Below are 72,089 nucleotides of genomic sequence, written 5' to 3'. Positions count from 1 at the left end.
CCACAACTTAAACCCACCACACTCTCTACTCTCTAGCTTGTGTCCTTTCCACCCATTCTCTTTAAAACATGTAATGTCCATGTTTGTCACACCCCCAAACCGGAACGGCGAAAACGTTCGGGGGTGGAGGATGTCATGTGTAGTATCACAACAATTGTATCATAGCAATCATAGTAAACACAACCAAACATTGAATACATGTGTGAAAAAGGTTTACATCTGTTTAGTACTTGTTTGTTTACATCAAAAATAATAGCAAAGTAAAAAGACATGACTCCGTACTCTCTGTCTTCTCAGAACTCCAGAAAGTACTTGTCTACTGATTTCCTGAGAATACAAGCAGTTTTGAAAGAGTATCAGCATAAAGCTGGTGAGTTCATAAGCTATGTTTTGTAGTGAAAACTTGTTGATGTATCTTGTAAATTTTTCGTACGTTTCCAATAAAATCCAATATTTTCTTTAGTAAAAGCAGGATGTTACCAGTATGTATTGTATGTTCTATTGAAAACCCTGGCTACCACCAGTATGTATAGTATGTTCCGTTTGTAAACCCTGGCTACCACCAGTATGTATAGTATGTTCCGTTTGAAAACCCTGGCTACCACCAGTATGTATAGTATGTTCTGTTTGAAAACGCTGGCTACCACCAGTATGTATAGTAGTTTCATTATTTAAAATAAAACCAGTTGATGTACCCCTGGAATCCTCCAGTGTAATGTATAATAGTTCTATTAATTTAAATAAAACTAATGAAGAATGAAATTTCGTAAACACAAGTTAGTTTATACTTATTGTGAGTCGTATAATCATGCTTGATATGACTGATGACCTCAGCGACGTTCTTCAGGCGTCGTACGGTATGATATTTGTCATCCCAGGCATGCCTGCCTAACTATAGCTAGCAGTTTAGGTGTGGGATTGTCAGTCCTAAATAGATCTATTGTAACACCTGGTTCTTGGTACGTATTCTTTTATCAAATCTTTAAATGTTTAGCATTTTGGGTCTTGGACTCGGCGAGTTGAAGGACCAACTCGCCGAGTAGAAGCGGGATGGGACGCGGGGTTTAAGTGATGTACTCGGCGAGTCGGGTCCCCGGACTCGGCGAGTAGACCCTGTTTGGACAAAAACCCTAATCCAGGGGTGTGCACCCTATTTAAACACCTTAACTCGGCCTCCTTCGTCCCATTTACTCCCAGAAGACCCCCCATAGCAAACCCTAGCCGTTATTGAAGAGTTTTAAGGCATTTAGAGTGATCTTGGTGATTTTGTGGTTCAAGGAAGAAGGAAAAGCTTGAAGGATCAAGAGGAGGCTAGAGGGATTCAGTTGTGAGCATCATTTGCAGTCTTCAGAAGGTATAAAGTCTATACCTTGCTCTTTCATTTGTTAGATCCCTCTTTGGGAAGATTTAGGGCTTTTATGAGCCATTTTGGTAGCCAACCATGTTTGCAAACGTGGTTGGGGGTTTGAGCTTCTGAATGACATCATTCAGAGAGTCACTAGGCAGATTTGGGTTGCTTTTGCACCCATGAAAGGTTCCATGTGCCATATGAGCTTGTTTTATGTCCTTTTGAGCTCAAAGTCCCATGCAAGCACGTAAAGGTTGTAACTTTACGTGTTAGATCGATTGTAGAAGCTTGGATCTATCTTTTGATCAAAGGATGTACATTAGAAAGCAAAGATTTAGGGTATGGACGTGACCAACTCGGCGAGTCCACTATTGAACTCGGCGAGTCTAAGGGTTTTGCCCTTTCTGTTGAGGGTCAAAAGAACCCAGTTGAGTGTGGAAAGGTTTTAAGGGGGTCCCAGGGAGTGACCCAACGTTCTGGACTAAGCCATTGTGCTGGAAGTTCATGGGACTCGGCGAGTGCATGAACGGACTTGGCGAGTCCAAGGCAATCTCCTTAGAACTCGGCGAGTTGTTCATCAACTCGGCGAGTTGAGGACAGATCTGGTTCATCAGATAAAGGACAACTCGACGAGTTGTTCATCAACTCGGCGAGTCGGATGAGTTTTCATGGGGCGTTCGAATGAGAGAAGAACTCGTCGAGTTGACGGCCACTTGTACGAGGTGAGTTACCTTCCAGTAACGGTGGGTCTACGGCCACAATGCCGGCCCACCAGTAGGAGTTGCATGATAGATGATTGTCTCTGTGATATTCATCTAGGGTTGTTACTACCTGTGATATGTTTATGTGCTAAAATGACATGATGCTATGTACTAGTGACAGTAGGGGGAGATAGTCCCCAGATTACCGGCCGATAGGGTCGAAGGGACGGTCGTGCCCAGCCATGCTAGATAGATTATGTGATAAATGTATTATGTGGTTGTAGTAAGGGGGTGAAAAAGTCCCCAGTACCCGGTCGAGAGGACCGAAGGGGAGACCAGCACCCAGATATGCTAGTTAGTACCCGGTCGAGAGGACCGAAGGGGAGGCCAGCTCCCAGATATGCTAGACAGTATCCGGTCGGGAGGACCGAAGGGGTAGGTCGGGCACCTAGATATGCCGGACAATATATGTATCTTATGTAACTGTATGGTAGGTGGTATGATGGGGGAACTCACTAAGCTTTGTGCTTACAGTTTATAGTTTTGTTTTCAGGTACCTCTTCGTCGGAGGGGAAAGAGCTGGCGCGGTAGCGGCACATCATACACACACATTGATTTCCGCATCATGCGTTATTCTGGGATTTGTACTCTGACATTATTATGTTTTTATAAAATGGTTTCCGGACACGCGACATTTTTATGAAATGATATGATCAGTGAATGTTTTATTTCTAATGTTTGCTAAGTATATGTTTCAAAAATGAAATTTTTTTGGCTCGTATTTCGGGATGTTACATCTATTCACAAATCTCACGCTCACCCTCCAGGAGACTCTTGTTAAACTATACGTTGAGGATTTTACCAGTAACCCGAAGGATACAAATGAAGAGGAATCTCACAATCCTGTATTAACTAGTTTACGTGTGGTTCTGTAGTGATCTACTGTATTGAACTCTGTATGTATAATGTATAAGATAATAATTATACTTAAATAATTATTATATGTTGTTCTCTTGAAGTAACGTATAACTCAGTGCTATACCTATTATAGTTTGCATGAATATAGTATATCTGATTCGTATATTGCTCTGAAAACTATGCAATCATGGTTGTATGTTGGAAAGTGCCCTTATGCTCAACATCGTACAAAAGGGGATAAAATATATGAATATTTTATGAAAACATGAAAATCGTTTGTCTAAATCAATTGCATAAGTTTTATACGTGTTAAAAGTCCCTTTGTAATAGTTTCACAAAATCATTTGTGTTTGGCTTGTATTCCCCCTGAAAACGATTAAAAATCATGAAAAGCGTAGGGGTATGAACTCACCGTTGATGTGTAAAAACGTATACTGGAAACGAAGATCCTCGAGTGGTTGTACTTGGCACTTAACGGAAACCTAATATCAAATAAATACACATGCATATGTATCTAAATTAACGATTTCGCTATATAAAGTGTTAGAAAACACTTGTTTTCGGTTAAGGAATGTTACCGAGACTTGATCGAATCGAGGAAAGTGGGTTTTCGGGACAACTGCACCACTTAAAAGGTGTTTACGGTCGACAGGCAGTTTACGGCCGTGAACAGGGTTTACGGTCGTAAACTGAGTTTACGGCCTTTGAAGATCTGGTGAGTTTACGGTCGGAAATGGGTTTACGGTCTATGAAGATCGACCGTAAACTCAAGAATAGTGATGCTATTTTCGATGAAAACACGTTTTAGACGCTCCTCAACAACCTCCAGGAGTGTTTTCTGATGATTTTTAAAGAGGAAAGAGGGTGTTTCGGAGTTTACGGCCAGAGGTTCTAGAGAGAGAATGAGAGAGTTTCCGGTCAGAAATGTTCAAATGAGGGTGGGGGTCTCATATTTATAGGGGATTTTGTGGTCGGTGGGTGGGGTCCACCCGACGCTGGCTGCAAACGAGTTTACGACCGTAAACAGGTTTACGGCCGTGAACTCCAGTCAGGCCGTGAACATGCTGTTTTTCGAGAAAATTGAGCTTCGCGCGGTTTTGGTTTCCGACTCGCATATATAAATTTAATTATATAGAACCCGATGATATTCTAAAACAAAAAGCGTCGGAAAATAAATAAAATCCAAATTTTATTAACGGAAATCGTGTAACGGAAACGGAAAAAGTTTCTGTCACATCCCGAAACCGTGATGGCGGAATCGTTCCGGGGTGGAGGACGTCATGTGTAGTACCACAACATTTGTATAGCAAGCATAGTAAACACAACCAAACATTGAATACAATCATGAAAAGTGTTTACATCGATTTGAAACTTGTTTTAAATACATCTAAAGTATGTAAAATATAGAAAAACATGACTCTTATTGCTCCGGCTCCCCTAATCCAAGAAGTACCTGTCTACTGATTCCCTGAGAATACAAGCAGTTTTGAAAGTATATCAGCATAAAGCTGGTGAGTTCATAAGCATTTAGTTTTGGTGGAAAAATGTTCCTTGAATCCTTTTGAAAAGTGTTCCTCAAGAAAATCCTATATTTTCTTATGAAAAGCGTGTTTGAAAACCCATTCATTCCATGACTTCCAGGTTCGTACAGAACATGTACAATCCAATGAGTCGTGGAATGAATATGAATATCTGTTGGTTGTAAAACAATCCGTTTTGAATAGCCGGTTTATCCCAGGAAAATCCTATATTTTCCCTGAAGGTTGAAGGTCGATTATCCGTTTAAACTGATGTTTGCAAGTATCTACCATACTCGTGTATATAAAAGCAGTTTTCTTTTAAAAACCCTGGTTACACCCAGAGAAGTATATTAGTCTTAAAAACTAAATAAAAGAAAATCGTGATGAACTAAGTCCTGAAGATATTATTAGTAATACCCTCCAGTAATTAAATCGGTTATTACTTTGAGGTTAGTTTACTTGATTCATTATTACAAAAGTAAATATCTGTTATCTAGGTTTTGAGTTTTATAACCATAACTGACTGGATATAGCCCGCAACGGCCTGTATCCTTAATGACTTTGTCACCCGCAGACCTGCCGGTCCGACTGTAGCTAGCAGTGAGGTGCGGGATTGTCAGTCCCGTATAGATCTATACACAACAGTCACGCTCTCCCTACAAGAGACTCTGGTCACAAGTGCTAGTCCTACACTCTGATTATGTGGGAGTGTTACCAAGGACGTGTCTCAAACTTAGCCTAACCAATTTACAAGTAATAATACAAAAAATCATGTTTATGATTTGCATGAATCCTTTATAAAATAATACATTTTACTACATGATTCACAAGTTCATTGTTCTAGTTTTGAAAACTGTTTCTACGTGTTGATTTCTTAATCGGTTGGTAAAACCGTTTTCCGTGTTTAAAAGCATACTGAAAATATAATTATCTTAAACAAAATAATATATTTGAGCGCAAGTTTCCTTGTACTTTTGCTTGTATTCCCCCCCCCCCTGAAAACATGAAAAACTCGGAAAAAGCGTAGGGGTATGAACTCACTGTTTGACGGATGATTCGAGCGGATGATCGGTTACGAGTGTTGAGTGTCAATTGAGGTTTCGCACTCAAGTAGATCCTAGTAACATATAATAGCACATATATGTATTAGATTTAGGTATTCCATGACAAAACATGACGGGAAACCACCCTAAAGACTTGGAAATGCTTGTCGGGACCTCATGTGATCAAACAAAGGAGGTGTATGGTCATTAGGGTGTGTGTGCGGCCAGGGTGTGCGGCCAGGCTGTGTGTGCGGTTGCACACAGGAGTGTGTGGCCGTACAGAGGGTGTGTGCGGCCGTACACAGGAGTGTGCGGCCGTACACTCCTCATTTGTGCCCGAAATGTCGATTTTTAGATGTTCTAGTGCTAATACCAAGTCCTACTAGTGAATAAAGGCCAAACTCTTCACTTTGGAGAGCTTTAAGGTGTGTACGGCCACCTTATGAAGGTGTGCGGCCGTACACCTTCATGTGATGAAGAACATGATGAACTTTGATGGTTAAGGGCTTAGATCAATGGGTCCTTCATGTATGATAAGCTAGGTGATGGAAAACTCACGTTTTTTAGGCCTTAAGAGCGTTCTTGGATGAAGTTTTTAGAGAGAGAAAGTAGAGTGCAGCCAAATGAAAGGAATGAGTGAAAGGGGTCACCCTATATAAATAGGGATGAGTGTGCGGCTGGAGGATGGGTGTGCGGCCACACACTCGTGTGTGCGGCCATACACTCGGGTGTGCGGCCACACACTCATGTGTGCGGCCATACACTCGGGTGTGCGGCCACACACTCATGTGTGTGGCTATACACTCGGGTGTGCGGCCACACACTCATGTGTGTGGCCACACACTCCTTTTGATGGAGTGTTTGGCCTTTTTACAACCCTAAAGGTGGCCGTACACACCTTTTTACAACCCCAAACTCTTCACTTTGCGCATCCAATCGTTATAGTTTGAGCCATCAATCGTTAAGTCTTGGCTTGGAAAGTGTTTTGCCATGAAAGACCTTGGAGAAGCTGCCTATATTCTTGGGATTAGAATATTGAGAGATAGAAAGAAGAAACTAATTGGACTTAGTCAGAGCACATACTTGGATAAGGTACTAAAGAGGTTTAGTATGGAAAATTCCAAGAAGGGAGAGCTACCTATCCAGAGCAATACCAAATTGAGTAAGACTCAATGCCCGAGTACAGATGTTGAAATAGATGACATGAGTCGTGTACCTTATGCTTCCGCTGTCGGATCGATCATGTACGCTATGACATGTACTCGCCCTGATGTGGCATTTGCTTTGAGCATGGTCAGTCGCTATCAGGGAAACCCAGGTAGAGCTCATTGGATAGCAGTTAAGAATATACTCAAGTATTTGCGAAGGACAAAGGACTGGGTCCTTGTGCTTGGTGGCAGTGATACTTTGAGAGTAGATGGTTACAGTGATGCCAGCTTTCAGACGGATAGAGATAACTTCCGTTCTCAGTCGGGCTGGGTGTTTTTACTGAATGGAGGAGCAGTTACTTGGAAGAGTTCCAAGCAAAATACGGTGGCTGATTCTACTTGTGAATCAGAGTACATAGCAGCAAGTGAAGCGTCGAAAGAAGCAGCTTGGTTGAGGAACTTCATCGGGGATCTCGGAGTTGTTCCAACCATCCAGGAGCCTATGGAACTGTTCTGCGATAATGAAGGAGCGGTTGCCTTGACAAAGGAACCGAGAGATCATGGTAAGACCAGACATATCGACAGAAAGTACCATTTCATCAGACATAGAGTAGAAGAAGGCCATCTTATAGTAAAGAGGGTGTCATCTGAAGATAACCCAGCAGATCCTCTCACAAAGGGTCTGAGTAGGGCTAAGCATATTCAGCATGCTCGGAGCATAGGACTGAAAGATGATATTAGTTTTAGTAGTTAGATTAGTTTTTGAAACTTGTAACAAAGTAAATGTAATTGACTTTTGGTGATTAAATAATAAAGTATTATTTATAAGTTTGGCTACTACCTTTTGTTGATTGTTTATTATTGTGTTTCATTTTTGCATGTTTTACTTCCTGAATAATGAGATTATTCAAACTCCACAGTCGCTCGTACTCTTGGAAGTAAGTAGTGAATTAAGACTGTCATGAATTGGATTGCAGATTGTCTAAGGATAGACATGGCAATAGAATTGCTGCAATGTTCATGAGTACTCAGAAATTGAGATTTGAGTATTGGATAAACCCTCGCTCAGAGTATTACTTCATGGAATTCATCACGAGTAATACTGAGACGATAATATCTTATAATCTTGAAACGAAGATATATGAGTTGTAATTTACAAGTCGGTTGTGCATTGGTGATACGAAAACGCATCAGTAACTTGGTGTTATAAAACGTATTGTCATGCATAATTTGATGAGTAAAAGATACAAGCATATGAGTCAACGTTTATTCGTTCCTTTTGCCCTAACAGGAAAAGCGATATATGTGGGCCCCTCGATGATTTGGTGTTGACTTATGTGCTGGGCCCAGCCAGGACTAAATTGATGTGTTCAATTAGAAGTCCTACATCATCACAAATCAGGAATCGGGAAACATAGATTCTGGACAAAGAGATTGATTATATTCCATGTCTTTTGTCTGGGGATATCAAGCAGAACGAAGGGTTATATGATCACTTATCTTAGGACACGTAACTGACTGGGTCAGAGTTCGGCAGCAGCTTTTTGGAAGCTACAATTTGCTGGTCAAATTTAGAAGGCATACTAGCAATTATAGTTACAGACTTATCCAAGTGGGAGACTGTTGGATTAGGTGTCTAAGCCCATAACTATAATTGGTATGTACTTGAATTGATAGCAGCACAGTCCTTTTGGGTTGCCCTCAACCTAGCAACTGGACAAGGAAATTATGAAAGGAGAGATATTAATTTATAAGATTAATAAATTAATATATATATATAAATGATTTATTAATATGTTAATGGATTAATATATTAATTAGAAATCATTATGTTTAATTAATTGTTAGCCAGAAATTAATCAGAATTGATTTTGGGGTTAAAAGAATTAATTATAAGGTGCAGGGACTAGTTTGCAATTATCTAATAGTTGAGTGGAAGGCTCTAGAACCCCCTTGGAAGAGGGTGGACGAAATCTTTAGGGGAAACCCTAATAATTTCGTCCATAGGGGCTTGGATAAGGCCCTTGGGTTTGCTTAGGCCCTAAGCAAAGGATAACTAGGGTTTCCCTTAAACCCTAGATCCCTCAGCTATATAAGGAGCCTCCTGGTTCATGTTTTTGGTCACTCTTTCTTTTGAAGAAACCCTAAGGCCGAGATTTTGCATACTCCCTCTCTCCTCTCTCTTCTACTTTCCTTCTTGCTAGTCATTGGGTGTGATTCCATTAGAGGCATTACATTTGTGGTGCTAAGCTTCCAAGAAGATCAAGATCAAGATCAAGAGGATTATCAATTGTTTGCTATAACAATTGAAAGGTATGTAAACCCTAAACCCTAGTTTGTTAATTTCGAAATTAGCCTCTCTCCTCTAGGGTTCTTGTTTTACAATTCAAAGTTGTATGTTCAATAGTTAAAACATAGATCCAAAGTAGGTTGCATGTGAGCCTCTCTGATTTGCGCGGATAATTGGGAATGGATGGTCATTGCCAGTGCCTTCACTCTACGACCTGAATACTCCTTTCGGCTAAGGGCATCCGCTACCACATTGGCCTTGCCGGGATGGTAGCGTATTTCGCACTCGTAATCACTGAGTAGCTCTACCCATCGACGCTGTCTCATGTTCAACTCTTTCTGATCGAAGATATGCTGTAAGCTCTTATGGTCGGTGAAGACAGTGCACTTGGTTCCGTAGAGATAATGTCTCCAGATCTTTAACGCGAAGACTACTGCACCCAACTCTAGATTGTGAGTTGTGTAATTGACTTCGTGTGTTTTCAGCTGTCTTGAGGCGTAGGCAATAACCTTTCCTCGCTGCATGAGCACACAGCCTAGGCCCTGATTGGATGCATCGCAGTAGACAACGAAGTCTTCCGTCCCTTCCGACAGGGACAAGATAGGTGCGCTGCATAGGGCCTGCTTTAATGTTTGAAACACAATGTCTTGCTTTTCTCCCCAACTGAAGGTTACACCTTTTTGTGTCAGGGTGGTTAAAGGCTTAGCAATCTTAGAGAAGTTCTGGATAAATCTGCGATAATAGCCAGCGAGACCCAAGAATTGACGGATTTCTGTGGGCGTCTTTGGTGCTGTCCAATTCTCAATCGCTTTGACCTTGGAAGGATCCACATGTATGCCTTCCTCGCTAACCACGTGGCCAAGGAAGGTTACTCTCCTGATCCAGAACTCGCACTTTGAAAACTTTGCATAAAGTTTCTCCGCCCTTAGTGTTTCTAGCACTATTCTCAAGTGCTGTTTATGATCTTCCTCACTCCGTGAGTAGACAAGTATATCGTCAATGAACACGATCACGAACTTGTCTAGGAAAAGGCGGCACACCCGATTCATCAGGTCCATGAATATTGTCGGTGCGTTGGTTAGACCGAAGGGAATTACTACGAACTCGTAGTGTCCGTAACGAGTTCATAATGCTGTTTTGGGAACATCATTCTCGTGAACTCGTAACTGATGGTACCCTGATCTTAGGTCTATTTTCGAGAAGTAGCTGGCTCCCTGAAGTTGATCAAAGAGGTCGTCGATTCGGGGTAAGGGATAACGGTTCTTGACGGTCAGCTTGTTCAGTTCGCGATAGTCAATGCACATCCGAAAGGATCCATCTTTCTTCTTTACAAATAAGATCGGGGCTCCCCAGGGTGAAGAACTCGGTCTTATGAATCCTTTACTGATCAGCTCATTGAGCTGGCTGGATAACTCTTGCATTCCAGCCGGCGCTAGGCGATATGGAGATTTAGCTACAGGAGTAGCTCTGGGAATTAAGTCGATACGAAACTCAACTTGGCGCTCAGGAGGAATTCCTGGAAGATCTTCGGGGAAGACATCAGGAAAGTTACAGACTTCGGGGATGCTCTCGAGGTCTTTAACTTTTTGCGTTTCGTCAACAACATGTGCTAGGAATGCATGGTACTCCTTTCGTAGATACTTCTGGGCTTGGATGCACGAAATGATACGAAGGTTTGAACTGAGTTTATCTCCGTAAATGGTGAAAGCTTCGCCAGAGGGAAGATTGAGACGGATAGCCTTCTCATAGCAAAGGATATCAGCACGATTGGGGCTCAACCAATCCATGCCGATTATGACATCGAAACTCTTTATGGAAACTGGCATAAGATCGATGGGAAAGGAATGATCGTCTAGGGTAAGGGTACAGCCTATGAATATGTCATTAGTACTCTCTTTCTTTCCGTTAGCCATCTCGATGGTGAATGTTTCAGTTAAAGGTTGGGATTTACGTTTGAGTAGATGTTTAAATGCATGACTAACAAAGCTTCTCTCCGCACCAGAATCGAAAAGAATGCATGCATAAGAGTTGTCAAGGAGGAACGTACCCGTAACAACGGTAGGATCAACGACTACTTCCTCCTGGCCCATAGCCAGTACCCTCCCTATGTTGCCAGTTGTTGCATCCTTAGGGCAGTTTCTTCTGAAGTGCCCAACCTCTCCACAGTCGTAGCAGGCTTGACCAGCGCCCGCCCCAGGAGCCTGGTTGGTTGGTTGGACTGGTGCTTTGCAGAATCGAGCTGTATGTCCCTTCTTACCATAGCTATTGCACAACATCTCCCGGCATTGCCCATGGTGATGGAAGTTGCACTTGTTGCACTTAGGAAGTGTACCAGCATATCCACTGGTAGGAGCTTGGGTGGTTAGGACAGCAGCAGGAGTAGTAACAGCATGAACTGTCGTTATTTGCTATTTCTTGGAAGGCTCTTGCGTTGTCTGCCCCTTGCGTTTGTTCCAGGACTTTTTCTTCCCACCGCTCGCCTTCGGTGGTTCAGGAGTGACTGTCACTTCATCCAGATCGACCCCGTGATCTATCAGGGTCTGCGCCAGGCACTTGGCGCTATCGAATGTTGTGGGCCTAGCAGCCAAAAATTCCCTTGAGTTGGGGGCGTCAGTCCCCAGATGTACCTCTCAATTTTCTTGCTTTCCGGGGTGACCATTCCCGGACAGAGGAGAGCCAGATCACAGAATCTAGCGGTGTAGGCAGCAATGTCGGAACCCTTCATCTTCAGGGTCCAGAGCTCGTGCTCTAACTTCTACATCTCGCCCCTCGGGCAGTACTCCGCCAGCATGAGTTCTTTCAGACTCTCCCACCCCATGACATTTGCTACTGGCAAGGTTAGGGATTTGACACGACCATTCCACCAGGTCAGTGCTCTGTCGGTGAATGTGCAAGCGGCGAATTTCACCTTGTTGGCTTCGGAACAGGAACAGATTTCGAAGATGGATTCGATCTTCTCGAACCATCGGGTTAAGGCAATGACTCCACCATTGCCGTCGAAGGACTTGGGTTTGGCATTCATGAAGTCTTTATAGGAACACTCCTTTCGGTGTCCCTGACCTCCATCATGGCTTTGAGTATCGGGCCCACCTCCGGATCCACCAGAGCTGCCCTGGTTGATCTGCGACATCGCCGCAGCCACAGCAGTCGTAACTGCCGCCTGAAACATAGTTGGGTCGAACTGAGGAGGTGGCGGTGGCGTTGGACCCGTTGGGGGATCGTTGTTCTTTCTGTTGGGTCTCTTTCTGGGAGGCATCTTGTTCTAAAAAGAATGAAGAAAAGATGATGGTAAATCCTCTCGGATTTTAGAATCAAGAGATATAATACAAACTATATCTCAGCCTGATAGATAAAGTGTTCTACGAAGCGATAAATAGATAAGGGTTACTGTTGAAAGTAATTATCGCTAAGAAGAAATATGTAGCAACACTTGGAATGAATTCTCTATATTGTGCTCGGCTCTAGCTAAAATACTCCTATAGTATTTTAAATTGAATGTTTTGTTCTATGGATACCTGATATGTATAGACTTGGTAAGTTTTAGGCCTGCTGCAACCCTACAGTCACTCCCAAGCACATGTTGGTCATGTCTCGAATAAATATAGTTGATCAGGCTATATTGATCCTAGACATGATTACATAACTGCCCAGGTTTAACCGCAGTGTCCAATATCCAAATACTTTTGTTTTGTTCTACTTATGACTCTAGTTCTGGTATGTATGTATACTTGTATACTTCTTATAAAATACTTATATTTTAAAAGTATACTTTCAGAGCGTTTCAGCCCCTTTGTGTTTATAGTTGTATACCATGTAAGGTTCGGTATACTTAGTTCACTATAAACAAGAGCTCTGATACCAATCTGTCACACCCCCAAACCGGAACGGCGGAAATGTTCGGGGGTGGAGGACGGCATGTATAGTATCACAACAATTGTATCATAGCAATCATAGTAAACACAACCAAACATTGAATACATGTGTGAAAAAGGTTTACATCTGTGTTAGTACTTGTTTGTTTACATCAAAAATAATAGCAAAGTAAAAAGACATGACTCCGCCTCCGTCTTCTCAGAACTCCAGAAAGTACCTGTCTACTGATTTCCTGAGAATACAAGCAGTTTTGAAAGAGTATCAGCATAAAGCTGGTGAGTTCATAAGCTATGTTTTGTAGTGAAAACTTGTTGATGTATCTTGTAAATTTTTCGTACGTTTCCAAGAAAATCCAATATTTTCTTTAGTAAAAGCAGGATGTTACCAGTATGTATTGTATATTCTATTGAAAACCCTGGCTACCACCAGTATGTATAGTATGTTCCGTTTGTAAACCCTGGCTACCACCAGTATGTATAGTATGTTCCGTTTGAAAACCCTAGCTACCACCAGTATGTATAGTATGTTCTGTTTGAAAACGCTGGCTACCACCAGTATGTATAGTAGTTTCATTATTTAAAATAAAACCAGTTGATGTACCCCTGGAATCCTCCAGTGTAATGTATAATAGTTCTATTAATTTAAATAAAACTAATGAAGAATGAAATTTCGTAAACACAAGTTAGTTTATACTTATTGTGAGTTGTATAACCATGCTTGATATGACTGATGACCTCAACGACGTTCTTCAGGCGTCGTACGGTATGATATTTGTCACCCCAGGCATGCCTGCCTAACTGTAGCTAGCAGTTTAGGTGTGGGATTGTCAGTCCCGAATAGATCTATTCACAAATCTCACGCTCTCCCTCCAGGAGACTCTGGTTAAACTATACGTTGAGGATTTTACCAGTACCCCGAAGGATACAAATGAAGAGGAATCTCACAATCCTGTATTAACTAGTTTACGTGTGGTTCTGTAGTGATCTACTGTATTGAACTCTGTATGTATAATGTATAAGATAATAATTATACTTAAATAATTATTATATGTTGTTCTCTTGAAGTAACGTATAACTCAGTGTAATGAAAACCCCAAACTATACCTATTATAGTTTGCATGAATATAGTATATCTGATTCGTATATTGTTCTGAAAACTATGCAATCATGGTTGTATGTTGGAAAGTGCCCTTATGCTCAACATCGTACAAAAGGGGATAAAATATCTGAATATTTTATGAAAACATGAAAATCGTATGTTTGAATCAATTGCATAAGTTTTATACGTGTTAAAAGTCCCTTTGTAATAGTTTCACAAAATCATTTGTGTTTAGCTTGTATTCCCCCCTGAAAACGTTTAAAAATCATGAAAAGCGTAGGGGTATGAACTCACCATTGATGTGTAAAAACGTATACTGGAAACGAAGATCCTCGAGTGGTTGTACTTGGCACTTAACGGAAACCTAATATCAAATAAATACACATGCATATGTATCTAAATTAGCGATTTCGCGATATAAAGTGTTAGAAAACACTTGTTTTCGGTTAAGGAATGTTACCGGGACTTGATCGAATCGAGGAAAGTGGGTTTTCGGGACAACTGCACCACTTAAAAGGTGTTTACGGTCGACAGGCAGTTTACGACCGTGAACAGGGTTTACGGTCGTAAACTGAGTTTACGGCCTTTGCAGGTCTGGTGAGTTTACGGTCGGAAATGGGTTTACGGTCTATGAAGATCGACCGTAAACTCAAGAACAGTGATGTTGTTTTCGATGAAAACACGTTTTAGACGATCCTCAACAACCTCCAGGAGTGTTTTCTGATGATTTTTAGAGAGGAAAGAGGGTGTTTCAGAGTTTACGGCCAGAGGTTCTAGAGAGAGAATGAGAGAGTTTCCGGTCAGAAATGTTCAAATGAGGGTGAGAGTCTCATATTTATAGGGGATTTTGTGGTCGTTGGGTGGGGTCTACCCAACGCTGGCCGCAAACGAGTTTACGGCCGTAAACAGGTTTACGGCTGTGAACTCCAATCAGGCCGTGAACATGCTGTTTTTCGAGAAAATTGAGCTTCGCACGGTTTTGGTTTCCGACTCGCATATATAAATTTAATTATATAGAACCCGATGATATTCTAAAACAAAAAGTTCGTCGGAAAATAAATAAAATCCAAATTTTATTAACGGAAATCGTGTAACAGAAACGGAAAAAATTTCGGGTTGTCACAATGTTTCTTTTACTTAAAATTTAAACGAGTTCTAACCAACTCTCATCTAAAGATACTACGTTCAAAGTTCATAATCTAAGCTTGATGATGACGTCATCTACATTGTTGGCCACCTTCCCCTAAGGAACCTTGATCTATGAAAAACCCTCCATCTACGATGCTCCCATCATCCCGTGAATATCAACACTCGCTATTTGTAACCATGGGTGAACATTTGGACCTTCGTTTTCTGTAAAAAGTCTGGTTCAAGAGCCGGTTCGGTCCAAATACTCACCTCTACGTCCAAAATCGGGAGCCAGACCTGGACCTAGACCTGATAAGCCTCAATAAGTCCGATCCAAGGTCCACAAATTTCTGCAAAACCGATCCGGTCCAAGAGCCGGTTCGATCCGGTCCGGTCCAAATGCTCACCCTACTTGTAACTACTTAGTCAAGACTTGTACCAAATAATAATAGGTAAAAAAAATTGATTATTACATATTATATAATTTGGCATGTAATAAAACTTAAATATACAAAGCATTTTTATTTTTTATGATGGTTTTTTGAGCAAGTATTTCTTCTTCCACCCAACTCATAAAATCCTGCGGCTTCAGCATCGACATGGCGGACGATAAATATTTCGAGAGCCTTACATCACTGTCGGCGTCGCTTATAGTCGATCAATTTTGACCTAACTTATTTTTCCACATTTTGTTGTCTGAGGCGGCGGCAGAGGTGGTGGTGGTGGTGTATCAACAATCAGTTATGGGGCGGATCATGGAATGGGCGGGCAGGCCAAATCACTTGGGAGGATTACCAAGGAAGACTGTGATAATGGCAGTCGGAACTTTCGCTAAAGCGGTTGCAAGTCTCCTAAACTCTACTTCTGTTCATAACGCAGACACTCTCCTTAATCTCGTCAGATCTCGACCTCCTGGTGTTCCTCTCATCACCGTTAGCAATCACATGTCCACGTCAGTCAGTTAGTCTCTTTTTCGTTACTTCTCTTCAATTTAATCATCTCTCGTTCTTCACTTCTCTTCAATTTTATGATCTGAATGCAATTAGGCTTGCACTTTGCCAAGTGCAGTTGCATAAGCTTCTCTGACATACTACTGATTGAATTTTCACTACTATGGGGGTGTTTGATTGTGTGTTGTTTAAGTAAAAGAGTTTTTTTTTTTAGAAATTTTTGATTATTGAGGTGTAAAACCCTACATATCCATAACTATAGTCCTTTGATTATCCATTTTGATTGATTTGAAGTCATGATGATCAGTTTCAAAATGTAGATCCAAAATCCCCTTTGTTTCTTGTATTTTATAAAATTCCTGATGAAGAGAAAAGTTTTTAAGCATTGTTTATAATTGTGTTGTGTACTTCTTACAGATTGGATGATCCTGTAATGTGGGGATTCAAAGGTTTCCCAACATGTAATGCTGAGTTGCAACGATGGGTACTAGCTGCTGAAGACATTTGCTTCAAAAATCCAGTCCTTTCATATTTTTTCAGGCTTGGTATGTGTCTTTTTTTTGTACATATTCTAAGTTTTATGGTTTTTGTATGTTTACAACATGTTAGGGCAATAAGGCTTCTTGATAAGCTAACTTATTGTGTTATATAATTTGCATAATCTGTTTCTATTATAAAAATGTGGAAATATGTCATCTTGGTTTAAACGGATCTCAAGACGTATGTGGAAGAGGAATATGATATAAAATTATAAATTATTGGAAGAAAATACTGGTTTTCCTATTGTTTCTTTAATTTCTAAACCTTTGATGGGTTTAAAAAGGGTAAAACCGTAAAATCTGCAGGGAAATGCATTCCAATTACTAGGGGTGGTGGAATCTATCAAGAACACATGAATGAAGCTCTTGATCGATTAAGTAATGGTGATTGGGTACTTCCTCTATATTTTTCTAATTTTACCTATAACCTGTTTATGCAGTTGAAATTGAAACATTGTTGCATAAATTGGTAAAAAAAAAGTGAGACATTGTTGCATAAATAACCTTTTAACCAGCACCAAATCTTGATGTAACTGTAATTTTGTGTCCCCCCATCAAGATTCAAGGCTTTATTTTAGACTTTTCCTCATTTTTACACCAATATTTTTACATGGTTGCATAAATTGGTAAAAAGTGAAACATAGTTGTATAAACTGTTAAAAAAAGTGAGACACTATTTGCATAAATAAGCATTTTATTTTAATTCGACAGCTACACACTTTTCCTGAAGGAAAAGTCTGCCAAGAAGATGAACCGATAAGACGATTAAAATGGGGAACCGCCAGTCTCATTGCTCGTGCCCCTATAACCCCAATTGTCTTGCCAATTTTTCATCTCGGTCTCCAAAAGGTAAATTATATATATATATATATATATATATATATATATAATTGGTAGTATCATGTCAACAAGATGATATGATACTACCTAGTGGGGACCACTTTGTACCTGATATACATCATGTCAGATGTATATGAGGTACAAAGTGGTTGTGGCCCCCAGTGGGTAGTATCATATCATCTTGTTGACATGATACTTTCTATTACAAAATTACATTGTCTTAGCAACTATTCAATTTCTTTATAGGTGATGCCCGAAAATTATATTTTTGGCAAAAGACCTCTTATACCCTTATGGAAAAAAGATATAAAAATAATTGTTGGGGAGCCGATAGAATTTGATATTCCCAAGTTAAAGCAAACGGCTTTATTGGCTTCTAAAGATTTGCTGCCTTTTCAAAAATACGGTTGGCCGCCTTTTGGGGAGATGGATGAGGTGGCACAAAGATGCCTTTACATCGATATATCAGAACGGATTCAAAGTGTGTTGGAGAGATTACGGGTTTTAGGTAGGAAGCCAAAGTTGTGAAACTTTTTTTTTGTCTAATTATGGCATTGTACTTTCTATTCTTTAATTAGGAAACTGTGATTATAGCAATTAGAATTATTTTGAATTTGAATGACTTTGTTAGATTTTTCACAATAGAATGGTTGTAATAGGAAAAATAAAATAAAAGATAATATAATAAACAGTTTTTTTTCTTTTCTTTTGCATCGATCATCATATCCCGTAAATAATATTGTTTTGACAAAACTACAAAATTGGTCCTTGTGGTTTGCAAAAAACTTTGGATAGGGTCCAAAACGTTTTCAACCTGCATTGAAGGTCCAAAATCAAAAACTTCTTGTGATTATGGTCCAAAAAATCTTGAAAAGACTATTATGCCCTTTTGTTTTCTTTTTTACATTTCTTTCTTATTTTATTAATATTAAAAATAATATAAACCCCCACACAACACACTCTCTCTCTCTCTCTCTCTCTCTCTTTATATATATATATATATATATATATATATATATATATATATATATATATATATATATATATATATATATATATATACACTTCAATTTCCTCAAAACCTATAACCAAAATCTGAAGTTTCAATCAGTTCGCAAACATAGTTTCCATTAGATTCACTTAAAATTTGGTGCAAGTTCAAGGCTACGGCTCTCCGTATTTAATTGGTATCGGATGAGTAAGCCAATAACCCAATGAGTTCTTAGAATTAAAAAAAAAAACAGATCAAAGGGGGGGGGGGGGGGGGGGGATGGCTTCTACCTGTGAGAATGAATGATCCAAAAAAAAAGTAATTGATTTATCCTTATCTTCTTTCCAACCAGATTATACGCACAAAGAGACCCCAAAAACACTTTGTTCTTGAATTTTTTTTGCCCACCTTCAAGAACAAACGACCATGGATGGGAATTGAAGTTTACATTCAGAAATTTGAAATATATATTGAAATCCCCAAACACTTGAACTCGTCCCTCATTCTTTATGCTAGATTTTATGATGATTTGGAGGTTTGGTGTTCCAAAGGTACAAATCTAAGCTCATCCCCTACCAGATAAGAATCACCATCTCTACCCTTATTCCTCACCATCTTCACCTGAAACTCGAGATAAAAAAGAGAGAATACTCGGTTCAATGATTTACACCCATAATCCTTTGTTCTTCACAACTTTGTTACACCCATCAAAACAAGCGATCGATTCAGAGTGAGGAGAAAAGAAAATGACCTAATTCTTTTAGCATAACGATCTTCAAACACACTTGGAGGATCAATTGCGTGAGTAATTGTTTTACTGAAGTGTAGTTGGGCATCGTGGTCGTTTTACTAAAGTGTAGTTAGGTATAGTGAGTAATTGTTTGATTTTCTACAAGAAGTAACAAGATGAGAGAGAGAGAGAGAGAGTCGTGTGGTGGGGGTTCATATTATTTTTAATATTAATAAAATAAGAAAGAAATTAAAAGAAATGTAAAAAAGAAAACAAAAGGACATAATAGACTTTTTAAGATTTTTTGGACCAAAATCACAGTAAGTTTTTGATGTTGGACCTTCATACAGGTTTAAAATGTTTTGGACAAGTTTTTCGCAAACCACAAGGACCAATTTTATAGTTTTGCCTATGGAAAGGGTAGACCTGGAGATGGAAAGGGGTCGGGGAATCAGGCGCAGTTGGGCCCATCCTTTAGAAATTGGGCCTTTCTTGGCCCATACTGGTTCTTACTCCGTTACACAAACAAACTCAACTTGTGTCTATGGGGTAATCTTAAGGAAAGCTATAACATTTAGAACAAATTTAAGAATTGGTTGTTTTTATAATCATTTCAAAATAAAATTGATTTTAGTTATGATATTCGAATTTGATTATTATATTAAAAGTTCATATAAGTCTTGTTTCCATATTCATGTAGACTTTTTGTCAACTGCTTAAGCTATATTTATGAATAATCGGTTATAACTATTTTTTTCATTAAAAATAATACTCTCATCCACATATAATAATTCAATCAACCAAATTCAAGTTTTTGCCAACTATTTATCTAATAACAAAATAATTAAAATATGTTACTTATTATTGTTTTTTTTACTTTTGCATTTAACTCGTTTAAAAAAAGCAGTGTGAAGAACAATAGAATCGTTGCAAAAATGAATGCTGCATACGCCAGACTTCCTTCTACTACCTCTCCTTGCCAGTTCAAAGACAGCAACAACCGCCGCCTCATCGCCTTCACCACGCCGGAAAACTACGCCGTCCGTCTCTCCCACCTCATCCACCTCAAGGGTTGGACTTCTCTCTGGTGCCCCACCATCGCCGTCGAACCCACCACCAACACCAAATCATCTATCCTCCAGTACCTCTCACCTCCAACACCCCTCATTAATCAATTCTCAGCCCTCGCTTTCACCTCAAGGTCAGGAATCTCAGCTTTCTCCGATGCCTTATCGGAGCTCACCTCCACACCATTATCCCCATCCGGCGAAGATTTCACAGTTTGTGCTCTCGGAAAAGACTCGGAGTTAATCGATAACTCATTCGTAGGTAAAATCTGTAACAACAGTGAAAGAATTAAGCTTTTAGTTCCTGAAATATCGACGCCGGCGGGTCTGGTGGAGTCGCTGGGGTACGGGAGTGGCCGGCGAGTGTTGTGTCCGGTGCCATTAGTGGTGGGGTTGGAAGAACCGCCGGTGGTTCCCAATTTCTTACGAGACTTGGATATAAAGGGGTGGGTGGCGGTGAGGGTGAACGCATACGAGACACGGTGGATGGGACCGGAGTGCGCGGCGGAGTTAGTAAAGAGAGATGGTGGTTGTGGGGTGGATGCGATTGTGTTTACGAGTACAGGGGAAGTGGAAGGGATGTTGAAGAGTTTGAGGGCGATGGGTTTGGATTGGGAGGCGGTGATGAGAGTGAATCCAGGGATGGTGGTGGCGGCGCATGGGCCGGTGACGGCGGCCGGAGCGAAAAGTCTTGGAGTGGATGTAAATGTTGTTAGTAGTAGGTTTGGAAGCTTCGATGGTGTTGTAGATGCTCTTGCTTTATTATGGAATAATTAAGTAATATTTTCAAGAAAAAGACTGTTGTTTTGACTTGTACATGTTGCTTTCAAAAGTTGTACATTGAATCATAATTATAACAATTAATTAATAGCATTAATAACATTATTAAATAAATAAAAATATAAAAAAATAGCAATTCTACAAACCCAATTTCCAATCCTCTATATACTCAACAAAACAAAGAAAACAAATTTCTATTCAAACCTATATCTCCCAAGCCAATTTACTATGCTAATGTGTCCATAATCATCTATGAACCCTTTGGTCAAACACCCGAGCCCAAGTCAAACGGCACGGCTCGAACCACAAGTGGTGCGCTCACCCGCACCTTTCCGTTCCTCCATTGTAACCAACCAAACACATAGCCTCGAGGCTCGCCGGAAAATCTAAAAGTGGCGGTGAAGTTCATTTTCTGGCCATATCCGCTAAACACAAGCCTCCGTGGCACAATATCGACCTCCACCCCACGTGGCGGAGCCACCACGAAGGTCCAAACGGTTTTTTTGTCTGAGTTTCCAACGTAAGTCAAAGTTCTAGTCACCGAGAAGTTTGACTTTAAGTAGGGTATGACAATTGAAGGGTAGTTAAGGTTTGAGGGCGTTGAGAACGGTTGGTCTTCACAAGTGGTGTTGTCTCGAGTGATGAGGCGAAGTGACTTTTGGTCGTAGCCGATTGAGCATAGAAAGGCTTTGTGGTCTGTGGGGGTTGAGTCATAGACTAGACCAGGGTTAAGGACCGTGGTGGGGTTGATGAAGCCTGAGCCGTAGTCGAATGGGTTCGCTTTTCGACCTTCGGGGTCGACCCTCATTGGTTTTCCAGTTTTGTCAAAAATCAAAGCTGCATGAGATAGGAATTGGATAAGCTTTAGGTTTTATGACCTTAAGCAGTATTAGACATTGCAGAACATGTTGTACTAAGTTTGACATGTATTTGACCGGGATTGTAACTAATGTCAATGTGACAAAATTTGCAATTTTTTCTCCTGCCTAAAAAGGTGAGAGAAGGACTAGCCATCGATCTGTCGTTCGTGCAAAAGACGTAAATGCCCTCTTCATCGTCGTCATATGAAAAAACCCTAAAAAACTTATCCAGTTCCGTCCGATTCTCTCTCCGAGTAACAAACGCAGCCTAAGACTCCGTTTGTTGCATAGAATAGGACGGGACTTGACAAGTTTTTAGGGCTATTTACAATGACAAGGATGAGGAGGATGTTTACGTCTTTTACACAGACGAGAGATCGAGAGCGAGTCCCTATCCCACTTTTTTAGTAGGGACAAGAAATTGCAATTTTTGTACCATTAACATTAGTCAGTCTCAGTTCAACGCACGTCAAACACAATGCAGTATACTGGTGCCTAAAGGTATCAATAAAAGTTGTTTACCGGTTGTCATAATAGCAGATTTAATTGCAGAAGGAGACCATGTGGGATGGACAGCTTTAATCAATGCTACAATTCCAGTTACATGAGGGCAAGCCATGGAAGTTCCAGACAAAATATTGTACTTCAGTTTTTGCCCGATCGCTGGAGACCATGCTGCAAGGATATTCAATCCGGGAGCCGCAACATCCGGCTACAAAACAATTGTAGTAAATTACTATTATGGGTGAAGAATTGTAAATATATTGCAATTATGTGTAAACACTGCAAGTACTTTGCTATCATAAAGAATAAATTATATTTTACAAGTTTCAAGTTACATACTGTTATTATCCATAAAACATGCAAGTAAGTTGCAATTATGGGTAAAAAAAATACAAGTACATTACTTAGATTGGTAAATAAAAGTACATTGCTATTTCTGCAATTAACGCTTTTTTTAAGTAAGGTACGTAGTCAAACCTTTAAAATTTCTGGGGTTAATCCATTGGGACCTTTAGATGAAAATGATGCTACACGAGGAGCAGCTTGAGATCCTAATACTGCCTCCGATGAGTAAATCCGTGAACTTGGTTTCCTGAAATTAGACAAAAAAAAAGTTATAATAGTTGTCTTGTACGGTGTTTAACATGCATTGGACTGAGACTAAGACAGATATAAATAAGACAAAATTGCAAGTTTTTATCTATACAAAAAAAGTGAGACAAAGAATCACTTTCGATCTCTCATTATGCAAAAAGACGTAAATGTCCTCTTGATTCTCATCTTTGAAAATAGCCCTAGAAAGATTGTCTAGTTCTGGAAAAAAATATACGAACCGTGTCTTGTTAATATATGATAAAATCCGGTTTCCGACTTTTGTCCCTACAATAGCACCTGGAATCACGAACGGAATCGCAACATCCACATTTTCATCAACAAGAATCATTCCGATTCCACCGGCGGCTTTCACGATCTCGCTCTTTCGCACCTTTGATTCCGATGAACGATCGGCATGCCGACATAACAACACCTTTCCTCTTGTTTTTGTATAATTTAACGAGCTTTCTAAGCAATAACTGCATCACAAATGTAAATATTTCAAAATTTTATGTTACTCGATGATTTTTTTTACTTTGTAACGATGAACAAAAGTACCTGTTGCTTCACCTGGATTGATACGGAGTGAAGTAGCCTGCGTTTGCTATCGAAGCCGATATGATTCTTGCTGGAGCTTCCATTTGAAGTACACTTAGACTTTCACCCTATGAAAAAAATAGGTAATATTAAATTATCAGAATCAAATAATGAACTGTAATACTTGTTGCAGCATTTTTTGCACCAAATTTGTGTAATTTTTCTATGTAAGAGTGTGATTTATATAAATCCATTAGACCATTTTTAACATAAGAAAGCATAAGTATTTTTTTCTTCCTAGCCTTGCTAACTTATATAGATTTAAAAAAAAATACCGTTATATTTACTAGTTTTTTACAAATTTGACTCACAATTTGGTTCTACAAGTTTAAATGCAATGTATTTTTAGTTTATTTAATTGTATGATAGATATATTAGTTTGTTACTTGTAATATCATAATATAAATTAAATTGATATTAACTTATTATATATATTTAATATTTATGTTTGAACTTATTTATAACTTTCCTAAATTTTTACATTTTCTTATAATATAAGTGTACTATTTCTTTATATTTATGTATAATACTTATTAATGTAATTTTTTATTCAATAGGCGTTTGTTTTACTGATATGATAATTAATTTCAAATTTATTGAATACAAACAATTTATTTCAAAAAGAGAATACATAGGAGAATATTCTTTATGGTGTTACGACTATTGTAAATTTGTAATAGATTAGATATGAAACACTATTTATATCTAGGAATCTAGGATTACACCATATTGGTGAAAAAAAAAGGGTCAACTATGCTAGAAATGGTATAATCTTGGTTTTCACAATCATTTAACCATTTTGTTTGTAAACTTACACTAATAAATATAAACCAAGCATTTTCTTTATATCCTAAATACAAAAATAAAAATAAATAAATAAAGAAATACCTTCAATTTTACACCATTGCCCATTTCAAAATTCGCCGTAAACTCCCTATCAATCGACGTAGCCGCAACCGTAATAATCCACGGAGCAAGATTCGTGGCGGACCCTTTTGCCCCTTCATTACCAACCGAAGAAACAACCGAAATCCCCCGACTAACCGCATGAAACGACCCAATAGAAATCGCATCACTAAAATAATCACCTTGAGGTGCATCGGGCCCCAATGATAATGACACAATGTGGACTCCATCTCGAACTGCATCATCAAATGCAGCTAGTAAATCCGCATCATAGCAACCCGAGTCCCAGCATGTTTTGTAGACTGCGACTCGAGCCATGGGTGCACCGCCTCTCGCACCGCCGCGGGCCAGACCCTTGTAGTTCATGTCGGTCACGTAGCGGCCCGCGGCAGTTGAGGCGGTGTGGGTCCCGTGACCATTACTGTCGCGCGGGGACCGAAAAGATTTTTTGTTTTTTGGATCGTCGTCGTATTGTGAATTTTGGTTTTCGGCATCATAGCCGCTTAGATAGTATCTTGCTCCTATGAGTTTCCTATTTGCAAGATAAAAGTTAGACGGTGCTTGTTTTTTACTTAATGGACTTAATAGTGAAATAAACCGTTATTTTATAATTAATAGAGAAAATGATAAAATGTTCATTTACGGTTCATTTATCTAAGTGCTTCTTTTTTACTTAATGTAGAAACATGACTTAATAAAGAAAGTCACAGAAAGACTTTCCCTATTAAGTCCAAACCTTTTATAAAGTTTTCCGTTATTTATTTTTTCTTGTCATTTTCAAAGATATTATTAAAATATCATTTACCCAGTCAACACTTTATCAAAAAATGGAAAATGGTTTTCGATGTGAACACAAAACTTAGATATTTTTTTTTTGGCTTAATAGAGACAAAGTTAATGGGAAAAAGATAGGGACTAAGATTAGATCTGAAACCAATCACCAGGTAACAAGTAACATTATTGTTTCATAAAAGAACAAATATAAAAACCAATTATGGACGTAATAATAATGCAATGATAATTGAAGAACACCTGTTACAATGTGTAATATTGAATTCTTCCCCTGATTGGCACTTTCCTTTCCAACCAGCTGGCACCGGAGGCATGTCGGCATCGCTAAAACTTTCCGATTCCGGCCAAATTCCTGTATTTACACCACCACTTTTTCAAATTGTACGGAACAAGTTGTACTGTATTTGTTACACAGTACAACTGAGTACCGGTATCTGTGTATCAGATACCGATACGGGTATCAGGCTGGTAGCCTAATACCTATCAACCTGGTAACGTTAACAGCCTGGTACATACACTATTTTTAAAGTACCAAAATTTGTACCGCCTTTTATTCGATATGATAAACATATAAAAAGTACAAAGAATTATAATTTTGATGATAATATTTACAAAGTAAGATTGTAATGATTGAAAGATGGAAAAATTATTTAACTTTTTCCTTAAAAAAGAAGATGAATGTAACATGACATGAAGATCTGTCTTTATGGTCCTAGAGAGAGGAGAGAGAGAGAGAAAGAGAGAGCATTTTCAATTGAGGTAATAAATGAGAGGTCATGTGTTCTGTTTTCCATCAATGTAATACGCAACAAAGCCCCATTTCTTTGTTCCCCCATACATACAGAAACTGACAGAAACAAGACCAGACAAATATCACGTGTGACCTATTTTATTTAAAAAGTTAAATGCAAAAAAATAACAAGGTACTTTCGTTTATTTGTTTATTATAAAATCCTTCTTTCATTTTTTTCTATTTACCCGATTATAAAACAATCTCATCAAAAAATAAAGCAATATTCAATTGTGTAATTGGGTGGATTTTTTAAACTGCAATGTACTAATAAGAAAAAGAAATTGTTAAAAAGTAAAATAATATATTTTTTGAAGAGACGAGGCTTTAATAAGAAAATTACTGAAAAGACAGAGTTGTTAGAGAATGAAAAGGAAAGCAAGGATGTACAATGAATTTAATGCTTAAAAAACAAAATTTTTGTTATATATGAAATGACTAAAATGCCCTGAAGTTTACAAATTGTGGGAATCAGACCTGTATCAATAAAACCAATGATGACATTAACTTGATCTTTGGTTGAAAAACCTGGGATTTCCATGGTTTCTTCCCCAACAAGACCAATGAAATCCCATGAATGTGTCGTATGCAAACTTCTTCTTTTGTTCTCAAAAACCGAAACCACCTCCGGCATCTCTGTAAATTTCACCATCGAATCATTAATTTGTCGATTTAAAATTGGGAAATGAGTGAAGCTTACTTGCAATTTGAAGAGCCTGATCCTCTGTTAATTTCGCTGCAAATCCTCTAAACCCATGTTTATAGCTATACAAATGAGACGCGTGTGCTTCTTCAACACTGATTCAACCAAATTCACAGATGAAAAATGGGAAATCTAAAAGAAAAAGGAAAACCCAGATTTGCAATCGAAATGGGATATGATTATTAACCTTCCACTATGAACAGAAACAAGCATTTGATGATTTTTCGTCAAAATTTCATCTGGGTCATCGCTATCATTGCCACCCATGTACACCACATACACCTGAACCAAGAACACCACCATTACTAATAAAAAAGGAACGAAATTTCTTGAAAAAACCGATAGAGAAACAAGAATAAGATCGAAAGTATACCTTCGCGGAAGTGAAGATTGTAGTATGTGCAACAGAAACATATATCAAAAGACCCAGAATGATATTGATGGAAGAACCCATTTCTGCAAGTCAGGAGTGGGTTTTAAGTTGTAACTGCAAGATTCGTTCAGGGAGAATGGAATTTATTGAGGAGAGGGAGAATTTGGGGCAGTTTTGAAGTGAATAAAAGAGGACACATGAAGAATGAGAGGGAATGGGAGATTGGTCACAGAGATAATGTGGAGTGTGGCGTATGTAGTGGGGTGGTGATGGTGTTGTGTACATTGCTATTTGCTTAAATGGCCCGATTTTGAATCCAATTGCCAGGTTTGCTATCACAATATTGGGGGAAAATGACTTATCGGGAAAAATAACTTATCAGTTAATCATTTTTGTCGTTTTGTTTTATTTATATTTAGACAAATTCTTTTTTATACATTTGATCACTTGTTATATGTTAACTTGTTATATGTAGACAAATTCTTTTTTATACATTTGATCACTTGTTATATGTTAACTTGTTATATGTGTTAACATATTATCATTGTCACCGGCTATAGCAGCTGACAATAGGAATATGTGAACATATTTAACAAATTAAATGATCAAATATATACAAAAAAAAATAAAGCTGTCTAAATATAAACAAAACGAAAATTAATTACCTTGATAAGTCATCTCCTTTTAAAAGCGATTTTATTTTTCATATTTATTTGTATTATCTTTTTCAAAAAGTTATTTTTAAAGTATTCATAATGTCTTAAATATTAATTAAATATTGATCAATTCTAAACTTTACTTTATAATTAATAAATATATTTTTGTTTTGTGAAATATTTTATACAGCCTCTTATATATTTTTTCATTTTATTTTTAAGCATATACAATATTTTTAAAGTAAATAATATCTAACAATAAAATTAAATATATAAGAATAAGTATGGATGATCTTTTAAATAAATAAAAAGAAAATATTACGTAGCAAATAAAAACCAAAAAATCTATATAATGCAAATGTTTTAAAATTATTACAATTTTTTAATACTTTTTAATTAGAAGTTTATAAGCTTTTAATTTTTTTTTAATACAACGTTCTAAATTAGTATTTAACAAAAATATTTTAAAATGTTATAAAAAAAGTATTAAATTATCATACAAAATATATGAAACACTTTAAGAATGGTGTAAAAGAAAGTTTAGAAATAATTGTGTGAAAGTTATATAAAAAATTATATGAAAAAAAAAAAAAAAAAAAAAAAAAAAAAAGTTAAAAACTTGTAAGAAAAATTTAGAACATTTATAAATTATTTGGTTTAAAAGCATTTGTATTAAAATTATATGAAAGTATAAAAAATGGTTAAAAAATTATAAGCAAAGTTCAAAACATTGTATTAGAAAAACATATAGAAAAAAAAATATTATAAAAATATTCTAAGAAATTGTAAAAAAGTCTTAAGAAATTTGTAAAAAAAATCCATATTTAGGCAACTTTCTTTTTTATACACATTTGACCATTTAACAAGTTAGATGGTCAAATGTGTACAAATAAAAAAAAGTTGTCTAAACGTGAACAAGACAAAAAGGTAATTATCCTGACAAGTTGTTAAATTAGGTGTCATGTTATTACAAATTCTTTAATTTGTTATTTTTGTTTTTAATTTTTTTACTGAGAAAATTACAAAAATGGTCCCTGTGGTATGGTATAATAGGCCTGTATAATCCAACTTCAATAAAATGAACAAACTTGGTTCTTGTGTTATTTCGATATTACATAAATGGTCCTTCCGACACACGACGTCAAAATGATGTCGTTAAATTTCTATAAAATGACATTGTTACCCTTTTGCACTTCATTTTATGTGGACAAAACTGTAAAATTGGTCCTTGCAGTATTTACAAAACTTTGGATATGGTCCAAAAAGTTTTTAACTTGCATGGAAGGTCCAAAATCAAGAATTTTCTGTGATTTTCGTCCAAAAAATGTTGAAAGGACTATTTTGCCCTTCTTGTTTCTTTTTTGTATTTTTATATTTGTTTTAATACCTTATTAATTAAAAAAACAAACAAAAGAAAAATAAAAAATATGTCGGGTCCACCCCACCCACAGGTTCTCTCTCTGTCTCTCTGTCTTTGTCTCTGTCTCTCTCTTTCTATCTCTCTCTATCTCTTTCTCTCTCTCATTCTCTCTCTCTTTCTCCTTTTTTCTCTCTATCTCTCTCTCCCCCTCTCTTTTCTCTCTCAGTGTTCTAGATCTGAAACACAGATTGTAAATATTGATTTCAATAATCTTCAAAAGTTGAAGGTAGGTTTGTTCTTTCCAGATCTGAAACGAAGATGGAGAAGGCCAGATCTGAAACGAAAACCACATACAAAACTCTACCCAAAGAACACCGCCTGAAATGACGATGATCTTCGATTAACACCACCTGGAACACACCCGATGAACATCACCTGGAACGATGATGAACTTAGGAGATCCATCATCAATGACGATTTAAAGTCAGGGGTTGAGCAAGAGCGTCTTCCTCCTCTCCCCCGGAGATCCATCCACAAACACCACCATTAACGCCATTTAGTTGTAGCATCACCAACAGGGCCGTCCCAAGTCAATTTGAGGCCCGGGACAAAAACTAAAAATGAGGCCCCTCAAAATTTAATAATCACAAACAATAATACAATGATACGGAGACAAGTACATGAGCATTTGCTATTAAATTAAATATATATGGTATATATATATATATATATATATATATATATATATATATATATATATATATATATATATATGGGTTTAAAAGATATTAGTTAAATATTAAACCAATAATATACCACTAGGTTAGCACAAAAAAACTAATGACAAAGAAAAAAACACATAATCGAACCATTTTGAAAAACTGCCACTTTGGTGTCTGAAAAAAAAACAAAAAAGATAAATGTTTGGAAAAAAAAAATCATAGTTTGGTGAAAAATAGGCAGGTTAGCATGATTTTTGGTAACAAAACTATAAATAATAGTTATTATATAATAAAAGATGATGCAAGGTAGAAAATCCCATATATAATGGCTAGAAAAAGACCAAAATTTTAAATGAAATAAATGTTTGGGTGGCTTGTAAAAAAAACAAAGAGTCCAGGAATCATTTCTATAACTTGGATGATTTTTGAATAACAAAGAAGAATGGAGGGACTATTTCTGTAATTTGGATTCAAAACTTAATAAAATACTGTAAAATCGAACCTGGGCGCCTCTGATTACTTGGCACGTTACTAACCATCTAGTCTAAGGAAATGTTGCATACATTTTAAACACAATTCATATATATAAAGTAAAAGACGGATATAATTTTGGGGCCCCAAACCGTAACGAGGCCCGGGGCCGTCGCCCAGCTTGCCCGCCCTATTGGGTCGGCCCTGATCACCAAAAATCCAGATCTGTTTGTGGTTTGTAGTTTTCGTTTCCTGCAAACATAACCCAATTTTATTGCTTCTTCTTCCTTGGGGAAAGGTAGAATACCAGATCGGAATCCACACAACCCAAATATATTACATCTGATTTCATCCCCAAATACATTGCCTCTTCTTCTGCCAGTTCCATCAGCCATCAATTTGTGTATGTTTATCCTAGTCGTTATTCCTAAAAAACCTAGAAATCGATTTGTGTATGTTTATGTTAATCGTATGTGTGTTTTGCGAGAGTTTGATATGTAGCTGTTGAAGAAGGAGAGAGAGAGGGGGGGAGAGAGAGAGAGAGTATCGGTAGTGGTGGGGTCGACCCAATTCTTTCATTTTTTATTTTTAATTAATAAATTATTAAAGAAAATATAAAAAATACAAAAAAAGAAATAAAAAGGGCAAAACAGTCTTTTCAAGTCCTCCTGGGACCAAAACCAAAGGATAATCTTGATTTTAGACCTTCCATGCAAGTTGAAAACTTTTTGGACCCTATCTAAAGTTTTTTGAATACTACATGGACCCATTTTACAGTTTTGCCTTTTATGTGGCACTATAGCCAAAGGAACTTATAGATCTTGGTTTAAAAGGTATTTTTCATTTATTTTCGACTTTATAAGGGAGCGAATTCTTGTTTTACCGGTTTTTTAAGTCCCTTTACCTAAATTAAAAGGTCACCAGTGCCAAATAAGTTGCCACGTTGGAAAGAAAAGGTTCCTATTACACTATATCCCACGGACCAAATTTGTAATTTTCCCGATATTTAATACCCACCTACTTATGTCATGTCACTGACCCTTGGAGCCCAAGACAAACATTGTCGGTGGGGTTATAAAACACCCCATGTGGGGATCAAAAGAAAAAACCACTAAAAGTTTTTTTCTCTTATTTGGCTAGACAAAATCCATTGAAACCCTAAAATACACCATCCAAAAGAGACATGTCGGCTCCACCACCCTCTTCGGATCCTTAAATTCACGTGATGGAATGTCGCTTACCGATTTGCACTCTATTTTTTGTGGGATGAGAAGATAACTGAGAGTTAACTGGAAATGAAGCATCTTAGGGAAGAGTTGGGTCAAGACTACATGATCTCTATGGCCGACTACATGAAGCTCAATGACAAGGTAGAAGCAAATCAAAAGATAATCAAGACCATGGTGGTATTGGTGACCGGTCTCATAGTCATTGTGATGGTGATGTTGGGGGTGCAGTTTCACTCGTTTCTATAGAAGTAATGGTGATGACGATGATGATCAAGTTTATATATATATATATATATATATATATATATATATATATATATATATATATATATATATATATATATATATGGGATAAATGTTTGTATCTGTTTGGGATTTTGGTTTTTATTTTGTTGATTACTGTGGTAGAACCAATGGTGACAAAGACTTGTCCCAATGACAAGCAATTTTGGCAATAAAACTGTAAGCCATGATATAATCAAATCAATTTTGGTTGTAATTATTAAATGGATGAATCATTTGTATTTTGTTAAGTTAACTGCATATGTTTGGTATTGTAAATATAATGCACCCTTTTTAATCACTCATTACTTACGTATATATGGTCATTAACAATTATGTTTTGTTAAAGTGCATTGACATATGGTAACTAAAGTACATTGCTATATATATGGTAACTATTGTACATTGATATAGTATGTTAGTATATTGTAAATATGGTATGTTGCTAAATATTGTCATTATAGTATGTTGATATATGGTAAATAAAGTACATTGCTATATTGTAAATATAGTATGTTATTAAATATTATCCTTATAGTATGTTGATATATGGTAAACAAAGAACATTGTTATATTGTAAATATAGTATGTTGCTAAATATTGTCATTATAGTATGTTGATATATGACAAACAAAGTACATTGATATATTGTAAATATAGTATGTTGCTAAATATTGTCATTATAGTAATGAGACCACTCACATGTTCCCTTTTAAGGTTACCAAATCCACTTAAAGTAATGGGTAACATGCACCACTAAATTAACATGCAAGTCAAATCCAACATAAAATCATAACAACATTCTTCTCATTAAAAGATAAAAAGTTTGTCAACCAACTAAATGTAGTACACAACATGAAACAACCAAACATAAATCCAAAAATAACAACTACACCAAAACATAAAATGAAAGCTATGTCCTAGTCAATTTCCAATGGTTTATCACCACTGTTTCCTTCCCCGTTCTTACCCTCAAGCCTCTTACCTAGTTTCATCTTTATAATTATTTCAGATTTCTTCCTTTTACTTGTACCCTCTTTTCGTTTGTTAGATGTCATTGTAATTTTTTAGGTTTTGCTCCACTACTTCCATGCCCATCTATACCAATTTCCATATCTACCCTTTTCCTTTTTTTGCCTTGAGTTTTGTGGGATTTTATGTTGGATTAGGTGTCTAAGCCCATAGCTATAATTGGTATGTACTTGACCCGAGAGTAGCATGGTCCATTTCGGGTTGCCTTCATCAGGACAATTTGATAGGATGGATTTTGAGAAAGAGGTTATTTGTGATTTATTAATATATTACAAGAATAATATATTAATTGATAAATCATATTATTTAATTAGTATTGATCAAGAAGTAATTTGGAATTAATTTAGTGACCAAAAGAGACTAATTAAATTTGCAGGGACTAATTATGTAAATCAGTGATATTTATAGTTTGGGCTAATGATCCATGTTGATTAGGATTGGACTAAATCTTTGTGGGAGTCCATAAAGAGTTAGTCCATAAGGCTAATAAGTTATTGGATTGAAAGCCCAAGTGAATTAGGGTTTACAAGTTGAAACCCTAGGAATTCCAAACTATAAATTAAACCCCTAAGCTTGCAAAATCGGCCACTAGACTCCTATGGTTAAACCCTAGCCGATTTTGAGCTCCTAGCCTCTCTCTCATTATTATCCACTTGTTCATGGTGTTTGTGACTTGTTTGAGGCATCACATTTGGGGTGCTAAGCTCTTAAAGGTCAAGTTCTACAAGGTACAACAAAGAGGTAATCTTCCAACTAGTTTTATGTTGTATATCTTCATTTGTATGCTAATTATAGGTTTCATGCTTTGGATGATTTTGTTGCATGTATAATTAGAGAAAACTTAGATCTAAGGCATTAGGGTTGTATGTGCACCATAGGATGTTATAGTACATAAAACCCAACAGTGGTATCAAATCCATAGGTGTTTTCTATTATATTGATGCAATTGTTTGATTTTCAAAGCTGAAAATTGACATTTCTGGCCACTGCCTGATGGACTCGACGAGTTTGATGAATTTGGCCTTGAACTCGACGAGTCCATTGCCTGGATCGACGAGTTGGGTCATCTCTTGGCAGAATTTTCGAGTTTTTGGCCAATTTTTGGATTAGGATCATTACCACAAACTGTTTTGACTTATAAAAATCATTTTTATGATAAGGTAATGATTATCCTCATTCAATTAAAAGATAATTGTCAAAATTTCAAGATTATTGTTAGTTTATATGATAAGCTAAATTATTTGTAATTTTTGATTTGAATTGTCTTGCTATATGAACTTGATTAGGTCAAATTGGTAAAAGATAAAATTATGATTATTTTATTAGTTTAAAATTTGATCTAAATGTTTTGAAGAGTTACAAACTTGTCATCAAGTTTTGGAACTCAAAAGTTTTTTAAGGAGTTACAAAAAATATTGGTTAAATTGATCTAAATGTTTTTGAAGAAGTTTCATAACTTGTCCTCAAGTTATGGAACTTGAAAAATCTCATTCATAAAACAAAATAACTCCTTAAGTTATGGAATTCAAGAGTCTTGAAAGAGATTCAAAAACTTGCCCTCAAGTTTTGGAATTTAAAATTTGATTAAAAGTTTTAATTGTGAAATATTAAATTCTAAGCCTTTTAGCTTCATAACTTAAATTTAGACTTAAAAGTTTAATTATGATTTGTTGATAATTAATTAAAAGATTAATTAAAAGAGTATTAATAAATCCATAATTATATGGTTTGAGTTTAATTAAATTAAAAGTCTAGTTTAATTAATAGATTAAACCACAAAGTATTTTAAAAGTTTAAAATACACCCTTATACTATATAAAATTAAAAGTTTAATATATTATATATGTATAAGTTAAAAAGTCAGTCTTACCGTTAGTAGGCATCATTCACGAAACTGGTCTATAAGGGGTGTTTAAGGAAGCGGCTTGTAAAATGACCGTCATTGGGTATCCACTCTTACCCACCGCACCCTTGACCAGTGAAGGATCGTTAACCGAACGGGTTTGATAGGACACTTAAATCCTCATTAAAAGTATAATGAAATACAAAGTAACTAAAACTTTATAAATTCCCAATCTTAGTTACTTTAGGAAAAATGTGAATTTGATGCTAACCCATGAAATTGTACATTATTGGTCAGTTAGTGGAGCGTGTGTGGTTAACCGACACACTAATGTAGACTAATGAAGGATGGCAATGGGTTTCTCATAAATTATCATTGATCAATGGAGCGTGTGTGGCTAACCGGAACATTGATTAGGTGATTAATGACATCGAGAGTACCATGCTAATTTGCATGGTTATTCATACCTTGTTTGTGATCCTCGATATCCCAGTCACAAACTTGAAGGGCATAATCGAGATTAAACATAACATTGAAAAGTTCAATGAATCTCAAAAGAATCTAGGAATTTCAATTCATTTAAAACCTAATGTTCATTTTCATTTTTCATGGTGGAAATTGGTAAATTGTCATTTACCTAACAACAAATATTTTTCAATTGGGTTACGACATCCCTCTTCCGAATTGGTGAAAATTGTGTTGGGTCCTAGCCTTAATATTCCATTTTGGGTGTTATATTAAGGACTTAAATCAACTAACTTATCCTTTGTATATGTCTAGTTCTGACAACTATGGTCTACCTTATCCTTTTGGAAAAGGCTTTCCTTATAAATATGATATTCCACAAGACGATCGAGGTGAAAGATCAATCCCTTCTTCGTGCTGTAGTGGAACTTATCTTCCTCCACCTCCTCCCATAATTCTCCCTGACCCACGTGTTCGTCGACTTGAAAAGTTCAAGGTCACTCAAACCCTATTGGCAAGCAAACACCAAGATGGGAGGTCTGTGTGTGTACATGTCTTGGAGACGAAGTCACACATTGACAGGCTGGGAATGTTAGGTGTCATTGTCTCGAGAAAGTTGCCTGTTGACTTGGTTCTTCAATCACTTCCTAAGTCATATAGTGAGTTCGTTAAAGATTACTATATGACAGACCACGACGTGACCCTTATCGATCTTACTTATTTGCTTATTGCTGCTGAATCATCAATGATTTGGCGCACTGGTAAAGCAAACTTGATTGGAAGATCTACTTCCCAAACTTCCATGGACATTGACAATGGCGACATTGGAAGTCCAGAAAAGCTTTCTCTTCCCAATGGAAAGGGATTGGCCAAGGTCAAACCGTTTGACCAAATGGTAAAGAGAAAGGCTAAGTTTGTGATTGTCCCGTGTACCATTCCGAGAGAGTCTGTTTGTTTCTATTGCCAAGAGAAGGGGTATTGGTTGCGAAGCTGCCTTATTTACCCGAAGGATCACAAGGATGGTAAAGTCAAAGTGGTTGACTCTGCTTCAGGTAAGTCCACTATCTAACTCTATTAAGTTCCTATTTGAAGATGCTTAATACATGATGTGATGAGATCACATTTTGATGTTTTATAGGATCGAAGAAAAGAAATGAAGCTTAAAGGAAAAGCATGTTGAGTCTGATCGCGAAGAGATGGATTTCGATCGCATGATTCGATGATCAGAATTGTGAGCTGCGACTTAGGAGTTATGATAGATTGCTTAGAAATATGTAGTAACATAGTTTTCATTTGTAATTGCATTGTAAGGACAAGATTTTCCGCAATTTTATAAATAAAGAAAATTTTGATTTTATCTTGTTTTATATTTCCTTGTAATGGCATTTATGAAAATTGATGTTTATATACTGTTAGCAATATTGGAAAAATGGATTTGATTCTTTTCGTTTGCGATAGTGTCAAAAATTTAGCAAATAAGGAAATATTCTCATCACCAAGTTTCAATTGGACAGAAACTTGGAATCATGCAACTTGTATTGCATGATGAATGAGAACCTTCGTCTTTGGGAAATTAAGACTAATTCCTTGTTCACATGTATATATGAGTCAAGTGAAGGACTAGGGGATCGGGTACACTTGGTTGTGCACTGGTCAGGTCCACCATAAAGAACGATAAGACTATTCGTCATGATTTACTAAAGTTTAGTAAATATGGTTATGCTTACAAGATTAAGTGTAATTCTGAATCATTGAAAAGGATTTCAATGTATAGCAGAACAGATAAGAAGAATCAATTAGGCAGAAAGATAGAAGTTTCTCCAATCTGAAAGGAAAGGAGAGTACTGTAGTATCGTGTTTTATGATCATCTTAATAATGATTATGAAAACCATATCACAATTAATCCTCTAAGGACACCTTAGTACATAAGTATGGCTAAGAAGAGGAATCAGAAATTGGTGAAATGGTTAAATAAATTAAGGTGAGTCCTACTTCGTTTCAAAATCAAGTCTTAGATTCATACTCCAAGATTATGACTTGAGTGACATATCTTAAGTAGGTTTATAACACATTTTTAATTGGTTGTTGTGATGTCTTTAAGACAAAGACCAACTAAGACCAAATGATGAAGTGTTTTTTCTTGATAAGAATCCACACTAACTCTTGAATATTTGTTTGTCAATGAGTGTTTCTTGACAAGAGAATCTTATATATCAAGAAGTCAGTGGGAGTCCTAAAGATCTTGAAAAGTTTCAGGAACTAATCAAGAATAAACCTATTGTGAATCACTAGCTCACGACTTGAGGTTTGTAACCTATCGTGTTGACATATTCTTGTTTCTGTGCCCATTCCAGTTAAAAGTTGACTATGCATGTGAGTTCTATGAGTTCTCAATTGTTTGCATAAGGCGAAGGACCTTGATCAGTGAAATTTCATTGATCTGTATATGTGAGCTTCTTAACAACTTGGAAGACATGGTAGGCCCTTGTGCTGCCAAGTGGCAAGAAATTAAGATTGAACAAGTTCAGTCCATATGAGTTTGAATTTGTCATAGACCTTGTCTTATGATAATGGTTGGAAATGACATATTCACATGGATAGGAACACATACACCATTAAATCTAAGTGGTAAGGTTTCTCTCTAATTCATGAAAATGATTGTGAGGAAACGCTTTCACTAAGTAGATTTTAAAGAGTTAGCAATTGTGATATTTGCATTCTTAAATTCGATTATGATTACGACATCCCTCTTCATAGTTCGAATTGTGAGAAATGGAAAATAGTTTGAACGTTCGGGACTTACTGCCGTAAGTTCTGAAATAGTTTAGACACACATATGAGCTTTCTAATAAAAGGTGTATGAGCTTAGATAAAGGCTTATCGAAGCATCTCGTATCAGAAATCGGAACTTTGGTAAGAAAGTCAATAAAGTATTGATTTCTAGTAGTCCAGCTGATTTTGGATACATGTCAAAGCTAGTGGGAGCATAAATGTTATGCTAGTAACAAAATAATTGTTATGCTATTGGGAGCATAATTATTATGGTAGGTGTTGCGAGTTAGCAATACTATTTATAGGAAATAAAGTTCTAATTTGGAAAGTTGCAAAAGGTTGAAAAGTTGTTTCGCTATAGTAAGGGAGAGGATACTTATACTTTATTTCGAATCTAAAAGTTTAGATTGAAGTATTAATCAAACTTAGTCATGGATATATATGAATACCATGTTGAAATATTTCAACATTGGAAATTCTATATATGGAAATATTATAGCAAAATACTGGTCAAGTATCATGTCTTTATGTAAGACATTATGAATCGTGTCTCATATGATTCGGATATAGGATCGATTGCATATGCTATAATATTCATGTGTTCTAATTTTCCAAATGCCTAGGGCAGTACGAGGGAAAAAGGACTAGAACCGGATATGACTGAAGTGGTTAAACAACTGTCAAGGACAATCTAAGGTTCGCTGAGGATTGGTTGCTTAAGGACAGTTGGAAGTATAGTAATGGATGGACCATATTGAAATTATTATGAATAGACAAAATTCTATTAATAATGCATTGTCATATGGCAAATATGTAAATGTTTTCATAATGGGAGTTGGATATTAAGAATCTATGTGTAGATTAGAAACTTTTATGCAAGAAGGATGTTCAAAGGAATGTACTTTGAATTTGAGACTTCTCTTCCTTGGAATTGTTTTGTTATCAATCTCCAGTGGAAATTTTTGTAATATCGTTGGCAAAGTCTCTGTGACTTTGGTACCTCGACATTACAAAATGTACATTGCATGATAGTTTAGAATCTAACACATTCTTATAGTGGAAAGAATTTGGTATTATTACATTTACGATAAGGATTTGGAATTGAGAAATGAGCATCATTGGAAATGTTTTCAACTGATCTATTTCACAAAGTAAGGACCATATATAAAAATAGTGTGCATGCTTGAAGCATGGGATAACTATTGTTTTAATTCAAGTATTAAGTTGATTAGCCGAAACATTATACAATGAATAATGTGTAATCAATATAGTGATTAAATAAAAGGTGTTTTATTTATATTCAAAAGTTTTGAGACCATATTGGATTCAATTATTCTTGTGTTTCATTTTGCATGTTTTGGCTTCCCGAATAATAAGATTATTCAAACTATCCACAGTCGATCATACTTTGGAAGTAGGTATTGAGGTAAGACTGTCATGAATACGACTGTAGATTGTCTAAGGTGTTTAGATATGGCACAAGTTTGTTGCAGTGTTCATGAGTACTCCTGTAATAAGATTTGAGTATTGGATCAAACCCACGCTCATTTGAATCACTTCATGGATTTTATCACGGGTGATTATGAGACGATAATATCTTATATTCTTGAAACCAAGACATGTGAGTTGTAGTTTACAAGTCGGTTGCATATTTATGATATGAAAACGCACCAGTAACTTGGTGTTATAAAACGTATTGTTGTGTGTGATTTGATGAGTAAATAGAGCAAGCATATGAGTCGAACTTTATCCGTTCCTTTTACCCTAAGAGGGATAAAAGCGATATCTGTGGGCCCCTCGATGATTTAGTGATGACACCCTAAGCGCTTGGCCAAGCCTGAACTGATTTGATTTGTTCAATTAGTCAGTCGTCATACATCGGAAATCGGGAAACAACATATGAACAGAGAGAATGATTATAATCCATGTCTCAGTTCATACGATATCTTGTAGAACGGAGGAATATATGATCCCTTATCTAACGGACGCGTCATTGATTTGTTTAGAGTTCGACAACGGCTTTTGAAAGCTACGATTGCTATTCGGCTCTTCAAGTCGTACTTGAAGTTATAGTTATTAGACTTATCCAAGTGGGAGACTGTTGGATTAGGTGTCTAAGCCCATAACTATAATTGGTATGTACTTGACCCGAGAGTAGCATGGTCCATTTCGAATTACCTTCATCAGGACAATTTGATAGGATGGATTTTGAGAAAGAGGTTATTTGTGATTTATTAATATATTATAAGAATAATATATTAATTGAAAAATCATATTATTTAATTAGTATTGATCAATAATTAATTTGAAATTTATTTAGTGATCAAAAGAGACTAATAAAATTTGTAGGGACTGATTTATGTAAATCAGTGATATTTATAGTTTGGGCTAATGATCCATGTTGATTAGGATTGGACTAAATCTTTGTGAGAGTCCATAAAGAGTTAGTCCATAAGGCTAATAAGTTATTGGATTGAAAGCCCAAGTGAATTAGGGTTTACAAGTTGAAACCCTAGGAATTCCAAACTATAAATTAAACCCCTAAGCTTGCAAAATTGGCCTCTAGATTCCTATGGTTAAACCCTAGCCGATTTTGAGCTCCTAGCCTCCCTCTCATTATTCTCCACTTGTTCATGGTGTTTGTGACTTGTTTGAGGCATCACACTTGGGGTGCTAAGCTCTTAAAGGCCAAGTTCTACAAGGTACAACAAAGAGGCAATCTTCCAACTAGTTTTATGTTGTATATCTTCATTTGTATGCTAGTTATAGGTTTCATGCTTTGGATGATTTTGTTGCATGTATAATTAGAGAAAACTTAGATCCAAGGCATTAGGGTTGTATGTGCACCATAGGATGTTATAGTACATAAAACCTAACATTTTCCACTTCTAGACATGTTACCTTGTTATGTCCCACTTGTTTATACACACTACACAATATTGTTTTCCCTACCTCTAATGCAGCGTGTATTGCAATCCTTTCACTTGCATTCTTTCTTCTGTTGATTGTAGGTATATTTGGCATTCTTCTCTTCCTTGGTGGCAATGGTGGTATGAACTCAATATTTGGCCGCACGTTGCTACCATTCATCCCATGCAGTGGAAACTGGTAAGTATTCTTGTAAAAGGCTCCATAGTACATTGGATCCATATATGTACCGACATCTCTATTCAGGTAAGAGATTGGTGTAACTAAATGCACACATCTATGGCCATTAAGTTACCATAATCTACAAGTACACTCATTTTTTTCTCGATCGACAACATAGGCATCTGCCAGGTTTCTTGTTTCAATCTGGTTAAGCCCACTTAGTGAAAGCCTGCCAATACCTAATCATATTGTATTTAAGTTAGTTTGTACTTACAATAAAGATTGCGAAAGTATAGTAAATACCTTTCAACTTTTTGCAACTCATTTAGTAGTAGTGTAATTGTTGGACAAGGTTTATAATCAGGCAGTGAACTACCCTTGATGTTTAAATTGAATAGTCTACCTATTAAATACAATCTAATTTCCTCTAACATTGTGATGATTGGATTTTCCTTGCATCCCTAATAACATTAGTAAATCTCTTGGTTAATCCGTTTTCAACAACATCGCACATCTGTCCTCTTGAAAGAATGCTCTACTCTATGATTTGGGGTTCTTATCCATAAGGTATGTAAATGTTGTAAGATTAAGTAGTTGGATTTCCTTTATGGCTGTGTTGAATAAAGGCTCAATGGAAACCTTTCTCGCCTTCCAAAAGATCTTCTCATAGTGTACCCTAGTGGATCTTTTCCTAAAGTTTGTAAGAATATGCCTTGCACAATGTCTATGTTCAGCAGTAGGCGATATTTCTTTGATAGCCTCTAGTAGCCACCACACAAAAATTATAATATGTTAATAAAAAATGTAGCTACTACACATTTAATTGGAAAGTAAGTCACATACCTTATGGTGATCTAACATCAAAGTAACACCAAAACCATTTGCCACTACTAGGTCTTCTTTAAGATTCTCCAAAAACCATTTTCAGATTTTCTTTGTTTTCTACACAGACAATTGCCCATGAAATTGGGAAAATTTTATTATTATCATCCCTTCTTACAACACATATCAACTCTCCATTGCATAAACCATTTAACATACAAACTTCGATGTTTAGTACTCTTCTACGACACCCTCTTTAACCTTGCTTTAGCCCTTCAAAACATATGTAAACCTTGCTAAAATAAGTCTTACCATCTGATATAGAGTTGACATCCATTTTGACAGTTGACCCTGCATTGATCTTCTTATCTCCTCACCGTATGACCAAAGCCTTGCGTAATTTTCCATAAGCGTTCCTTCAGTTAGTTGAATTACATGTTTCTTTGATCTCCTATACTGTCCCATACTCACATCAATACCAAAATTCTATTTAACCTCTTCCATAAGTACCCTAACACTTATTTTTTGTTTATATAAGAATTGTTTAGTGTAATGGGATAATGTCACTGTAGCGCATGAAACTTTTTACATTTGGCTAATTTGATCCTTCAAGTTTTTTTGGGTACATTAGACCACTAAACCCGTATATGACCTATTAATTTAGTCATTTTATCTACTTTTAAACAGTTTCCCGGTTGACATTTTATATATGTCAATTAATATATATATTTTTGGCTAATCCGATGCCACGTGAGATATGCCACGTCAATTAATGATATACGAAGCTTAAAGCCTTTTGTCTTCAGCTATCGAACTTCACTCGTCTTCATTATTCAGCTGTAAAAGAAACTGATTTAGGGTTTGTGAAGCATTCATGTGATCGACCTGAAGAAACAAAGAAGTTGCAGCAATGGCAGAATCGGAACCTAATGGAGTGTTTACGATGGTGGAACTCAACTACCAAGGGGTATTTAATCGAAATCCTTTCTATTATACTGGCGGTGTTAAAACCATCTTTAATGATGTTGACTTTTCTTATATGACTTATTTTGAGTTTGTGACCTTCTGCGAATGTTTCATGCATGAAGAGTGTAAAAAATTTTACTACTATGAACCAAGCAATTCCCTGATGGAAGGGCTTAATCCCATTTCAGATGATGTGGAATATGCTGCTTTTATTTTTGATGCTTATGGAATAGATGGTGTAATTTCGGTTTATGTGGATCATATTGGGGTTGGTGTTGATGGGTGGCTTGATGATGAAGATAATGATGATGATGAAAATAAGTCTTGTATTGATGGTGAAAATGAAGATAACATAGATGAACTTAGGAATGTTGCCTTTGAAATTAATGAGGATGTAGTGCATATGAATAGGACATCAAATGATCTTTTCATAAGTAAGTTATGTGTTGATGATGAGGAGGATAACAACATTGTAGATGATGATAATGGGAGAGAAGTTGAACTTAACATTCAAACTCATTCCATATTTAATGAGCTATTACACTGGAAAAAACAAAAACCAATTCTAGGGATGAGATTTAAGGGTCCAGGGAAAGTAAAATCAATGTTGTGCAACTATGTTGTAGCTAATGGATATCAATTGTGTTTTGAAAAAAATGATAGGAAAAGATTTTTGGTGAGGTGTAGCAAGGGTGCTTACACATTTAGATTATGGGCTTCTTGGATGAGTGATGAAGAGAGTTTCCAAATCAAGTCACTAAAAGCTGATCATAATTGTGCTAGGAACTTCAAGTTTGGATCATTGGTGACATATGCATGGATTGGGAGTCACTATACCAAAGAGATTGTGCAAAGTCAGAAAATAAGTGTAAGGAAGCCTAGGCTAAAGGTAATGGCCAAGTTTGGTATCCAAGTTAGTATGGGGCAATGTAGAAGAGCAAAGAAGTATGCACTGAATCTTGTTGAAGGTAGCCTTGTTGAACATTATGGTAAGCTATTGTAACATCCCGAAATTCAGGTACAACTATTTAACCCTCCTCTTTTGTCAAGTTGTCAAGATTAGTCCCTGAGTGGGAAAAGTTGCAAATGAGTACGCCGGGCATACTGGAGAGTACGCTGCGCGTACTCATGCGCTTGAAATGGACGCGGGCCCTTTAAGGTACGCTGGGCGTACCAAAGTTACGCTGGATCGGAAGATCCTATAGAGTTATGGCCTGGAAAGGCGTATGTGTGGTATGTGGTATTTTGGGGAACTCACTAAGCATTTATGCTTACAGTTGTTATGATATGTGTTTCAGGTACTAGCGAGGATCGCGGGAAGGCGCCGGCATGATTCGTACACACTTACGGAGTTTATGTTATTGAGATTCCGGGACATGTTAGTGAATACATTATGTTTTATGATTATCGTGTGATTGAAAGTATGATTAAAAGTATGAAAAATTGTTTTGAAAAATTACGTCGTTACAAGTTGGTATCAGAGCCTTGGTTTGAGGGATTCGGGTGCATCTTCGGATGAATCTGAACTCAAACTGAGGAATTGAGAAATTTTTTCATAAAATAAACAATTTTTCTAAAAGAGTAAAAGATTTTGAGAAAGGCAGAAGGAAGCAGTGTGTACGATCAGCCAGCGCCTGAACGATGATTTCCCAAAATACCCTTACATTATGTGTTATGAGATATGTTATGATATGATATGCATGCTAGAGTAGGCTAGGTATTCATATTAGGACTAGAGTGGCCTGATTTGTGATGCCTTAGCCTAGGAAGGATTTTGCTGCTATGTGATGCTTGAGAGCGAGTAGGTAGCAGTGAGGAGATGAAGAGAGGTCTACCGAAGGGTAGCCTATGCCAGTAAGATATAGAGTACTTGTGATCTAGGATCCAAGGAGGAGGACTTAGGGTGAATATTAATGCGGTGTGGACGGTAGTATAGGGCCCGTACTACTGAAGACACGGAGCAGTGCACACTCTAAGTAAGAATCCTTTGGGTACTAGAGAACAAGTAGGGTTGAGTGATCGAGTGCAAGTATGCTCGAGCGAGTCTCTGATATTATTATGTTGTATTTGAGAGAAATCATGGTTGGGACACGTCACAGACCTGAGCCAAGTGGCGTGAGTGACGAGGAGCTTCGTCAGATGATCCACGATGAGGTGGCAGCGGCGATTCGAGCCGAGATTCCGGAGATGTTGGGTCTATCAAGACCACATTGATTGAGACTTTTGATGAGCGGTATGCAGCGGTGACTGAGGCTGCGGCTGCTGCAGCTACTGCAGCAGTGGCTGCTGCCAGACCTCAGGGAGGTGACTCGTTGTTGCTTCGAGAGTCAGCAACACGGAGCCACCAGAGTTTGATGGGACGCAGGATCCGATCGCTGCGATGAGATAGATTGCTGATATCGAGGGATGCTTCTACACGTGTTCATGTCCGGAGCATCTGAGGGTACAGTTCGCGTTGAACCAGCTTCGCTTGGGAGCGAAGGATTAGTGGAAGTACGTGACGGCGAGCTTCACTCTTGCAGAGATTTCAGTGGTGACCCGAGAGAGGTTCACCATCATGTTTAGAGATGAGTATGTTCCCACTGTGGAGAGGGAACGGTTGGTTCAGGAGTTCTTGACCCTCAAGCAGGGTACTGATTCGGTTACTGTGGTTACCAGGAAGTTTCATGAGAGGGCGATGTTCTGCCCTGAGCAGGTGTCTACTGAGCAGGAACGCATGAGCCGATATTTGGGCGATTTGAGGAGGGATATACGGAAGTTCGTGTCGAACTCGACTTATCGGACATTTGCTGAGCTTCAGGCAAATGCCCGGAAGAGGGAGATTGAATTGGAGACTCAGGCCAGGGAGGAGGCCGAGTCTCAAAGGATGGATCGGCGGCCGGCACAGTCTCAGCCGGCAGCCAAGCGGGCTAAGTCCACGGATACGAGATCTGGAGGCCAGAAGGGCCGCACTTGTGTGAAGTGCGGCAAGGGACATGATGGGGTCTGTCGATCGGGTGCTTGCTACAAGTGTGGCAAGGAAGGGCATATCACCAAGGATTGCCCCAAGGGATTTATGATTTGCTTTCATTGCAACCAGACTGGCCATCGAAAGGCCGAGTGCCCGCAGCTACATCAGGAATCAGCACAGGGATCTGCACCTGCTGCTAGGGTTACCGAGGTTCGGCCAGCGAAGGCCGAGGCACCAAAGGCTCGTGGGAGAGCTTTCCAGTTGACAGCGGAGGAGGTCCGCGCAGCGCCCGATGTTGTGGCTGGTATGTATTCTTTATTGATTTATGATGGGATGAGATATGGTGCTATGCATAAGTACTTTTCTTGTGAGTTTTGTACCTGCCTTAGTGTTATATGATAGCGTTTAGTCGACACATCAGTAGCCGACGAGAGGCGTTGAGACGACCTTTACGAGTTTCCTTAGCTGACGAGCGAGCGGTGTACGCTACGGATGTGATTCGAGGATGTGTACTCGAGATCTTCGGCGTTGAGTTCCCGATAGATCTGGTCCCGATAGCGATGGGGGACGTATGTGTCATAGTGGGCATGGATTGGTTGAGCCGATTTGGGGCTGTCATAGACTGCGGGCGACAGTTGGTGACGATACGAGACCCCAGTGGGGGAGTACTTATGGTGTACGGCGAGGGTACCCGATGTGGGTCGGCGTTTTTTTCTGCCGCCAGAGCGAGACAGAGTTTGCAGCAGGGCTGCAGCGGGTTTGTAGCCTATGTGATGGACACACGAGAGGCCGCTGGGAGGCCAAGTTCGATGGATGACATTCCGATAGTGCGTGACTTCCCGGATGTTTTTCCCGAGGAGTTGTCGGGCGTGCCTCCCGAGAGGCAGGTAGAGTTCCACATTGATTTGGTTCCGGGGGCAGCGCCTATCGCCAAGGAACCTAATCGCCTTGCGCCGCCAGAGACGCAGGAGTTATCCTCGCAGCTTCAGGAGGTGCTGGGGAAGGGTGTTTTGTAATGGCGATTCCAGTTAGAGGTTGTTGTGATGCTACGGGAATCCGTAGTACTCACTAGTCAGAGGTTGTTATGATGCTACAGGAAGCCGTAGTACTCACTAGTCAGAGGTTGTTGTGATGCTACGGGAAGCCGTAATACTCACTAGTCAGAGGTTGTTGTGATGCTACGGGAAGCCGTAGTACTCACTAGTCAGAGGTTGTTGTGATGCTACGGGAAGTCGTAGTACTCACTAGTCAGAGGTTGTTGTGATGCTACGGGAAGCCGTAGTACTCACTAGTCAGAGGTTGTTGTGATGCTACGGGAAGCCGTAGTACTCACTAGTCAGAGGTTGTTGTGATGCTACGGGAAGCTGTAGTACTCACTAGTCAGAGGTTGTTGTGATGCTACGGGAAGCCATAGTACTCACTAGTCAGAGGTTGTTGTGATGCTACGGGAAGCCGTAGTACTCACTAGTCAGAGGTTGTTGTGATGCTACGGGAAGCCGTAGTACTCACTAGTCAGTGGTTGTTGTGATGCTACGGGAAGCCGTAGTACTCACTAGTCAGAGGTTGTTGTGATGCTACGGGAAACCGTAGTACTCACTAGTCATAGGTTGTTGTGATGCTACGGGAAGTCGTAGTACTTACTAGTCAGAGGTTGTTGTGATGCTACGGGAAGCTGTAGTACTCACTGGTCAGAGGTTGTTGTGATGCTAGAGGTTGTTATGATGCTACGGGAAGCCGTAGTACTAGCTAGTCAGAGGTTGTGGTGATACCGCGGGAAGCCGTAGTACTCACCAGTCAATGAGAAGTTGATGTGATGCTACGGGGGAAACGTAGTTCATGCTAGTCAGCGAGAAGTTGTCATTATAAAGTACTCTTTGATCAGAGCATGGTGTAGAAGAGTTTTAGGCATGGGATGGCCTTAATTTACGAGGTTTTAGGCACCTGGTGGTTGGACCAGGGGCGAGACCGGGGTCTCCTCAATGATAGGGAGTCATTATGGTCGAAGTGAGGTGTGGTCATCACAATCCGAAAGAATGGGATAAGTGAGGTACGCATAGGTTACGAGAAATGAGTTCTGAGTTGAGTGCTTCGTTGGGACAAGTGGTTCCAACTCTTGAACGGACCAAACTCTCGAGTTGAGTTTGGCTCTGGTGGTGCGTTGGATAGGCGAGATGAGATTCTGGATTCTGAGGTGGGTTCCATGTTGAGGAATATTGTTGTCATATGATGTCTTAGACCTGTATTGGTCAGTACTCAGGTATGGGTGGTACCGCAAGTTGCATGGAACGATGGGTATCAGATGATAGAGGTCGGGGTTGAGTCGATCTCCTGTTGGGAAGGTAGCATTCGCTTAGGGTTAAGCGAACTTCGTGACTTGAGTGTCACTGGGACGAGGTAGTTGTTGTATGGGAGGAGGTGTCGGACTCCCGTTTGTTGGGGAGAGGTAGGGCAGCGCGTGACGGGTAGCACTGAGATAGTGCTTCAGACGACAGAGCAGATACAGCAGGTTAGACAGAGGTTACTGACGGCTCAGAGTCGTCAAAAGAGTTATGCGGATCGGCGACGATCCGAGCTGAAGTTCCAGGTGGGGGATTTCGTACTCCTGAAAGTGTCCCCTTGGAAAGGAGTGATCTGATTCAGGAAGAGGGGCAAGCTGGGGCCCCGGTACATCGGTCCGTTCAGGGTGACCGTGAGGGTGGGCAAGGTAGCATATCGGTTGGAGCTACCTGCAGAGTTGAGCCAGATTCACGATACCTTCCACGTGTCTCAGTTGAGGAAGTGTATAGCCGACGACTCGGCGGTGGTACCACTAGAGGATATTCAGGTGGATGCGAGCCTGGATTATGCTGAGAGGCCAATCGCGATTGTGGATCGAAAGATCAAGGTTCTGAGGAACAAGGAGGTGCCCCTGGTTCAGGTTCAGTAGCAACATCGGAGGGGGTCTGAGCTGACTTGGGAAACAGAGTCAGAGATGCGGGAGCAGCATCCGGAGTTGTTTACAGCATGAGACTTCGAGGGCGAAGTCTAGTTCTAGTGGGGGAGAATTGTAACATCCCGAAATTCAGGTACAACTATTTAACCCTCCTCTTTTGTCAAGTTGTCAAGATTAGTACCTGAGTGGGAAAAGTTGCAAATGAGTACGTCGGGCGTACTGGAGAGTACGCTGCGCGTACTCATGCGCTTGAAATGGATGCGGACCCTTTAAGGTACGCTGGGCGTAACTGGTCCAGATGCAAACCCTAAATGAGACTTGTGCACTATATAAGGAATGATATGGCCTTATCCTCAGCCACCATTTCGAAGAGAGAAACCCTAAGAGAGCATTTCCTTCGTCCTAAAGCTTGTGTGTGAGGGTTTTGAGCTAAAAGTGCCTTTATGTGTTAGTGAAGAAGAAGAGGAGGTTCTTGTGAAGGCTAGAAGTTGGAGTACAAGCTTGGATCTGAGTTCTTCAGAGGAAGGAGCTTCACTTAGAGGTAAAAAGCTCATAACTTTCCTCTTTATTTTGGTTTGGTGATTCATGGTCCATTTCTAGGGTTAAAGTCCCAAAGGTGGAGACTTTATGAGCACAAGGGACTCCACGGACCTAGATCTGTCCCGTTTCAGTGATATATGTGTTGTAGATCCATAAAAATCCCAACTTGGTCGTCATTAGGGAGTCATGTTTGAGTTATGGGGTTTAAAGTGTTGGAAGTGGAATGATTTGGGTGTTGGTGACTCTTACAGCCATGCAAAGGCTTAAAGTCACCAACTTTATGGATTAAGAGGCTAAGGGGTAGTCAGATCTGAAAGTTGGACGTGTGTCTTAACTGTTTAAGACCCCAAAAGCTAAGGAGTCTGAAACTGGGAGTTACGCTGGGCGTAATCCTAGTACGCGCGACGTAGGGGGTCGCGTTCCCCCTTTCTGTGAGGTCGTCGGGTACGCCCAACGTACAGGTTCGGTACGCACAGCATAACCCGGAGAGTTGACTTTTGTTGACTTTTAGGGTTTGGTCAAACAATTGGACTTTTGGGACCGTTGAGGGGTAAAATGGTCTTTTAGCCTTCTGAGAGTGCTAAGAGAGGGAACAGTCTAGCCTTGAGAGTTGTATTGATTAGAGTGCTTATTCCATGTGATTAGGCGGAGGCTAGAGCAGATTTTACCGAGTTCGAGATTACCGAGTTACCCGAGGTGAGTCTTCTCACTATACTGTACCTGGAAGGGTACCTATGTGTGACCGGAAGGTCTTGTATGCTATGATGTATGTGCTATACGCGGTTATGTGATATGGGTGACCGGAAGGTCTTGTATGCTATGATGTATGTGCTATACGCGGTTATGTGATATGGGTGACCGGAAGGTCTTGTATGCTATGAGATGTATGTGCTATATGCAGTTATGTGATATGTATGTGCTATGTATGTTATGTATGGTATGGACCGGAAGGTCAAGATGACATGGACCGGAAGGTCAAGATGATATGGACCGGAAGGTCAAGAGGGTACGGACCGGAAGGTCGATACGGGTAGGACCGGAAGGTCTACCGGGATTTGGGACGGAAGTGCCTGAGACACATGGATCGGAAGATCCTACAGAGTTATGGCCTGGAAAGGCGTATGTGTGGTATGTGGTATTTTGGGGAACTCACTAAGCATTTATGCTTACAGTTGTTATGATAGGTGTTTCAGGTACTAGCGAGGATCGCGGGAAGGCGCCGACATGATTCGTACACACTTACGAAGTTTATGTTATTGAGATTCTGGGACATGTTTTGTTATGACACAGTGAATACATTATGTTTTATGATTATCGTGTGATTGAAAGTATGATTAAAAAAATGAAAAATTGTTTTGAAAAATTACGTCGTTACAGCTATGGTCATATGGTCATGATATTTTAAGGACAAATCCTGGGTCAACTGTAAAACTAGATGTGGAGGATGGTCCAGATGGAAAGAAATATTTTAGCAAGTTCTATTGTTGTTTTCAAGGAGTTAAACAAGGTTGGATTGAAGGGTGTAGAAGGATAATAGGTCTTGATGGATGTTTTCTTAAAGGTGTTTGTAAGGGGGAATTGTTTTGTGCTATTGGGAGGGATGCAAATGACAAGATATATCCTATTGCTTGGGCAGTGGTTATTGTGAAGAACAAGCAGAATTGGAAGTGGTTTTTAGAGCTTCTCATTGATGATCTAAACTTGAATTTAGGCAATGGTTTCAGTTTAATGTCAGACCAACATAAGGTTAGTATTTTACATAGTAATTCATTTATATTTATTTTATACTATCTGATTTAAACCTTTGTATTAATACAGGGTTTAATAGAGTCTGGTAAAGAGTTGCTTCCATATGTAGAGCACAGGCAGTGTGCTAGACTTATTTGCCAGTATTTGCAGAAGAGATTCACTGGTTCCATATATCATATCTTGTTTTGGAAGTCATCTAAAGCCACAACTGAGCATGCTTTTAAAGTTGTGATGAAGGAAATTGATACATTGAACCCAAATGCCCATCAATATCTCATGGAGAAAGATCCTAAAACATGGTCAAGAGCTTTCTTTCAAGCTGGAAGGTGTTGTGATGCAGTTGAAAATGGCTTCTTAGAAATTTTTAATGCTGTAATAGTAGATGCCAAGAAGAAGCCCATAATAACCATGTTAGAGGAGTTAAGATTATACATGATGGACCGAATCTACAACATGAAATTAAAGGGACAACAATGGGGAAATCATATTTGTCCCGAGATAATGGATAAGGTGAATTTTCTTAAAGAAATTCAAAGGCATTATCAGGTACTACCTAGTGGATTAAACCATTTTGAGGTAAGGGGAGCAACAGATGCATATGAGGTGGACTTAGAAAGGAAAATATGTTCATGTAGGTTGTGGCAATTGAATGGATATGGATGTGCTCATTCTGTAGCTAGCATATCTTTTCTTAATAGGGATGTAGAAGCCTATGTAAACAACATGTTTAGCACAACCACAATTAGGAAGGCATACAATTACAGAATTGCCCCCATGAATAGCAGTGACATGTGGCCAGAGACAAATTATACTCCACCATTGCCTCTTATTAGTAAAAGGATGCCTGGTAGGCCAGCTACTAAGAGGAAGAAATTTACTACAGAGAATACAGGAACACACAGGGTTTCTAAGGCTGGAAAGAAAATCAGATGTAGTATTTGCAAGGAGATAGGTCACAACAAGGATACTTGTCCACAGAAAAGACCCCAAAAGTTAAATATGAAGAAACAGAAGAAACAAAAAGTTTGTGTGAAGCAAAATGCAGGACAGTTAAAACCATTTAAAATTTAAATTTATTTACATATGATTTGTCACTAACATAATTATATCATGCCATATAGGGTAGTACAAGTGAACCACAACAACATGAAGAGGTTGAAATGACTCCAATTGAGATGTATACTACTCAAAATGATATGCAAGTTACTCCTACTGATGTTGAATCTAGTGGTGTGGGGGATTTTAGTCAGTCTATGCAATTTACTCCACCAAGAAGTTATGAAGGTGATGAGGGTGAGGAAGTTGAGGAGGGTGGTAATGTTCAAGATGATGAGGTTAATCCTAATGTCCAAGTTGTTGATAATGTTCAAATTCAAGAGGTTGTTCCTGTTATCCAGGTTCAGCAAGTAAGGGTTAGGCCAATTTCATAGATTTTGAAGAGGACAAGGAGAAGAAAGTCAGAGAGAATTTTGAAGCTGAAATTAGGCAAAACAATTGGTGGTGTTGATGATCCATGAAATTCTAAGGCAAAAGCGCTTGTAATTGATTAGTGTTGATTTTTACTTTGTGTTATTTGGATTTAAAGTATGTGTGTTAGGATGATGGTAATTTGGATTTAAAGTTTATGTATTAGGATGATGGTAATTTGGATTTAAATTTTATGTATTAGGATGATGGTAATTTACATTTATGTATGGATGGTGCCTTTTTAAGTTCACTCATGACACAAAAGGGTATTTTGGTCATTTTTGTATGGATGGTGCCTTTTTAAGTTCACTCTTGACATAAAAGGGTATTTTTGTCATTTATGTATGGATGGTGCCTTTTTAAGTTCACTTTTGACATAAAAGGGTATTTTGGTCATTTATGTATGGATGGTGCCTTTTTAAGTTAACTCATGACAGAAAAGGGTATTTTGGTAAGTAATGGATATATGTTGCCTTTTTAATGAAATTGTTGACATGAAATGATATTTTACTCACTTATGAAAGTATGTTGCCTTTTTAAGTAAACTCATGACATATGGCTTTGAATATTTCTGCATGGAAAAATTTGGAATAATGTGCATGCATGTGAATGTTTTATATGGTCTCGGATATGGTTCTATAATGGGTTCAAAGGTCCCATTTTTCCATTATAAAAACACCCACTGACTACTAATTACAAATGGTCCCCATACATATAGTGTACTTCCACATAGACCACTTTTCTAATTTGTTCCCAAAATGAAAACATGCACAACAACCAATTTAATTAAATATAATTTTTGGGAATATAGGCCATGCATATGTTGCAATAACATCAACATCCGATTATACAAAATGCCCTACAATTGGGACTTTGAATAATTTTTTTTACATTTGTTATCATATGCCCTTTCATTAGGGACTTACCACCTTACAACATCAACACATCAAGGTTGATAGCCCCAACTTGTAACTAAAAGCAGCTTCAAAACATACAAAATGCCCATCATTACTGACTTTCTAGTCTGCCTTTACAAAAAATACAATGGATCCCAAAAAACAAAAGCTTACGCCAACCAACCTAACTAAGTACAATCACCCCCTAACTTCAAAACACAAATGACCAAGCAAGCAAACAACAAGGCAACTATCATCCTGTACCTGCCTATTGCCTTCCTTGAATCATAAACTTCTTTCTCACTCTTTGCCACCTTATACTACTCCTGTAACAACAGAAACTCCACTTCAGCAATCCTTCTCCTCAAATTGTTCATCTCAGACAGATCCTCTTTAGCATCCATTTTCTGCTTCAGAGAATATAGAAGGTTTTTGTAGTACCCTTCTGCTTGTTCTTCATCTTTCCATTCAAAGATGCTACATTTCTTCAACCTAGTCTAAAAAAAGCCAATAAAATTAGGGTTTGATTCACAATCACAAATCAACTACCTTTAATGTACTAACGAAATGGGTTTGATTCACAATCACAAATCATCGTCAAGAAGCAAATAAAATTAGGGTTTTTTTAAGCAAACAAAATACAAATCCACCATGATCGTCTTTACAGGAAGAAACAACACAGCAAACCCTAAAATAGTAAGTTATCAAGATCAGGAGAATCGGGACCTATCATACTATTTTGACAATTCCAGAAATACCTCCCACGGTTTGTTATCTTCCAACACGTTCGTTCTTTAGCTAGAACACCACAATCACAAATCTTTACCCCTTCTCGCGACTGAACATGAGTCACTTGTAGCTGATTCCTTGAGGTGTATGAGCTCGAAGACATTGTTCTTCGGGACGGAAATAGTCGGGTGGAAGTCTTTGAATTTTCAGAAAAGGGTAAGTAACACTTTAATGGAGGCCCGATTGAGGGTTTCAATTAATAATCCTAGTTCAACAAGTTTACTTCTTTGACACATAAGCATCCCACGTCAGCTTATTGGACACATCAGCGTGCCACATAAGCATTATAACCGGTAAATTGAAATTTATAGCATAATTATGCTTATTTATGAGAGACTTAATCTGGAAAGATTGTTCTTCACTAATCCATGAATCACACGGTCTAAACTTACACTGGCCAGAACAACATTTAACTAAAAGTCTCCTAGTATCATTTTTTGTAGCATAATTTATAACCATTAGCAATAACATAATTACACAAAATATGTTTTAACTGTTTAGAACTTTCAAATCTCATACCTAAAATAAACTTCTGCTTTTTCCAGTGAACATGTTTATTATAAGTTTGTACATCCTCAAGTATTGCCTCATTATCATTCATCTGAACATATGGCTCCTCATGAGGTATATATGGGGTTGGCTGCACCTCGAGACAGAGGGGCCATTTTTGAAACTATATGACATTTTAATAAAAGACAAACATATTAATAAAAAGGTAAGGGTAATAAGGTAATTTTAATGTATTTAACAGCCTCTGTAGTTAGAGTTAACGACTAAGGGACGATCTGTGTAATATCGAAATAACGCAAGGACCGAGTTTGTCCATTTTTTTGAAGTTGGACTATATGAGCCTATTATACCATACCATAGGGACCATTTTTGTAATTTTCTCTTTTTTATAATTATAATTATAATCAAATATCAAATACTAAATCATTATATCATCATATCATATCATCATATCATATCATATCATACTATATTATAAAGGAAGCATTTTTCCTTTCACCACATTCATTTGAAACTCCCATGCATTTTTTCCTGTCACCACATTCATTTGAAACTCCCATGACTTTTCAATTTCTTTCTAATAATAATTATAAGTTGGTTAATAAGGTTAAATAAATATCAAACCTAAAGTGTAATCATATATAAACTAAATTTTAATATTAAAATAATATATTTACTTCTACTTATAAAGTTATGTTTTCTAACATTTAACATATTATACTTAATTTATTAGTTTTAATATATTGTTGGATGTAAACCATTATCATTTTAAAGATACAATTTTGGAACAATTTGTATAAAATATTTAAATTATTAATTTGAATATAACATTACAGGGTCAAATAAAATATAAATTTTAGTTTAACTTAAACAACCCAAAGAATATTTTGTAAATAGTTAAAAGTGACTAAGTGTAGTGTCTTTCTAATAATGATTATAAGTTGGTTGATAATGTTAAATCAATATTAAACCTAAAGTGTAATCATAAATATACTAAATTTTAATTTTAAAATAATATCTTTACTTCTACTTATAAAGTTATATCTTTAACTTTTAACATATTATACTTAATTTATTAGATTTAATATGTTGTTGTATGTAAACCATTATCAGTTTAAAGCCACAATTTTTTAACAGTTTGGACAAAATACTTAAATTGTTAATTTAAATATAACATTACAATTTCAACTTAAATATAAATTTCAGTTCCACTTAAAAAAACCAAATAATATTTTATAAATAGTTAAAAGTGATAAATTGTAGTGATAAATGCAAAAACTAATTTGTAATCTCAATTTAACTAAAATATTTCCTAAATATATTTTTATAATTGTTAAAAGTTTTCAAATAAGTAGCATAAAATAATTTACAATAACAATAGTTAAAAATAGCTCTATATAAATGATTATATAGTTACCTTTAATATCAAAAAAACAATGTTTGATGTTTTAAATAATTATAATGATAGAAATTAATACATTAAGTAAATAAATTTTAAAAAATTAATTAACAATAACAACAACTATAAATAACATTAAACCATATGTTATATTTAATTTTATTCATGTTTAACTCGTGTATAGAAGTCATTCAAACGATTGAGATTATGCAGTTATAATATATGTATATATTATTATATAATTCAAAATAATCAATATATTATATCAATTTAGTATCTATATCTATATCTATATCATCATATCATATCATACTATATTATAAAGGAAACATTTTTCATTTCACCACATTCATTTGAAACTCTCATGCATTTTTCCTTTCACCACATTCATTTGAAACTCCCATGACTTTTTAATTTCTTTCTAATAATAATTACAAGTTGGTTAATAAGGTTAAATAAACATCAAACCTAAAGTGTAATCATATATAAACTAAATTTTAATATTAAAATAATATATTTACTTCTACTTATAAAGTTATGTTTTCTAACATTTAACATATTATACTCAATTTATTAGTTTTAATATATTGTTGGATGTAAACCATTATCATTTTAAAGATACAATTTTGGAACAATTTGTATAAAATACTTAAATTATTAATTTGAATATAACATTACAGGGTCAACTTAAATATAAGTTTTAGTTTAACTTAAACAACCCAAAGAATATTTTGTAAATAGTTAAATGTGATTAATTGAAGTGTCTTTCTAATAATGAAAATAATATATTTACTTCTACTTATAAAGTTATGTCTTTAACTTTTAACATATTATACTTAATTTATTAGATTTAATATATTGTTGTATATAAACCATTATCAGTTTAAAGCTACAACTTTTGAATAGTTTAGACAAAATACATAAACTGTTAATTTAAATATAACATTACAATGTCAACTTAAATATAAATTTCAGTTCCACTTAAAAAACCAAAGAATATTTTGTAAATAGTTAAAAGTGATAAATTGTAGTGATAAATGCAAAAACTAAATTGTAATATCAATTTATCTAAAATATTTCCTAAATATATTTTTATAATCGTTATAAGTTTTCAAATAAGTAGCTTAAAATAACTTACAATAACAATATTTAAAAATAACTCTATATAAATGATTATATAGTTACCTTTAAAATCAAAAAACAATGTTTGATGTTTTAAATAATTATAATGATAGAAATTAAAATATTAAGCAAATAAATTTTAAACAATTAATTAACAATAACAACAAGTATAAATAACATTAAACGATATATTATATTTAATTTTATTCATGTGTAATTCGCGGGTAGAAGTCATTCATACGATTGCGATTATGCAGTTATAATAAATGTATATATTATCATATAATTCAAAATAATCAATATATTATTTCAATTTAGTATACAAATTATTATATCAAATTTAACAACAACGTTATTGTTATATTTAAAAAACAATATTTGTAAAGACTTCAACTATATAGGTGTTTCTTTTGAACAATATAGATAAAATACTTAAATTATTAATTTAAATATAACATTACAATGTCTACTTAAATATAAGTTTCAGTTCCATTTAAGAAACCAAAAAATATTTTGTAAATAATTAAAAGTGGTTAATTGTAGTGATAAATGCAAAAACTAAATTGTAATCTCAATTTAACTGAAATATTTCCTAAATATATTTTTATAGTCGTTAAAAGCTTTCAAATAAGTAGCTTAAATAACTTACAATAACAATAGTTAAAAATAACTATATATAAATGATTATATTGGTACGCTTAAAATCAAAAAATAATGTTTGATGTTTTAATAAATTATAATGATATAAATTAAAATATTAAGCAAATGCATTTTGAAAAATTAATTAACAATAACAATAACTATAAATAACAGTAAATCATATATTATATTTATTTTTATTCATGTGTAAATCGCGGTTAGAAGTCATTCAAACGATTGAGATTATGTAATTATAATAAATGTATATATTATCATATAATTCAAAATAATCAATATATTATATCAATTTAGTATACGAATTATTATATCATATTTAACAACAACGTTATTTTTATATTTAAAAAAAACATATATTTGTAAAGATTTCAACTATATATGTGTTTCTGCGCAACGCGCGGATATTCGCCTAATACGAATTATAAAGGAAACATTTTCTCTAGCATAAGATACATTTAAAACCTCCATGACCTTTCAGTTTCCAATGTAATATAATTAATTTATTAATTTAAAATATGTTATTAAATAAAAAATATTATCTTATTATTTATAGACTTTTAAAATGATGATTATTATTATATATTTGTTTGTTAGTTTAACGATTATGTTAAATCCAAAATATAAATCAAAATATTAAATAAACTTAAAAAACTTACCCCAAGTACAATTTTTCAAAATAGTTAAAAACGTTTAAATATTATAAATTTAGAACGACGAGTTAATATTGCTAAATGGTTTCAAAATTAATAAAAAATAATTATAAACAATAATAACATTAAATTATTATAAATTATATAAGAGTTTTATGCTGAAAAGAGTCATTATTTTGGGAAATTATTTGATAAAATACTTTTTTTAACAGAAAAGTCATGATTATTTAATATTTTGTCCAAATTAACGAAAAAATATTTATTTTTATTTTAACAGGAAATGTTAAATTATCGTGTAAAATTAAATAATCGAGACTTTTCTATTAAAAAATAGGACTTTATCAAAAGTTTCCCAAAATAATGGGTATTTTTTGCACAAAACTCATTATAAAACGTTACCTTTAAAAATGATTATATTTTAAATAAACATCATGATCGAAACTAAAATATTGTCTCATTAGTAAACTTTTAAATTAATCAATCATAACAATGGTTAGAAATAACATCAAATCTTAATGAACAATAATTATAAACAATAATAACATCAAATTATTATAAATTATATAGTTTTACCTTTAAAATAATTGTATTTTAAATAAAAACATGATTGAAACTAAAAGATGGTCACATAAGTAATATTTTAACTAATAGATCATAACAGTTGTTAAAAATAACCTTAAAGCGAGAATTATATTCAATTTTATATTTTTGTTTATGTGTAAATAGCAGACATTGGTCATTGAGTAATATTGTTCAAAATAGTTGAGATTATATATATAAACTTAGTATAAAAAAATATTATGTCAAAGTTAATCTCAATAATATATCCATTTTAAAAAACATATCTTTTTAACATTAATGGCATGTTCGGCAAAACTAGCGGATAGTTGTTGTTTTTATTTGTTATATAACTGTTTAGAAAAAATAGTTGGAAGATTTTAAAATATGTAAAATTACATAAAATGACATCTTATAAAATATAAAACAGAAACATAAAAATGAAAAATTGATTGTTTAAATTGTTCTTTTTTCAAAATTAGGAAATATTTGACAACTAGATACTATTATAAAATCAAAAGTCACACGACAACATAAATCTAATATTAATATAATTACATATTTTATAAGGGAAACCAAATTGACCATTATAAAAAAATTATTTAACAAAATAACCAACATTTTCTATTATTAGCAAAATAACCATTTTCTTTGATATTTCGAAATGTGATTCCAATTCAAACAAAAGACAAATTTATTTATTATTACAATTTTAATGTTGTAATCCAATTTTAATAGTAATAATAATATATTTTGAAAGGTTATCTAACAACATCTACACAACGCTATAATGATAAAATTGCAAAATTTGTCTTTATGGTTTACAATTTTTTCGGGTTCTATCTAAACCTTGAGAGATTTGTAAAAATATATATTTTTGTATAGTTTTGTTGTATATTTGGTCCTATCAAAATTAAAAAGACATTATACCCTTATGTTTTATTTTTTATAATTTTTACGTAAAATTTTAATGTTTATTAATTATTAATTAGAAAAGGGATCTCTCTCTCTCTCTCTCTCTCTCTCTCTCTCCACTGCCACAATCCCTTCTCTGTCATTTCTATGATCTACCATAAATTAAATCGGAATCTAGCTGGATAACTCATCAAAATGTTCGCTGGATACACATCTTTCCTTGCTTAAGAATCATCAAATCTATACTTAGGCTTCTTTTGCACAATAATTGACTCCTTTTTTTTTCCTTTTACATATCATTCTACCATCACTTACCACGTTATTATCACACCAAAACCAAACTAAGTATCTATGATGAAAGACCCACACTTTCATATTTGACAATTGTTACTTCGAAACATGCTACGTGCATATTCATAAAAACAATATTTTATATTGATAAAGTGATTACAAACTACTGGATACAAACCAACTATTTCAAAGTGTTATATATTACATAACTTCCCAGAATTCTATAGTTTTATACATATGGGAGTGCAAAATACAATAGTTTCAAACTATTCGAAAATATTCTATCAATACAATAGTTTCAAACTATTCAAAAATCTTCTATCAGTATATAACTATACTGGATGCTTATCTCCTGCAAATTAGTTAAACATTGAGAGGGGTAAGCGGTGACGCTTAGTGAGTTCAATAATAAATACAATATAACGTTATGCCATATATATACTTCAATATGGCAGAAGCAAAGAGGAACAAGGAACAACAAAGGCATATGTGAATCATGTGACAAACTTTCCATATCAATCAATGATTTGATTCAATGATATACGAACAATGAGACATGACAATTTCCATACTTGATATACATCAATAAAGCTTCGGCCCAAATGCCACAGAAGACATAAACTTTCTGATTTAAACATTTCAGTAGATTTCAGGCTTATAGCCATGTCTAACCATCTGCCAATGCCATAGAATAGAAGTCATTCTCTTACGGAGACATGCTCTACATGGCCAGAGGCTACGTACCAGTACCACCGTGAATCTAAGTCCTTTCACTGATCACATGGTCAAAGGTATAACTTTGCTACTAAAAATAGCGAATAAAAATAACACGGGAAAATAACCCGGAATAATAACACTGAAAAGCATATAGCACATATAACACATAACATACAATTGTTCCTATATATTAAACTCACCGTGAAATAACCGGGGGTTAAAATAGTAATTTGGGCAGCACTTCGTTACTATAATTAGCTTTCTTCATTGAAAACCGGGAGTTTTCTTGAAAACCGGGCCCTGCGAGGGTTAGGCTTCGAAACCGAAAAGATAAATTTTTCGGGCTTCTCGGGAATTTCGGGGCGTGTTTCGGGCGTTGGAATTAATACCGGGGCTTCGGGGGAAGTGGAAGTAGAAGAAATATAAGTTTAGGGGTGAAATTTGCCAATTTTCTAACATTTACCCGGGAGGTCTCGCACCCCTTATATAGGTGCGAGCCTCGGATCTAAAGCGAGGGGGAGAGGGCAGGTGGCTGTGAGGCTCGGAACAGGTGGCAGCTTGGGCGAGGCTCAGATGCGAGAAGGCTGCGTGCCGGCTTCGGATTGGTCCAGCACTTCGGACACGGGGCAGTCAACAACGATGCGCGTCAGAAGATCATTGGACCACACCCTCGGTCGAATCAGCATGCGACACGCGAGTCGGGCACGAGGTAAGCATGCGAGGATCACGTGACCGGCTCCAATCCATGCGAATTTTCTCGAAAATTGCACCCAATCCTTCTAAAATCCATAACTTTCGCTACGGGCTCCGTTTTTTACGTTCTTTATATGCACGCGTAGGGAAAATTATGCTCTACGACTTTCGTTTAGACTTCGTCGGCTAACTTTGACTTTATTTTTAATATTATTATTTTTAACAGACCGGGACAGGAAAATCCGTTAAAAATTCATAACTTCTTCATCCGACGTCCGTTTTCGTCAGACTTTTTACCGTTGTACTACTTTTGACGAGACCTTCGATTCTCGTTTAGGTTATGTCGGCTAAAAATCACTCGATCTAAAATTCGAGTTTTTAGCTGTCTACTGCTAAGCTGAAATTTAGAAAAATCATAACTTCCTCATACGAAGTCAGATTTTGGCGTTCTTTTTATCAAAATTCCCGGTTTAACAAATACTACAACTTTCATTTAGATCACTAAGGCTAAAAAGTAGTTTATTAAAAACTCATTTTTTACGTCATTCGGCACCGTGCCGGTTTTGTTGCGGATCTTCGATTGATCATAACTTCTTCGTTATAACTCGGATTTCGATGAGGTTTTCGCCTAAATGCTTCTAATAAGATTCTCTACAACTTTCAATAATAAAATTTTACTTATTTCAAATTTTATATTTTCGTTAAATTTCGATATTTGTCTTTTAATTGGAATCTCATAAGACTTCCAATATTTTCCGATTGATTCTAAACATAGTTTTACTTCATTTCTAGTAAAAACTATCCGTTAGAACTCAATACTCATAATTATATAATATTTCATAATATTATTTACTTAAAACACGATTTCAAAACGTGTATGTTACATATGATATCCCACATACACTCAAATTCATTAGATTTCTCATCTACCATTATACGTGTTGTAAATCAACCCATGGCCGAGGTCAAACACTTGATGTGTAAAAATCTCATTTTAAATTTATAAAACTGAATTTACTTTAAATGGGGACTACAACACAACTGGGCAAGTGTGAAACAGTCGGTAGCAGTATAGCTTTGGTAAGAGCGGGTATAGAACATTAGGATAATGAAAATATGATTATCAATTAAAAATAAACTAGAAGGGATTTGCATTTAAACTTAATTAAACTATAAAGTAAACAAGGCAAACAAGGATGCAAAACTGAGTGGAAACAGATAACTAAAGGTATTTTAGCTTAGACTTGATTACACCCTCTAATTATGGTTCATTACTAAATGTGCAATGGTTATTAGTTTATTATTCACTAATTCCTAAGTTGATTATTTTCTTGGTCTGATTATAAACCTAATGATGACAAGAATAATTTATATAATGATCATGCAATTAACTATTTGTTTCCAATATTTAGTTTGTATTATGTGGATTTAATCAAATAATTAATCTTCAAATTTCATGTCGATCAATTAAACTATAAAATAGTCATATAATGCAAGAATACACATTAAAGTTCATTACGTTATTAGCCTAACCATATGATTTGGTTCATCATTGGTCAGAACTATTTTAATGGTCATAAAACAACTATGATTCAAGAAAACATAATTAGATTGGTTATCTAACTACATAAACTCAAAAATAGGTAACAAAGAACAATCATTAATACATATGGATCTTTAATCAAACTTATCACAATAAATTCAATAACTTCTAATAATGCTAACAACAAATCAAATAAAAAAATCAAGGTTTCATCAAATCTATGAATAAAGAAAAAGGGTTTTGAAGCCTGAATCAGAAACAAAACACTAAGAATTTTGATTGGAAGGCTAAATATAGACAATAAAGCAAACCAACTGATTTCCTAATGATGATGCACCTCAATCCTTCATATTCTCTCTCCATATCAACTCAACGGCCCTTTGGTCGCCTTCTCGACCCTCAAAATGGCTTCTCTGGTGTTTCTTGTTGACCAAGGTATGATATCTGATGTGTTGGATGTATATATTTCATTAGAACAAACGTTGAAGACTTTATATAACTAATTTCTCTGACATAGAAAACGTATTGTGGAAAAGTATCGTACGCATCGTGAAAGTATATGTATATCGTTTTCAGCAAGCAATCCACACGATCCTATAGCGCAGATGTAAGGATGATCGCGTCGTGTATTCCCTAGATCAATGACTTCTAGAATTTTCCAATTTGATACAGTTTCCACCTTCAATTGAGCCCTTTTTCTTTCAACAATGAATATAATATGCAAAATAACAATTTTAAAAGTTATAAGTCCCTTTTGTTCTAATTTGCATCAAAATGTAGCATAATTTTATATGATATGAAACGAAAATATATGTATAAACTAAGATGATAGCAAAATACCCCATACTTAAACTTTTTTTGTTCTTAAGCAAACTAGAATTAACATAGGACAAAATCACAACTATACCTCAACATCAAATCTATTATAGCATTACCTATAAAAGCCACAAAAAAGAATGCAAAGCAAAGTCATCAATTATATATAGATCAAACATATATTTGTGTGTTGGTCCTATTAACTTTTCAAATTTTAATATTCTTTATCATCGTAAGCAACTGGCCATCAACTTCACATTCACTCACTTTTCTTACTTTAGAAATATACCCTTCAAAAACTCTCAAGCCTCAAAATTTATTGCCAAATTTCCAAGTGATTCAATTAAAAACTAAAGTATATATATATATATATATATATATATATATATATATATATATATATATATATATATATATATATATATATAGTAACACCGTGATTTTTCACCTCAATTTTTTATCTTTAAAACTCATTTTAACAGAATACATTTCGCGAAAGTCTTTTTAACAAACTTTATAAAACATCACCAATGTTACTTTATTGCTAAACAACCTCCATTAAATTAAAAGTTCTCGAAAGCAACACCGAAATAAGTTCTAAAAACCGAATGTAAATGAAAACTCAACAACCTGTTCAAAAATGTATCATCACGAAAGTAACACAAAATGTAACTACCCAAAAGTCTCTATCCTTACCAAGCCATAAAATCATGTTATATGTACCAACACAAGACGAAAGCAACAAGAAAAGAAACAAGTGTTAGCATACGCTAAGTGAGTCAATCATAACTAAAGTGTTATGCAACATACATATCCTAATTGGATCAAACGAATCGTGCATTCAAATACACATATTGCATGACATAACATTCAACATATAATCATCACTATAATATATTAATATTATTCTCCATTTGAGTCTTCCTTTTTAATTACACTTCATTATTCTTCTTGGTAATTATTCATCATTTTCTGTCACTATAATATTCTTAAAATATTAATATTCTTTTTCATTCATAATTTTCCGTCAGTATAATATTTCTTAAAATATTGATCTTCATTTTCATCATTAATAATTACTTTCCTCTAATCACCTTTGTAATTATTCATCACCAATCGAAACATAAAGCATCACCAACTATCGTTAGAAATCAGCGTGAACAAATAGATGTAATGGGTTGATAATATAATAAAGAAATATATTCAATTACCAAACTAAATCTTTTACGACAGATAGACACATAAATAAATGTGCGAAAAGCAGGGTCTTCTCACAAGCAGGGTAACGTATTTAGAGAATACATGACAACCCGATTCCAATAATATAAACTTCGTAGAAATCCGACTTAGTACAAATGAGATACAATATTTATAGTAAATAAATATTTACCGCACACAAGAAATTACAATGTCAAAAACTACGAAGAGAACGGTTGACTTATAACTAAAGTCACCAAAAGGAGAATCGTAGTACTTATCAAAGTAGGAATTTTGAGACAAAGTGTAACATCCCGATGATAATGTACTTCTAATTTTAACCCTATAATTGAATTATATTGCATTTTGGTCCTTAAGTAAAACAAAAAGTGTGCATTGAAGGCTGTAACGCCCGTGTTTTTTGGCTAAGCATTAATATAACAATGTAATAGTTAGGGTCAACAATTGTAACCTACTTTGAAGTAATAAAGGGAAATTATTTTAGTATTATGTGAATTATGTGATTTTGTGTGCATTATACTTATTTATAACGACGTAATAAAATAATAATAAAAATAAGCGACAAAAATAAAATAATAGATAGACCCAATATCTATGAAGAAATTTGAAGTAGTCGTAACAAGGATTTCGGGGATATAAGGAACGCTGAAATCCGACTTATAACGAAGAAGTTATAGTCCGACGAAGTTTCACGACAAAACTGGCATGACGATGTGTGACGTAAAATGTGAGTTAGCGATAAATACTTTTTAGCATTAGCGATCTAAACGAAAGTCGTAGTATACGTTAAACCGAGAGCGTGCATAAAAAGAACGCCCAAATCTGACTTCGTATGAGGAAGTTATGATTTTTCTAAGATTTGGCATAAACGTGCACAACCCGGGATTCGAATTTTAGATCGACCGATTTTTAGCTAACGGAGTCTAAACAAAAGTTGTAGATTACGTTGCCACCTATGCGTGGATATAAAGAATTTCAAGAGCTCGTATGTGAAAGTTACGAAATTTAGAAGTCGGGACTATGTTGTTGCGAGGAGGGTGACGTCGCAAAATCCTGGCCCTTGCTTGTTCTCCACGGTCTTCGCTTCGGATGCTGACAGCCGGCTTCGTGTATGCCCCGCGTAGCCATCATTACGCCCAGAGGTCTCGCATGCGCGATCCAACAGCCTCCACGTCGCCCCATCCAAAGATTGACACTACCCCCTTGTACGCACAACGTAGCCTCGTACGCACATCGTACTGAGTACGCGCAATGTAGCTCCGAGGGAATGCCCAACGTAGCCCGAAGCCGTGGCCTATAAAAAGGTGCGAGGTTTCTTCCATTTCTTCACACCTCAACCTTTCTTTGTCTCTCAACACTCCAAAACTATCCCTCCCCTTACTTAGTACTTCCTAAGTGCTAGTGGCTAGTCCTGGAGTGCCAGAAGGCTCCGAGAAGAAGAGTTTTCGGCTCAGAAGTTCTGCCCCCGCAGAGCCCGGTTCCTAGCCAAACCCTCTTATAAGTAAGTTATGCTTACCCTACTTTACGTATAACTTATGTTTAAGTTTAATATCATTATTATGAACCTATAAACAATATTTGTATTATAAAATAAAATATAATATCTTTTAACTACTCGCGGTACGAGGAATCTGGTTTGAAGGGCTGCATAGGGTTGTTGGATTTCAGAAGTGCCATAATGCCAAAATGGTCCTGCCCTCCGGTGTTTCATGTCTGGCCCATGTCTGTACATAGTGGTTGAAAAGTATTGTTTAACACTTATAAAACGATATAATTCGTAAATAGTCTCAATAAATATTAGACTAAAATCTAGCGGTAATGATACTAGGTTTCGTCGAAGGAAAATAGAATTGTTAGAAGCGAAGCGCTACCCGAGTTGGGAATCATCACTTTAACAAGTGAGTGCATAGTTACTTTCAACTTACACATAGATATGAAGTATTTAATATAAATTACGTGCTATGTGTGCATATTATATGTGTTCTTGATATCTATGCTGGATGAACAAAATATACATGTTTTATTTGATTTAAACTATATATATTTTATACCTATAATTATGATGGGTAAAGATGGGTCGATGAAATAAATGATGAGCGATGAATTAAAATGATGAGAGGCCTTGATGTTTAAGCCGACTTAGTCATTCAGCGGAGTATAGGTGACGACGACGGACCATTCTAGACAGTCTAGTAGAATGCTGGCATGCTCGCAACTTGTAGGTGTTTGTGAACGAGATGTTCACCGGTGTACTCCATCCCCATCATGGTTGCCTTACTGACATATATTGCTGAGGAATCCCCTAAGAAATATTGTATTCCCGATGATGATCCTTAGGCTAAGTCCCTTGAATTAGATACTTTAGGGACATAAAATGAGGATAACGGGAATGGGTAATCGGGTTGATTGATGTGATGAAATTAATAAACTTAATTATTATGGGTTGAAAACCTTATGTGCTCACTAGGCTCCCAAGCCTGACCCATTCAGTTTCTAGTATTACAGGTAGTGGCACAAGAGCATAGATGTGATGATATGATGAGAGCTTATGGATTATAGGCCAGTAGAAATAAATAAAATGTTGTAAGGCGTATGTTGTTTCTGTTTATGCTTTTGATATGTATTGACAATGACATCCCGAGGTTTTTAATATAATGGAAATACATTTCTTTGGAAATGCTTTGATAAATTCTTTATCATATTTTGGGAACAAATTCCGCAACATATTTCTTTAAAAGGATACTCTGATTTTCAAATAAAGCATAAACAAATCGGTCTTTTCTGGCCCTGAAATTGGGGATGTAACAGTTGGTATCAGAGCATTAGTTTAAGCGAACTAGGAATTTGTAGGATTTGTAGACTTAAACTTAGAATGCTAAGCGATGATTGTTAGACGAGTGTGTTCTATATTTTAGACACGAGCACTAGCTTATTTTAGGAAAGATGCCTAAATTGCTTTTATGTGCTAAATGATTTATGTCATAGCTATAAAGATGTCTTATATGCTATTATTTGATCGAATCTATGGTCTGTTGCCGACTGGATCTGGAAACTTTATGTGTGCAAAATTCTAAACGTTTAACTATGAAATTAGAACTAGCATGTAACTTTTCGGAGTGACAAGGAAGAATTAAACGTCTATCGAAAACACAGATCTAATTCACCTACTTTGGTGTATAGATCGAAATGGCGAGAACCTGAAGCGGATTCGCAAACACAAATGGAAATGCTAATAGAAATCAACAGCCTCAACCATAAGTGATTGAGCGTGCACCAAAAGTAGCAGCTGCACCTGAGCCAATCACAATGGCAGGAGTACAAGCCATGATTTAAATGATGTTGGATCGTAAAATGGAAGAAACAGGGCGTCTACTTCAACAGAATAGGGATGAACCTACTATGCCTGTTCAGCAGCCTGAGCTGAATGAGGGCCAGTCAGAAGAAGGAAACAATAGTAGAACTGTTGGCCAAGCTGAACCGCCAATGGTTGGAAGGAATAACCAAAATGGAGGTATAGGGGAAGATTAACTAGTTAATTTCAAACATTTCTAGCCAAATCAACAAAACCCCCAAAAACTTCAAAAATCACAAATTTGGGAAATTTGGGAATATTTTAACAATGGAATACATTAAAAGTATGAGACTACTTACCTTGGGAGGAGAAGATTGAAGGATTTAAGAAAAAAAAACCTAAAATCGTTGCATGCTTGTCCCGTGCGAAGAACAACCAAGAGGGAAAGGGATGTTTTGGAAGCACGGGGTCCCAAATGGGGCCCAGACTCACATACATACATACACACACACACACACACACACACATATATATATATATATATATATATATATATATATATATATATATATATATATATATATATATATATATATATATATATATATATATATATATGTCGATATGCCCGATGCGCGTGTGGTGTCACCGAAACGCACGACACACATTTGGAGAAAAAACCCTCTCAATTTGACACTTTTAAACCCATAAAATCTTATGTTTACCCTCCTCACACCTCAAGCCAGACCCCTATAAGAAAATAAAACCTATCGAAATCAATTTTCATGAAAGTTTTTCAAATAAACACAATAAATTCACGATAAACCTAAAGGAAGAACGAGTGAAGCCACACTGAGGATGTAACGCTTGGTTCCCAGGTAAATTCTTGAAGTTTTAATATTTAAATTTTTTCATGGAAGGCTATTACGCGCGACGTAATTGAGAGTTACAAGGGGGGTAACTCTTTAAACTTAGACGCGAGGTTTCTTTTGAGTATGTTGAGCGTACCTAGAGTACGCTGGGCATACTCGTGGTGAAGGCAAACCCTATTTTTTGTGTCTTGGGCCCTATTTAAAGGCCTTAACCCCTTGGAAACCCTTCTTATCATCGACCATCACCCTATCATTCAGTCCTCACGAAATCCTAGCTCTATTTGTGATAATCTCAAGTTTTTGTGTGATTTTTGGTGTGTAATAGTGAAGAAGGAGATCTTGGAAGGTGTGCTTGGAGCCCATAGCTTGTAAATTCAGGCTTTGTTCATATTCATCATCTACCAAAAGGTATAAATTCTCAACCTTGATGATTCTCTTTCATAGATCTAGATTAGCTTAGGGTTTTGCAATGTTTTGGTCCCAAGGGTTGGCTCTTGTGAGTAAAAGCTATTCAAGAAGCTTAAGTTAGCATTTCTTGACATTTCTAAGGTCATTATTGCATAAAAGTTGAACGTTTTTGAGTATATGTCAACCATGCATGAGTTATTTAATTAAGTTAAGAAGTTAGGGTTTGGTGTTTGGCTCTATTAAGCCATGCGAAAGCTTAAAGTTGTCAACTTTATCAGTTAAGACATTCCCAAGAGATAGATCTATGAATTAGAGATTTAGACTTTAGGTATTAAGTGCTAAATATGGACTTTGGCATCAGGGGAGTACGTTGGGCGTACTCTTTAGGTACGCACGACGTAACGCGTTAAGCCCCCGACTCCCCTTTTCTGTTAAGTCTAGTACCTTGGGCGTAATAGGGTAGTATGCTTGGTGTAATTTGAAGAAGGCCATTTTTGGTCCTTAGGTCATATTGGGTTTATGGCCATAATTAGTTGGGCCAAGTATTAGAATGGTAAAATGGTCTTTTACCCTTTGTATGATAAATTATGATTTGGACCTTTAATTATGGGTTATTATCCTAATTAATAATTAGAGTTGGTTTGGATGTGATTTGTGTGAGGAACCGTTGTAACAGCAGCTCATGTGTAAATAACTTGCATATCATTGGATTGAGGTGAGTCTCTACACTGTACTCGTGGGTGGAAGGCACCAATGCCGACCCACTGGATTATGTTTGTAGGATGCTAGTCGTCTGTGTGAAACTTCCATGTTTTGTATGTTGGGCGGAGCCCATTAAGTGAGTTAGGGTGAGGCCCGTTATACTTATTCGGTGGAGCCCGTTATACTCATTGGGCGGGGCCCGTTATGCGAGTAAAGGTGAGGCCACTCATTTGGTGGGGCCCGTTATGCGAGTTAAGGCGTGGCCCGTTATACTCATTGGGCAAGGCTCGTTGCTTGTATGGTATGTGGTATTTTGGGGAACTCACTAAGCTATGTGTTTACACTTATGTTTAAATGTTTTTTAGGTACTTCTGGTTCAAATGGGATGGCCCTGACCTAATCGCAACACATCCACCCGTGTCCAACATTTTATGATTTTGGGATTATACTCTAATAACTATGTTCTATCTTCACATACTTGAAGATTTAAAATGAATGATTGATGATTTTGGTTGATTTAATAATAAAAAATTTTACTTTATGATTTTGGGATGTTACAAGTTGGTATCAGAGCCTTGATTTGAGGGATTCGGACACACTCTCGGGTGTGTCTGAACTCAAATTGAAGAATTGGTAGAAAGAAAAATATTTTTCTAAAAGGATTTTTACAAAATGGGGTGTGATGTGTGCAATCGGACGAGCTCAAGTAAGTATTCCCAAAATACATATACATGTTTATTTGATTAAGTATGTGAATATATGAATGTCATGCTAGATTAGGGCTAGGGGTCTGCTCGGAATTATATGTTAGGAGATATGCCTTTGTATGCTTAATGTATAAGCCTTTATAACTGCATGCTAATATGGATTACATATGAGATGTTAGGATGGCCTGTTAGGCAGTGATCTGGTTAGAACTCAATGCTCGAATGTTGCTTGCTTTGTGCTTTTAGGAACCACCGTTAATGCCAGTTAACTATCAAGTGAATATGCTAGGTTACATGTTACATAAACTAGATAATTTTAGAAGGTTAGGTTTAACTCTATTGTGCAACTCTTGTTTTAGTCCAACCGTTGTAGTGTGAGACCTTGCAGTCAAAGAATTATATAGTGTTTGTTGCATGTAATTATATCCGCAAGGTAGTTATAGGTTGTTAGTGAGGGTTTCTTCTGCAACTGATGGCGGAGAGTGGCGGGAAATGAATCCTAGGAGAACTTAGGGAGCATGTTAGCATTAGCAGATGCGTTGTTTAGCGGGAATGTAGAATGTTGGGAATTAAGGGAGTAACTTAGGGGAAATTGGGACAACTCTTGAGGAAAGTATGGATAGGTGTGGAAGGTAGTATTGGGCCCATACTAATGGAAGCACATGATTTGTACTTGACTCAAGGGGAGTCACAAGGATACTAAGGGATTCATAGAGTATGGTATTCTTCAAATGTATTCTGATGGTTTGCATTGTTTATTTTCATTTGAGTATGGTGGTCACTCGAGGGTGGTCACTCGAGGTGGTACAAGTACGGCAAGACAAGTCACTTCAGCAGGGATTTCACTGTCACTACTACCACCTAGGGATCGGGTTATTTACTTCCATTTCACTCAGAGAGGC

General features: G+C 36.3%; 3 protein-coding genes across 4 annotated transcripts; 2 read left to right on the top strand and 1 right to left on the bottom strand.

Annotated features, from left to right (window-relative positions):
- Positions 1 to 15,621: 15,621 nt before the first annotated feature.
- Positions 15,622 to 18,100, top strand: LOC145128417 (Phospholipid/glycerol acyltransferase family protein). Of its 2 annotated transcripts, none has more exons than XM_079063212.1 (5): positions 15,622 to 16,019; positions 16,435 to 16,562; positions 16,863 to 16,948; positions 17,268 to 17,405; positions 17,643 to 18,100. In XM_079063212.1, the coding sequence occupies exons 1-5, from the start codon at positions 15,811 to 15,813 to the stop codon at positions 17,922 to 17,924; spliced, it is 843 nt and encodes a 280-aa protein (XP_078919338.1). In that variant the 5' UTR covers positions 15,622 to 15,810; the 3' UTR covers positions 17,925 to 18,100. The 2 variants fall into 2 exon arrangements, with proteins under 2 accessions (XP_078919338.1, XP_078919339.1); XM_079063213.1 differs by having other exon boundaries at positions 15,898 to 16,027.
- Positions 18,101 to 20,052: 1,952 nt separating this feature from the next.
- LOC145131290 (uncharacterized) lies at positions 20,053 to 20,961 on the top strand. Its single transcript, XM_079066003.1, has one exon. The coding sequence runs from the start codon at positions 20,053 to 20,055 to the stop codon at positions 20,959 to 20,961; it is 909 nt and encodes a 302-aa protein (XP_078922129.1).
- Positions 20,962 to 21,048: 87 nt separating this feature from the next.
- LOC145129396 (subtilisin-like serine-protease S) lies at positions 21,049 to 27,372 on the bottom strand. Its single transcript, XM_079064087.1, has 11 exons — positions 27,084 to 27,372; positions 26,898 to 26,992; positions 26,708 to 26,805; positions 26,485 to 26,643; positions 25,458 to 25,569; positions 24,408 to 24,957; positions 23,493 to 23,587; positions 23,162 to 23,401; positions 22,806 to 22,920; positions 22,347 to 22,536; positions 21,049 to 21,801 (listed from the first exon to the last, which is right to left on the bottom strand). The coding sequence occupies exons 1-11, from the start codon at positions 27,162 to 27,164 to the stop codon at positions 21,230 to 21,232; spliced, it is 2,307 nt and encodes a 768-aa protein (XP_078920213.1). The 5' UTR covers positions 27,165 to 27,372; the 3' UTR covers positions 21,049 to 21,229.
- Between the last annotated feature and the right edge of the window lie 44,717 nt (positions 27,373 to 72,089).

This window comes from Lactuca virosa, chromosome 8 (assembly GCF_052849685.1).
Source record: "Lactuca virosa cultivar CGN04683 chromosome 8, Lactuca_virosa_CGN04683_v6, whole genome shotgun sequence".
Lineage (NCBI taxonomy): Eukaryota > Viridiplantae > Streptophyta > Magnoliopsida > Asterales > Asteraceae > Lactuca > Lactuca virosa.
Note: the sequence above shows the minus strand (reverse complement) of the source record. Positions and strands in the feature narration are given on the sequence as shown.

Excerpts from the sequence above, each read along its gene's own strand:
- LOC145128417 (XM_079063212.1), top strand. The coding sequence starts at position 15,811 with ATGGGGCGGATCATGGAATGGGCGGGCAGGCCAAATCACTTGGGAGGA. Across the intron at positions 16,949-17,267 it reads GATTAAGTAATGGTGATTGG|CTACACACTTTTCCTGAAGG; the intron begins GTACTTCCTCTA and ends TTAATTCGACAG. Across the intron at positions 17,406-17,642 it reads TTCATCTCGGTCTCCAAAAG|GTGATGCCCGAAAATTATAT; the intron begins GTAAATTATATA and ends ATTTCTTTATAG.
- LOC145131290 (XM_079066003.1), top strand. The coding sequence starts at position 20,053 with ATGAATGCTGCATACGCCAGACTTCCTTCTACTACCTCTCCTTGCCAG.
- LOC145129396 (XM_079064087.1), bottom strand. The coding sequence starts at position 27,164 with ATGGGTTCTTCCATCAATATCATTCTGGGTCTTTTGATATATGTTTCT. Across the intron at positions 26,993-27,083 it reads CAATCTTCACTTCCGCGAAG|GTGTATGTGGTGTACATGGG; the intron begins GTATACTTTCGA and ends TTCTTGGTTCAG. Across the intron at positions 26,806-26,897 it reads GTTTCTGTTCATAGTGGAAG|TGTTGAAGAAGCACACGCGT; the intron begins GTTAATAATCAT and ends TGGTTGAATCAG.